We start from the raw sequence: 54,298 nt of genomic DNA, 5'->3' as shown, positions 1-54,298 counted from the left end.
GTTTCTGCTGAGAAATCAGCTGTTAACCTTATGGGAGTTCCCTTGTATGTTATTTGTTGTTTTTCCCTTGTTGCTTTCAATAATTTTTCTTTGTCTTTAATTTTTGCCAATTTGATTACTATGTGTCTCAGTGTGTTTCTCCTTGGGTTTATACTGTATGGGACTCTCTGCACTTCCTGGACTTGGGTGGCTATTTCCCTTCCCATGTTAGGGAAGTTTTTGACTATAATCTCTTCAAATATTTTCTCGGGTCCTTCCTCCCTCTCATCCTTCTGGGACCCCTATAATGCAAATGTTGTTGCATTTAATGTTGTCCCAGAGGTCTCCTAGGCTGGTTCATGTCTTTTCCTTCTTTTTTCTTTATCCTGTTTCGCAGCAGTGAATTCCACCATTCTGTCTTCCAGGTTACTTATGCGTTCTTCTGCCTCAGTTATTCTGCTATTGATTCTTTCTAGTGTAATTTTCATTTCAGTTATTGTATTGTTTATCTCTGTTTGTTTGTTCTTTAATTCTTCTAGTTCTTTGTTAAGCATTTCTTGCATCTTCTTGATCTTTTCCTCCATTCTTTTTCTGAGGTCCTGGATCATTTTCACTATCATTATTCTGAATTCTTTTTCTGGAAGCTTACCTCATTCCACTTCATTTAGTTGTTTTTCTGGGGTTTTATCTTGTTCCTTTTCCCTCTGCCTTTTCATCTTGTCTATCTCTTTCTGTGAATGTGGTTTTTGTTCCACAAGCAGCAGGATTGTAGTTCTTCTTGCTTCTGCTGTCTGCCCTCTGGTGGATTAGGCTATCTCCACATTTTGTTTTAATAGCCACCAAAAAGGTTGTTTCATTTCCTCTCACTGACCCTGTCCACGATTTATGTAACCCTTCAACATATCATTATAGCAACATATATAAATATATATCACACATTTATTCAAACATATGCATATTCTAAAGCACTGTGAAGACACAGACTAGGCTTTAGCACAGCTGTGGTCTGCTCACATATCACTTAAAAATGATCACTGGTTCGTTTACAGAAGACTTTCAATGGGCTTGGATTTTTGGATTTGTTTTTTCCCTGGTGTCCCTGCTGTCATCCCCAGTGTCTGTCTCCTCTAAGTTGGCTGTCTTAGTGAAGCAGTCATCTGAGCACCAGGAAACGAAGACCTCTACCATCACCTTGTTTGTATGTTTCCATGAACCAAGGCAGAGCCCTGGCATTTCCCTACCCCACGAATGGCCAAAGATTCAGTGTAGCAACAAACGTTCATTCTGATTCAAGGTTTTGTAGATTCCATCCATCATTCTGCTAAACCAGCCAGCATATTATGAGAAAAGCCTGAATATTACAGTATTCTGTTAGAATGCAGGTGAGCTATTCCCCAGAATCTGTGGGGGAAAGACGTGTTTAACTTTTTATTCAGACTTGGAAGAGGATACCGTGGTGAGGATCTACCAGGTCAGGGAGATCTTGGCTGATGGCTCAGGAAAGCAAACAAAGGCAAGTACACAAGACACAACCTGAGGCCTCCTGGAATATTCTTCTTAAAATATCCTATCGTTCCACTGGTGATGTTTTTGTCCCCATGGTAGTATTGGATACTGGATTATTATCGTACACAGGATGATCTGCTTAATGTTACCGGCCCTGTCTGAATTTATCCATAGGAAATCGTACTGTTCTTGAGGAAGAGGAAGACCAAGACCTTATCTGTTCTAGGTAACTATGAAGAAACATGGGTCTTAATTCAGTGGTGACATCTGGTCATATCAGATGCAGGGAAATCTGAAAGTGCTGAATATGCCTATTTCTTCCATTCTGACAACCACAAAGTGTCCCTTTTAATAATGTTGTCTGTTTTCACTGTGGTACTTGTATAGGCCCCTTTATGAATCCCTCTCAATTATAGTAACCTACAGTCAGTTGATGCAGGGGTACTAATCAGCCACCTGATTTCTTGCAGTCTCCTGTTCTCTCCTTTTTATTAAAACCAGCATGAGATGCATATCTGCCTCTGCCCGTTTGGCCTTACCACACTGGCAGGTATTTGATGGCAAGGAAAGGAACGAAAAAAAAATTCGTGTCACAGTTCAGTATTAGAGAATTTGGCCTTGAAGACACAGGACTTCTAGGAGCCCATTATGCTGCTAGAGCCTGTTCACTTGGCTGCTACATGTAAATTTCACCAAAAACTTATGCTATAGTTGAAGCTGCCTTTACGGTTTCTGAAGGCGTGTGTGATGTGACTGCTGTGTACTGGGGTAGTTCAGTCTCCTTCCTCCTGGGCTCGTTTCTGATCAGTGCTCAGAGCATGTCATGCTCACTTTCTCCCCCTCCCTCTCTCTCCCTTTCCCTTTGCAAGCACCCGCCGGCCCCAGATAGGAGAGGATTGTTATACCTCCCTTTATGGGGACTTCCCATTTCTTTTCTGTGACTGTTAGGCAGCTAGCTACAGATGAGCAGCAGGGGAAGGCAGAGGTGGAGACTCAGGATATGTGAGCCAAACAAGGAGGGTCTGAGGCACAGGTTGCGGTCAGCACGTCCTGAAGCAGCAGGAAGCACCTGGCCGAAGGGGAATTCCCCAAGGCACGCAGGCGCAGTTTGAGCCAAGCGGTAACCGTAGATAACCCCAACCTCATTATGTCATCATTATAATAGAATTTACATGTGGTTTCAACCCCCCCCCCCCCGCCATGGGCTTTTCTTAGCGAATTTGGGTGAAAACATGGAATTATGGGTAAAAGCATGTGCAATATAACCCGTCACTCACGTGACGGGACCTTGTCACTGGATCTTAACCCAACTCCTACCCTTAGGTTCAAAGCGCTTATAAACACCCCACGCCCCTATAGCTGGGCTGGTTTCACTTCGCAGAAGCCAGTCCGCTCTCTCTCCCAGAATGTGTCTATGCTTTAAGTAAACTTTGCTTTGAACTTGTACCCGAAGTGTTCATCTGCAATTCTTGGCTTAATATTACAAGGACCGAGATGGCTGGTCCAGATTCGTCTATTGACCTCCTCGGTTAAAATTCTCCAACACAACGCACACCAAACCCATAACATAACTGGTCCCTTAACCCTCCCATCAAAACCCGCCAGGACTCCGTGTTCATGAATATTTGCTGTTTAATCATCAGTCCTCCCGACCCCACAAAGCTCAAGTCTGGAGCTGCTGGCGGTAGAAGAGAATGAAGTCCAGCAGGACTCACTGGATGAATGTGATTTGGCTGGTTCTATTGGCCATTATCTGTCAGACTCCTGTATGTCTTACACAGTGCCTCATTCCAATCGGATAAAAGGGAGGTCTCCACAGTTCTAGATGTAAATGGTGAGTACTCCCATTATAAAGAACATTAAGATTCTAGTAGGTCATGAGGTAGCATCTATATTCTTTGTATCCAACAACCAGTACAGGCTATGAGTGGCATCCCTGTAAACAGGTCCTCAGACTCATGATGATTTGAATTACATTCTTGGATTTAATGTGTTTTTTTGTTTGTTTGTTTGTTTTTTTTTGCAGTACGTGGGCCTCTCCTTGCCGTGGCCTCTCCCGTCGCGGAGCACAGGCTCCGGAGGCGCTGGCCCAGCGGCCATGGTTCACACGCCCATCTGCTCCGCGGCACGCGGGATCCTCCCGGACCGGGGCACGAACCCGCGCCCCCTGCATCGGCAGGCGGACCCCAACCACTGCGCCACCAGGGAAGCATTCTTGGATTTAATTTTTAAAAGGCATCCATCATGTGCCTTTTCATTCTTCTTGTCCCAGGCTGACCTCTGTCACCTGGACCCCCCTAACCAGTGCAGGCATTCGGTATCAAGTCAGGCTAGAGAGGGGAAGTGGAGGGGTAAGGGCAGGATCTCGGCTGCCACTGTCTCACCTGCAGGAATTTGTGTAATGGACCTCATTTTGCAGGATGAGGATCCTCATACTCATGAAATTATGTTGATAATTTTATTTCTTGAAGTTTCTTACAAAGTCTCTGGCTTTCCACACGTTTTCAGTCTGCTCCATATTTGCAGTGTCTGTTATATTATTCACCAGCTCCAGGCTTTTTCCCTGGGCTGCCTACCTCCCTCGGAAGCATTTGCATACCAGATCCTGAATATAAAATCCTGTCCATGCCCTGTGATTTCCAGGAAGCCAAAGATCTGTCTCTGGTGTCCCATCCTTCAGAAATAGCCATGGTTCTCCTCCTTTGTGTAGCAACAGTGAGCCTACCACGTGTGGGTTATAGTTTCAATCGTGTGTATAGTCTCAGTGGTATAATCTCATGGAAACTATCTGCAACCTGTACACCTGATGGGGTTATTGGCCTAATTTATGAGCAAGTTCCCCTTGGGCAGCAGTTCATAGGGTGTGTAGATTAAAACCTGGTTTGCGTTACTTCTTGGGCTATGTTTTTGACTTTTCTTCTATGAGAAGCATTTGCATTGTTAGAAGCTTTACTCATAAAATCATCTTGAAAAAGTAGAAGAAACCCCATTGTGTATCAGACTATATCTGTCTTCTTTTATAATTAAATTGGCCATGAAAAATCATTTTTGTTCAGTGTGTGCCTTTTCACATTGGGACCATCCTCTTTCCTGTTTCCCATTCCTCCTGAGGTACAGAGAAGCAAAGGCTTTCTCAGGATTATAGTAGTTCACAAACCAGAAATGGAACACGTGGTTATTGTGCACCTGTTGTGTACCATGCACCTTACTAAGCAAGCTCCATGTGAGCCATAACCCATCCAGTCCTTGGGGGACACTCTCAGGTTAGGTGTGTTATCTCATGGTAGAGCCGAGGGCACTGAGGCTCAGCAAGGTCCCTTCACTTGCCCAAGACTCCCGGCCACTGGGCTGTGGGACACTGGCCTCTCCTTGGCCTGACTCCCTGGCTCAGGCTCTGTTCGCTCCTCTCAGCAGTTGGATCCGTCAGCGACTAAGAGAGGATGTTGCTCACGTTTTCCTTTTTGCCCTGAACCAAATGATTTGAAACTGTCTGAATCTTAAACACAAAGTTGCCAGACTGGCGCAGAGCACTCCTGTGGTCCCCCGCTCAGATCTGCCAGCTCCTAATCCATCAGTGCACTTTGTCCCGTGAGCAGAGCCGGTTGCTCATCCAGCCCCTCTAGGCGAAGCCACAGCTCCACGAGGCTCTCCGTGGAAAATCAGCAAGGGCTGAGAGGTCCATGTCTCTCAGCGCCTCCTGCCCCCAGAATTATCTGCTCTCACTCAGGGTCCAGGGAGGCCTTGAATTTGCTGTGCTGGTGCCCTTAAAAAGGTGCAGAGCTCTATCTCAGAAACACCAACAGCCGGGTCTGAGTTTCCATGAGGAGGAGAAGAAATTCTCAGACACACGTCTCAGAAGTGAGATGTGTGTGATATGGCACAGCCCTGCCAGGCCATCATTCACAATGGGCCAGGAAAGGCCAAATTCCCCCCCACAGATGGGCTGAGAGGAATGAATGGAACATGTAACTGATACACAGATCCACCTGTGTCTGGGTTCTGATGATAACCTGAGGACAGTGTGGCTAGCTGTGATGCAGCAGCATGGGCACAGGTTGTTGGGTCTGCCCCCATCCTCTCCGTACAAGGAGAAACCCTGTAGAAACCATACTAACACTAGATTTTTAAATTACAACTTGACCTTCTATTGGAGGCTTCCCCACACAGTAATAATATTGGTCAGTACTGTCGATGTTTGATAAAATGTTTTGTCCTTTTCCCATGCAAATGCAAAGAATATTCCAAGCATAGGTAGACAAATAAAGTTACATGATGAAATTACACAGTGAGAATTAAAAACAGTCCTAGACATTGACTCAAAATCACATTGGAGAATGGGAACACCAGGTTTTGACAGTTCTTTCACCCACCAGATTTGTTAAGAGGTTTTACCCTTCAGCCCAATGTGAATTATCACATAAAATCTGATTCAGTGTCCTAAAATTGATGATTAATGATTCATGAACTCTGCCTGGAAGAAATAGGAAGGGCACCCTGGACTGAGAGAAGTGCTTGTGGAAAAAGCCCTGGAAGCTCAGAGAGGCTCCTCGTGCAGGGTGTGGGTCGGGGGGGGGCGGGCAGCCGAGTCCAGGAGGATTTGTAGAAGGGAGTTGTGGGAAGTGATGTTGCAGAAGAAAGAGGGGCAGAAGACAGGAGGACTACAAAGGCAGGTGAGGAGTTTAGAGTCTGTGTAGTAGAGGAGGGAGGATGAATTTCCACAAGCCGAGGAGCATGTGATGAAACAGGATTTGGGGTTAATAAGACAGGTGACCTTGGGTAGTGTGGAGAGGACAGAATCAGAGAAAGCAGTTAGAAGGAGATTGGATGAATCGTTGATGAGAGTCAGACATGGATGCTCTCTGGAAGACTAAGTGGTAACAGATATATGAGAGACACTTTAAAGAAACAGTTAAACAAACCTCGCTGAGGATGAGGATATATGGGGGGAAGTGGGGGGGGCACAGCAATGTGGAGCAGGTCCTGTGGGCCATGACCCCACCTGAGCCTGACCTGGACTGGATGAGGGCACTTCATACCTTTGGTTAGCCCACATTCTGAGAATATGTGTTCATTTCACAGGAGAAATATCAAAATAGTTGATTAGGAGCACTTTCCAGAACCCACTGGAGGAGTGTGACATAAGGAGTGTGCGTTGTATCATCAATCTAAAGAAACACAAATTCTGATTCTGCCGCCCTTCTGTACCTAAGCTTCCAATGAGGGATTCAGGCCTCTACTACACTACTTCTACCTGCTAATACCATCCGTCCCCACTGCCCCATGTGGCAATAGAATATACACATGTATGGGTGAGTGGAAAGGTAGACAAAAATTAAACGTAAGGAAGTTCGAAAGGTTCCAGAACTGTGAAACATACTATTAACTTGGTCCACATCCTGTAGATTCTCAATTCCTTTTTCTATTGGTACCTGAAGGCTTTAGGCCATACTTCTTCCCCTTTTCTTTTATTCTTGTGGGTAGATATCAACAACTCTTTCTCCCCCATGCCTTGAGGCCTGTTTAGAGCCTTCTCTCTAGGCTACAGGACTAAGGCTAATAGCTGAATAATAGGCGTGACCTCATATGCCATCCAAAATCCTCTAGATTCAAGTGGGTGATTTTTCATTTCAAGGATGTTGCAGCCTAGCACCTGCCATCTCAGCATCCCCAGGCACAGCCATAAAAATGACATCTCCTTCATGTACGTGATGTCTGCCTTTATTGTCTGGGTTATTGGGTGGTTTCACTCATAGGCAGGGACATCAGAAATGGGTGTTCTGGGAGGGATTAGCTCAGGAAAACTTGGATTGGTCCTACTGAACCCTCTTTTCCTTTCAGGTGACACCTGGGAGGACTGTCACCAAAGGCCTTTGAGTTTCCAAGGCCCAGGGGTACAAACTTCACAAGCACAGCTGCAGAAAAGCACCCACATGACCAATTATCTACAACTGTAGCTGGACCAGCATTTCAATTGTGGGCACAGCAAAGCCACACTCGGTGTTTCCTCCACCATCTGGGGCTTTACTGCTAACCCCGATTCTGGAAGCCAAGGACCACTCTTCCTAGGTAAAAAATAAAAGGGGATTAGGAAGCTCTAGTTGTCTCAGGGTTGAGGGTGGAGGGGGCAATGGGGCCTTCCCCACGCCCACTGTAGGTCTGGTTGAAGTCTGTGATGCTCTACCAGAGTGAGGTGAGCAAGAGCCTAGGATTTAGGACCAGCTCTGCCTCAGGCCCTGGGTTTGCAAACTGCTGATTGTTTCACTGGGCCAAGTTATTTATCTCCTTAGGTACTCACATCTCACATCCCTCATCTGAACTCTTGAAAAATTATATCCCCATTCCATGGTTGTTGGGAATATTAAGCAACATGATGTCCAGAAAGTCTGATCAGTAAAAATGGTTTTGATAACAACTATGAATATATAACATCTAACCATTGTGTCTTTCTGGTGCTTTAACACTTACAAAATGATCACACAAGTGTTGTTTCCTCTGAGGTAGAGCACTTTTTTGATCCCCACTTTCTCTGGGACCCGTCTTCCCTTGCTTCCTCAGAAAGATAGGTTGGCCAGTATTTTCCTCTCCTTTCAACATCCACCCTCAAGTCAATTTTCCCCTCCTAGGTGCTCTCAGTAACAGTGTATTAGTAACATTCTGTAGCAATGTAAACCCTGGCCACACAACTCAGCCTCCAGTTTAGTTTTCATATCCAGGTTATTTTCCTTTTTTCCCCTCTTTTTAAAATAAAGGGCCACCCTCACCCATGAGGTGTACTGATCTGTCTATTTTATGAAACTCCATTTAATTCATCATCTTCACTCATCCCCATGGCCATGTCCTCAGTTTTCTTCTCCTTGGGATCCACCTCTGCTCAGATTTTCTTAAAAGAGCTTCCAAACCCTCACACCCATTTCTCCTGGGACATGTTCATCTTACCCTCCACCTCTCTCCACATCTGCACTGGAGCCTGGGGCTGCCTGGTGCTCATCCCTTAGGCGAGGACCTCATCTGAGAAATGAGGAGAGACCCATGTCTTCAGGTGGAGGTGAGGTAAGACGGAGCACCCCTGTGGCACCATGGAGAGTCTCATAGAAAGTGCTCAGGGAATGTAGGGGATGCGTAGCCCTGACAAGAGCCATTAGGTCTTGTGGTATTTAGTTGTCTTCTCTTCCCTCTAGTCCCTCCTCTTCTTGTCCTTGGCTTCCCACATTCCCAGGCAAGACCTAACCCCACTGGCTCAGCCACTGTGTCTCCCGCTCACTTTCCACGGAGGCCTGAGATGAATCCAGGCTTCACAGGAGATTTTGCAGCAAAGGATAATTTTAATGCCCTTTATTTTCACACTCCTCCACCCAGTGATTCCTGCCCGCCATATCTAATAGCTCCTGTCACCCACCAGAGCTTCTCTCTCATTCTTCTTGTTTTTCTTTTCCAAATTCAGCTCATCAGGAGGATAACAGAGCAGTCCATTCAGTATCTCAACACCCTCATGAATGAGTTCCATTATACACACAAACACTTGTGTGGTTGCATTTTTATCATATTTTCCATGCTGTATTTAGATTGAGTATATATATGTATTACACATAGTATGGATACACATATATGTGAAATATATATTGATGCACATTTGAAATTTTTTCTAGTTTCAGACTTCCCCAGTTCTTTTCTATCATGAGGTTTTCCTTCAGTTTTGACTTTTCTTGATCTGTACAATCTCTTCCCTCCCATCAGTACAGCCTATGTCCAGCATGATTTTCTTGCCTTAGTCTTTTCTACCTAGGAACTTTTTTTTTTTATCAGTTTTATTTTTCTTGACTTTTTCTTTTGGCATTTGGGAACATGTTTGCCCCATGGCAATCTTACCAGTACTGGGTAGTGTTAGGAAGATCAACAAAAAGCAAATATAAAAATGTCTCCATTGGTTTCCACTCACCATAGACTTTCAGATGGCCTTCCTTGTTCCTGGACACTTTCCTCACTTGATGACCCTCCTGCGTGCAGGAGTAAGTCATAGTAAGATCATGCAAAACAACAGATCCTGTTGGCTGTGGTTTTATCTTCAGAGCTGGGTTTGGATGCTTCCATTGGAATGAAGAACCCTCCCAAGCTGGAAGGTGAGGTCTTAGCTGCCAGCAAACATGAGTGTCTGGTCTGTAGCAAGATTAATGCCTTAAGTGTCCTGAAACAGAAGATTATCACAAGAAAACTGCTGTTCAGCAAGTGGAGACTAGCATGCCAATTCCCTGGCCTTCAAGCTTAGGGTACAGAGGTAATCACATTTGAGGCTCTTATGTGTACTTCTTCCTTATACTCTTTACCTAAGATTATAGCTCAGTCTCCCACTATTTTTTCTCTTCCTCGTTTGTTCACTCAACAGCTGATGCTACCTCGTCTGGTCTTTCCTCTCTTTTCCATGGGGGCTGCCACCCTGCCATGGCCCTTCCATCTCCATCTCCTGTTTGCACTCTGAACTCTGTTGAGTTCCTATAGCTGCTGTCCTAATATTCCCTCTGACCTTCCCTTTTAGCCACAGGGAAGCCCAGATCCATGGTCCTCCTCATCAGAAGAGCATCATTTAGGCCACTGAACACATAGTCCTTCGCCTGATCTCACACACTTCCTTGGTTTCTTTGCCTTATTCTCCCTTCCTCGCTCCCAAACTCCACTGCCTATTTCTTCCAGGATCATGTGTTAATGAATCACTTGCATGTTGGGTTGGCTTTTGGAGAACCTTATCTTGGAAAACCCTTAATTCTCAACTTCTGCACATGAATAAGAAGAAATGAAACAGGAAAAAGAGCACTGATTACAAAATCTAAGTAAGAACCTGGGTCATAGGTGGGAGTGCTGGACTGGGCTGCAGTCAGGTTCCCCTCAGCCCCAGGTGGGCAGTTCTGTGCTACCGTGCATGGGGCTTCCAGGGACTCACTGGAGCTGGCAGTAGGTGGGGGACAGTAGATGGCACCCTAAAGGGACATTGGCCAAAAGGAGATCCAGAGGCCAGGTTTTCAATATGCATAATAGCATAAAGTGCATAGGCATTCAGACCTCTCCCCTTTCTTAAAATTACTCCTTCTACATGTTCAGTAAAAATCCAGAAGAAATGAATTGAGTTGGAATCTGAGGCCAGGGAATGTAGGAGAGCATGGTAGTGAATTAACTTTGGGCCAGATTTATGAAGACCCAGGGAGATACACAAGAATACAAGATGATCATTGCTTCACACAAATCTAATTGAGAAGGCAAGTTATTTATATGAGAGTGTCAGAGAAAGATCAAAAAATCTTTAGGGCCAGTGGGAAAGAAGTCCATGCTGGCGTAGATGGAGAGAAGAAAAAGAATGGTGTGAAATAGTGTAGGTCTAATGAGTAGTTCTAAATCATGCTATTATAAATTAAAAACTGGGTGAGTTTTTATCTAACATGAATGCCTTAACCCAGTCCATTGAAATTCTGATTCTAAAGTTCTGCAGTGAAGTTTGGGTATCAGTATTTTTAAAAACTCTGCTAATTTGCATCTAGGGATTAGAAGGACTGTGGATCTGGTAGGGTATCAGTAACCAGTATGGCAACGTCCATTGTGTGGCTACTTCATAGAAAACCTGAATATCAGCCATTAGGGGAATTTGCATTCTTCTCTCAACAGAACTATTTGTACAGCTCAGGGAAGAGAAAACAGAAAAAAGGTAGATAAGTTAGATATATAATATCTCTGTTTGGATCCAAGTTTCTCACAATTTTTATCGTACAAGATAGAGTTAAAAAAAATTACATAAAAACCCAGAGTATAAAATAGTACCTCCCCTTCCCACAATAATGAAATTTAGTGTTTCCTTTTCTACTGTTAAAATGCAACTTGCAGTTCGCTATTCACTAAATGGATTTCCCTAACGGGTTCAGAACTGCAGATTCAACAAATTGATTTTTTTTTCCACTTAATTTTTTCCTTATGCAAAAACCCCATAATGAATCTTAGGCCTCATTCTCCTATGTTTATCCTTTTTCATGCGCTTTTTATGCACTAGCATAAAAGAGTAGGAGAGACTCTTTCTTTGGGAAAAGTTTGAGAAGAAAGTGATGAGAATCTAGTATAACTAAAACTAATGCTTTTTCACTTTTACTTCAGAGTTTTGTTTTTCTACATGTTGAGAATATTCCTAGAAATGCCCTAAGGTGGATCCATCATGAAATTACCTTTCTAGAACGTTGGTGTCCATGGGATGCAAATGGGTTGGGCCACAGTTACACTCCCTGCTCTCTTTTTGCTAATTTCATTTTGAGTTTCCAGTTTTTTCATTTGTTCCTCAGCCCCTTTGGAGAAGGATTTCTCTGCAAAGCCTTATTCCTGTCCAGGAGGGTGACCAAACAACCTCCATTAACTGTTGACACCTCCAGATTGGAGCCTTTCCTCTCCCTTTCCCCAAATGTATGGAAAGGGCCTGTGGCCTGGGTTCTAGGGCCAGGGTTGTCAATAACAGGCCATGTGGTTTTAGTTAGTCCCTAGCCCCTTGGAAACATAGCTCCTCATCTGTAAAAGGTGGAACTGGACTTGGAAACATTCTGAGGTTCCTGTTGGCTCTCACATTCCAGGGCTTTCCCTGTAGCCTGCCCCTCCTCCTCAGAAGGCAGGGACGTAGAGATAGAAGAGGGTGTGTTTCTCTACCAAGGATCCTCTGCTCCCATAGCAGTCTGTTTCTGAAAGTGTACAAGGGATGCTAAGCACATCCATCCTGGTACATGTGAGAAAGTCATCATTCGGTCCAGATGAAGGGGATTCAAGAGGGATGTACGTGGCTGCTGAGGATTGGGTGGTGGGGATTCGGTTAAGGCTTTGCAGCAGCTTTGAGCGGGGATCTCACCAAGCACTGGTGGGGTGAGGACAGGGGTCCCTAGATTCTGCACCACAGGCTGGATGAAAGTTTAGGGAGGTATTTCTTCTAACTCATGTACCTCACTCTCCACTTCAGCCAGCCTGTGGCTCCCCCTTCAGCTCCTCCTGTCGACAGGAGCTCAGCCTGCCCCTGGCCTCTGTCACCATGTAGCCATCCCTCCAGGCTCAGCTATCAGCAGAACCTAACAAAACTCACATTTCATCTCTCTCTCTCCCTCTCTCTCCTCTCTCTCCCTCTCTCTCTCTCTCTCTCTGTCTTTCACAGATACCAATTACTTTAGGAACTAAGAAAAGATATCGCCAATTTGGAAGAAACCACATTATAAAATGTACCTTTTCCATTTGATGAAAATAAATCTACAGCAGCAAGTCAAGTTAAAGCCCAAATAGAACACTGGAGGGATCCTTTCCTGAGAATCAACCTTACAACCAACAACTACTCTCCACACTCCAAGACACAGATCTGATGGAAGAAATCCCAGTTATCAGCCTCCAAGGGTGATTAATTGATAAGGAGACCAATGCTTTGATGGACACACAGTTTGGAGAGACCTTAACTCTTGCTCGTCTCAATGTTCATCCTCCACACACCGGCATCAGGAGCAACTGGAAGAAGGCAACATGTCAACCCGGTCATTCTTTGCCACTAGATGGACTGTACTAGGATCTGAGGGCATTAACTATGCAGTGTTCTTGCTGAAACTGTTTAGCCTGAGTTTCATCATGAGGTAGTTATCAGATGACTGCAGAATTTAGGCCATTGAACAAGACAAGTGGCCTGTCTTTCTTCAAACAGTCAACGTCTCCACAAATAAGACAACAAAAAGGAGGTGTTTTGGATTCCCAAGGACTAAAAAGATTGTGTCAGTATATTTCTTTAGTCCTTTGGAACCCAAAACCTCTCCTCAGCTTTCTGTGGTTGTCTTCAATGGTGGTGACATTGACTTGCTTGCAGAGGACAGGTCAGTTGTCTGGCTCAAGGGTCTACATTTTGCAGTTGTCTGATCATTTCCTCAAGGGTTCAGTTGAACCCTTTTTGCCAAGAACACCACTTACTGCATGCTGTGTGCTTCCAAGCACAGCCCCTTTGGAGACTAAGAGTGTCCACTTTGCCTGTCACCACTATTGTCATTTTAGCATTGGACACTTTATTATGCAGGGGCCATGAGATCCGTTCACTGGAAAGACATGTTTTCTGTCTATAATCAGTAACTTGATTAGTGGTACTTTGAGAGTTTATGAATATCTTGTTCCGTGATGCTCTTTCTCTAAATATTTTACCATCCCTTATTGTTCCCTCATGTATGTCAATTATCATACTTGTGTTTGTACCCTGGACATTTTTTAATTCAATCATTCTGTAAACTTGTATTCCTGGCCTTGTGCTGTGGGAAAGACAATCCATACCCCTTCCATATCATTAAAAGTTTTTTTGAGTTTCACTGTGGACTCATGCGTTTTTAAAATTCAGTGTTATAATCCATTATTATCATGATTTATTTTAGTGGGTATAGATATAAATTAATATAAATATTCTTGTTTCTCCTATTCATCTTTATATCTTAAACTCTCCCACATTTTTTAAGTTATATTTACCATTTGTAGTCGATTGTATTTACTGTGTTTGTTTTCTGTGTTATTTTATCTGTGTGTGTGTGTGTGTGTGTGTGTGTTTGGTATTTACAAAGGACTGGCTAAATGCACTAATTTTAGCTAGTGCACTAAAATTTTTGACCCCTTAGTCCCTTAGTATGTTGGCACATTTCTAATATTTGGAATATAAGTTTTAAATGACATCTCTCAACTTCAACTTTTACCACTGTGATGATCAAGGACATTATTCTACTTTTCTCTTTTCTTCTGTCTTTACCTACCACTTCTTACAGTATTATTTCAACCCAATCAAATGTATACCCTTTACATTCGATTTTTCCCACCTTGTCCCCACCTCTTTTTTTTTTTTTTTTTAATGCGGGAACCGGCAAGGTAGGGGTAGGAGCTGGAGGGGCCCACCAGGCCCTTTAGACCCCCTAGTGGCACAGGATGGCTGCCCCACCCTGGGAGTGCCAGCAGCCTCCCTGCAGAGGCCCGAGGGTATGCCCAGGCCGCCCCCAGAGCAGGGTCCATGACACACTGGCTTAAATCTACAATTACATATATTCAATGATGACCAGCTGTACAAAACTCAAAGTTTCCTCAGTCAGCTCTTGATGAGTGGAGTTCATCCTTAAAGATTCCTCATGATGGAGTAAGGACTCCCTAAGTTTGGCATATTTAATACTTGTTTTCTATTGCTTTGATACATGGACAGCTTGACTGAATACGAAGGACTTGTCCACAATGAATTTATTGATTTTTTTAAGAAACATCTTCTTGCTTTCTATGTTCTATTGAGATGTAGAATGTAACTTTCTCTCCACTGAGGGCAAAGGGAGGCCTGGAGCTTCACAGAAGAAAAAATTTTTTTTTAAATCTTAAAAATAAATAAATTAATTAATTAAATAAAATAAAATCTTTTAGCTCTAATAGGATAGGTCTTAGAGTTGACCATTCCAGGTCTATTTCTCCCAGGTCTCTATGACTTTCTCTCTGATCCTTTCTCATTATCTTTTATTCATTACTATTCTGTTTGATGCTTTCATTTTTTCGTTCAATGTCCCTTCTAATTTCAGACAAATATGATCCCTTATGTACTTTGTCATTTAGCCTCTTTTCCGGAGAATTTTCTTTTCCTTCAATTTTTTCTAATCTCTGCCAATTCTAATTTCTCATTTCTTCTTTCTTGTCTACTTCTATTTTGTGTTGTGTATTTGTTATGTGAAGTTTTGGGGCTTTTCCCCGTGTGTGTGTGTGTGTGTGTGTGTGTGTGTGTGTGTGTGTGTCTACAAATGCTTTGTTCACAAACAATTCAGATACAGATGCCATTTTACACTTTTCCTATGTTTTGTGATGGATTTTGAAGGGAATTTTTTCATGACCTGAAATTTTTGACTATTTATGTTTTTTACCCTGTCATCTTAGAATAAATGTCTGTTGTATGATTTTCATTTTAACATGACTGGGTTTACTTGAACAAGAAACAGCAGTTTCTAGGTAGGAACAGTTCTAGGTAGGAACAGATTAGGGCTCTGAGTGGCTTAGTCGATTTCTTAGTTCTAGATCTGTCTTGTGCAATTATTTTAGCAGATGTAAGGTTCTGGGGAAAGGCATGGTGTATCTCCTGATTCTGGGATTCTGTTTCTTCCAGTAGGAGCTTTAATTCCTACCAGTTACTTCATTCTTTCTCTTCACCACAAGCTTCCAAAGGATGCTACCTTCATCTAGTTCTCACACTTGATCCCAGTAATTGTGCCTCCTCAAAATTGTCACCCTCTGGTTCTCTGCACTGTCAAACCCCTTCCTGTCAATTCCCCAGATGCCAGAGCTATATACGACCAGGTCTTAGGCATCCTCTGAGTTTATCCACATGCTCTTTCTGTGAGTAATTTTACCTGGGTTCCCTCCTGAGTATGTCCTCCTTGCTCTCCTCTCCTTTATATGCAGAGTCTTTGCTGATCCCTCTACTGCTGTGTGGCTCCAAGACCTGGGTGAAAACAAACCAGTTGGCATCCACAGTGTTCTCTGGCCTCTGGTTGTTTAGGGCAGGTTTATGAGTGGTGTCTTTGACTCTCTCTGTTAAGTCTCTAGCCCTCTGAAATATGTGTTGATAGATTCAGCTGCTGTTATCCTAGGTGGATCTGTGGTCTCCTATCATTCTTTTTCAAATGAAGAATTTCAATAGTACACAAAATTGACAGAATTACATAATAGAACATCCCCATCTTTGTCAGCCACGTTCAACATTTATCAACTTATGGCTAAAATTGTTTTACTACAATTCCACCCACTTATCTTTTCCTATATTATTTAAAGCAAATCTCAGACATCATATTTCATCTGTAATTATGCCAGTATGTTTCCCTAAATGAAGACTCTTTCTGAAAGTATTATCACAGCACTACAATTATTCATAAATCAATTTAAAATCTTTAATATCATAAAATAGTGTTCAAATTCCCAGTTATTGTTTTTAAGTTAGTATCCTTTCTTGGGAGCCAAATAAAATCCACAAATTGTAATCAGTAGGATATGTGTTTAAGTATTTACATATATGTTTACCCTCAGTTCCTTCCTTCCTTCCTTCCCTCCTTCCCTCCTTCCTTCCTTCCTTCCTCTCTCTCTCTTGCTCCAGCTCTCTCTTGGTCTCTTGCTGTCATTTTTTTTTTTTAATCATTCATTTGTTGAAGAAACTGAGCTGTTTGTTCTGTAGCATTCCTGCAGTCTAAATTGAATACCTGGGTGTACTTTCATAAATTCTCTTGTCCTCCATATTTCTTTTTTGGTGGTAGAATCTAGAGCAGTGCTGTAATAAAAAGAAAATACAAGGCACACATGTAATTTAAATTTTACTAGTAGCTACACTGCAAGCTAAAAAAGTATAATCACACAATAATATAAATATGACCTATTCAATACACAGCTAGTTAATGCTACACAGTAAAGGAAATATAATTCTACCAGTTTTAAAGCTGTGTTTAATAGAAAAATATTGTGCATGTCTTCAGTTTTTAAGTTTACATTCACATGAATTATTAATTAAATATAATTAAAATCCAGTTCCTCAGTCCTACTAGCTACATTCTAAGTGTTCAACAGCCATATGTGTCTAGTGGCCCCTATTTTGGACCTGGCAGATACAGAGACTGATGAGATTCACGTCTGATATCTTGGCAAGAGTACCTCAGAAGTGGTGTGTGCTCTCTGATCAGGAGGCACATCAAGTTCTGTGTGTTTCTTCAAATAATATTAGCAGCTCTTGGAGTTCAAGGCCTAGATCCATTAACTGATTATATGGAGCAAAAGGGTGATGTTCCATCATCATGTATTATTTAACTGGAACACTTGTATAAAAAGAAACTTCCCCTAAATACTGTTTAGTTATTTAGTAGTACCCTCTGTAAAGAAAACTGTAGCTTAATGAGCAATTCCTCAAGTATCCTCTGTGGTCACCAGTTAGTTTATTTCTCTTTTTTTTCCCCTGTGCTAATATGAATTCAAAGTTTCAAACACATTGAAGTATTTCAATTCATGGCAATATAGTCTTTACTGACACTCCAATTATCCTCTCTTTCAGTAGTGAAAGTGACTTTAAGCTGGCTCCTTCATCCTTTTGATAAGATCCTAATAGTCTTTGAGAACTTTCCTGATATCAGTATGACAAGGTGCTTCTGTCTCATCTTGAATATTTTCTGCCCCTGAGTTGGACTCAGTCATTTCTCTAAGAATCTCTGGCTTCTTTTTGTGCAAAACATTATTCTCAAGTCAAATTGTGTAACCTAAAGATACCCATTGGAATTGGTTTATTTCTAGGTCTTTCCAGTGGACAGAGCTAGGAAATACTCATATTTGTATGTATTCATGTATTCACATATAACCACATTCACAATTCAAATTCAGAACTACAGGCTTTTTATTGAATGTCTATCGTACATCTGCATCTCTTTTCTCTAATACCAGTATTTTTGTTTTTAAGGACACTGGGACTAATAGAAATACGATATTTCATACAGTCTCCTTTGCTTTTTCCTACATTACATGGACAAAAGAATAAAGAAATACTAACAATGCCAATAACAACACAATTGAGGAAAGCAGTTTTTTAATTCTGCCACTGTCCTGGGGTTCATATAAATTATTGTGTTTTATAGCCTCTTGGGAGAGTTCTTACCCATATGCTTGTTCCACAAAAGGCATACACAGGTTCATTTGTTACATCGTGCTTTCAATGTCTAGAAGTGACATTTAAAAAATTAATTTAATTTTATAATGATAAAAAAATGAATGTGGTTTCCAACTCAAATCAAACCAAACAAGGCATATTCACTATAGTCTAGCCTGGACTTAAGATCTGCAAGTATCTCAAAGGCCTGGGTGGAGATGGGTCAGGGATCCCTGGTCTCCTCAGACACCGGAATCCTTGGCCTTCCTCCTCCTTCTGGCTGAGCTTGGGACGAAAGGACGAGGTTTCCTGGAGTGAAGGTTCAAATCTTAGCCTAACAGCGGCTTTCCGTGTCCAACGGAGACTTAGGAGCGAGAAATTCTGAATAAAATGGTAATAAACTGGGATAGGATCCAATATTCGGAATAATAAATAGGGCACCTGAATACAATACAGTACTTGCCATCCAGGTCTGGAACCCTCGACCCGAAAGCTAAGACGCTGTCACCCTGGCTGCTCAGCGACGTCACAGCCCCGCACCGCGACCCTTTACTCACAGGGACCAGCGCGCAGTTACAAGATGTGCGGTGTGAAGCCCCCTCGCGGGGCAGGACTCAGTGGGCGCAGCCTCTGCCTTTTGCCCCCGAGACCCAGGGTGACCCGACGAGGGGGTGCCACCGGCTCGGTCGCTGCGCCCCTGGGCGGCGGGGCCGGGGCCTCCGGTGGCCAGCGACGGGCAGAGTCGCCAGGGTGCAGCGGGGACGCCGCGGACTCGTCCCCCCACCTGCCCGCCATGGCGGCCGCGTGGGGCGCGCCGCGTGGAGCGCGCCGCGTGGAGCTCCTCTTCAGGAGGAGGCGGCAGAGCGCGGGGCACGCGGCTGCGAGGCGTGGGCGGCGGCAGGAGGGTCGCGGGTCCGGGGAGCCTCCTTCTCGTGACCCAGACGGTCGGGTCCGAGAGCAGGACTGAGGAGGACGCGGGGGCGGGAAAGCGCGTCCACGCAGCGCGCCTCTGAGGCGCGAGTTCGCTTTCGGGAGGAGACCGAGTAAAAGACGGCTGGGCGCTGCCTAAAGAGAAAGGTCCCACCGAGATTTGAACTCGGATCGCTGGATTCAGAGTCCAGAGTGCTCACCATTACACCATGGAACCCTCTGCCAGGGATTCTTCCGCTCCCGCCACTGAGCCTGGCTGCGCACAGCCCCGCGAGCCCAGGAGCGGCCTTCCGCCGGGCGCTCTCGTCACTGCGCCCCGAGCCCGCTTCCTCCGCGACGCCAGGAGGCGCCTGACTCGCCTGCCCTCGGCCGTCTCTTCAGGTTTGTCGTGGAATGAGATGAAATCCATTCGGGGTGAGCTACAGGGAAGGGCTTTTAGGGCTCCCCCAAATCCACCTGCTCTGCCGGCATTTCTAGAGTTTTCTGCCCTGAGGTAAAATTCCCGCGAGGAAAAAAAAAAAAGGTTCCTTTCCTCTTCTTTCCAAGTGTCCTCTTCCCGCTGCCCTGGGAGCTCTGAAGACCCTCAGAACAGCCCCTGGGACTTCGTGGGATGTCCCCTCCCTGGGACCACAGGTCCAAGGGTAGAATCGCTGGGTGCTGGAGGCTTTGCCGGGGGATCCGGCCGCACACGTCGCACTGCAAGTACCCAGGGCGGCTCATGGCCTGCCAGGTTATGTGACACAAGGTCCTGTGCTGAAGGCGCGGTGAGGCCAAACAAAAGGAAATGCTGGAGGAAGGTATATTGCAGGGCCACGCACGGAGAAAGGGGACTCCTGCTCAAAAGACCCAAACTCCCTGATAGGTTGTGAGGCAGGAGATAGATGGGCTCCAGGCTACACGTTTAAAAGTGCCCTCCTGTTTACACCTCCTGGGGTGAGAAGAAGATGGGCTCCAGGCCCGACATTCATTACCAGTCCCCAGTTTACATTTACTGAAGCAAGAGACAAACGGGCTCCAGGACTACATATTTATGACCTGACTCCTGTCTATATTTCGAGATCTGTACCTCAATATAAAAACCAGCAACAGGGCTTCCCTGGTGGCGCAGTGGTTGAGAGTCCGCCTGCCGATGCAGCGGACACGGGTTCGTGCCCCAGTCTAGGAAGATCCCACATGCCGTGGAGCGGCTGGGCCCGTGAGCCATGGCTGCTGAGCTTGCGCGTCCGGAGCCTGTGCTTTGCAACGGGAGAGGCCACAACAGTGAGTAGGCCCACGTACCACAAAAAAAAAAACAAAACAAAAAATTCTAGCAACAGAAATAGGGTAAATAACCAGACACTGGATGTTTTTATGGCAGGGACAGAGCGGGACTAAACCCTATTAAAAGATCAAGTGGTCATCCATTTCCCATCCTTGGGGCAAGGGAAACATTGCACCTTGGGGGGGTCAAAAAGGAGGGGGCACCACCCCATAATATGTGATGCTAAAGCCATATAATGCTAAGGCCTCTGGGCTGTAATCCATCTTGGAAAAAAAGTTGCTCACGTGTGTTGGGGAGCGTCCTAGGGCAGGTCAGGTGTGGAAAAAGAAACCAGATAATTGGCCAAAGGTAAACAAAGACCTGGAAGAACTGCAGTATATAAATGACTTAACGGCCTCTTTACTGCGCTCCTCCTCATTAGGGAGGACGCCCACGCCCACACCCTTCGGCTCTGGGTGGGCATCTCTGCCTTGCTTCTATCTTCACTAAACAGTTTCTCTGTGTGCTCTCCCACTTGTTGTTGTGCTATGTCTCGAATAATAAACTTTGTACCTGTTTCTACACTTTTACCTCCATGAGAGATTCATTTTTCACTGGGGGCAAGAGCCAGGGGGCGTGGTGGCTAAGATTCCTAGTTTTCATCCAGGCTACCCAGGTGCAATTCCTGGGCAGGGAATTAAGATCTTGCTTCACGCCCCCCACTCACTGCTGCTTCTCAGAGATCAGTTTCAGGGAAGAGTTTTTATAGGCAAAATTTGGGGTGCGGGGGTGGCTGTAGAGTGTGTGACCTTCCTCTGACTGGTTGGTGGTGAGGTGACAGGGTGGTGTTCTAGGAATCTCAATCAGCCTCTGGTTCCAACCAATTGGGGGTCCAGGTTCTTGCACCCACTGTGAATTTACCATCCTCCCGACCTGGGTGGGTCCCTAGTTCCTGTAGAAGACCTCAAGAGACCTGTATCAGATAGTTATGTATATTCTTTGAGGAGGAAACTGCACCCTGCCCTGTGGCTGCATTATTGTTTCTTGACAGCCTTTCCTTTGTTTCTGCATTTCCTCAGTCCTCTCATTAGTAACTATTTGAATCTGCGCTTGGGAACTCCGTGAGGAGGCTGAAACCTTTTTCCTACAAACAAGAAATGGGGGACATGGAAAGGCTTTTGTACATGGGAGAGACCCACAGGGTCCTGCTCAATTTCAGTGCCCCATTTTCTTTGATACTCCTCAGTCTTGAGAGGAACAAAGGTGTCAGACAAGAAAAGGAATAATATTTTTGATAGGTTAAAAATAAACTCCCCAGAGGAACTTGTTGTTAAGGGGATGTGGTTTCAAGGTGTGGTCAGGTGTAATCCTATTATAGGATTTGGGCTTTAGTTGGGTGATTTGTGGGAAGATGGGAGGAAGCAGGGTTTGCTCCATGTTGAATACTGTTAGCATGGGCAATTCTATGATTGGAATAAGAAAGTAACAGTCATTTCCTTATGAAAAGAGGAAGATGTTTAAAATTTTGTAGGTTGCACAGTGACCTTGTTTTTCTCTATGACCGGACAAAATTCTGAGGTAGCCTGTCTGAAGTTGATATTCTGTATCTGACATTGTTTTTTTCCAACATGAGAACAAATCAGTCAGGCTGTGAAATCCCTATAACAGAGAACAAGAAAAGAGAGCACTCTGGTCTTTTAAGCTGTAGGTGCAAACCTGACTGGGTATCAGAGTGACTTTAACAAAGTTTCTGGAATTTTCTGTAGCTCAATTTCTCACTTAAAAATGGGACAAATAGGAGTTCTTCCTACGTGGGTTGTCCTAGGTTTTAAATGAGAAGTGCAGGTAAAGCATTAAGCCCAGTGCCTAGCACATAGTAAATACTCAATACATGTTAGCTTTTATCAGTCCATCACTCTCAGCATTTTTATCATCTGCCTTATTCTTTTAAATAACTGCAGACCCTTTCAGGGTATGAATGGATTATTATAAATAAATGTTCTCCTGTTGATGGACATGAAATTGACTCCAGTGTTTATTTATACACAAAATACTTCAGGGGACATCTATGTGTCTATATCTAATCCAGTAATATCTTGGTATACTCCGGGGATTGGTTCCAGGACCCCCGTTCATACTGCAGATGCTCAAATTCGTTATATAAAATGGTGTAGTGTTTGCATGTAACCTATGCATATCTTCCTGTATACTTTAAATCATCTCTAAATTACTTAAGTTAAACACCTAATACTATGTAAATTCTAGGCAAATGTAACAGGGAAGAGCCAATTTTGACTCCATGTTGGATCTGTTTCTTTGACTTTAGCCTTTGCTTTTCGTTGCTTTTGTTATTATAATCATACATAATGGCCTGACTCAGGGAACTCTACCCAGCTGTGAATGGCTGCAAGAAAGAAGAAATTAACACATCCCCTCCCTGAGGCTGGCCATTCCAGATGTTTTGCAAGACTGATGGTCTTTTTACTTCCTCACAGCTTCTCCCTCTCTGATTCTATAAAAGAAATGGGCATCCAAACCCCGATAAGATAGTTATTTTGAGACACTAGTCTGCCATTTTCTCATTTGGCGGGCTTTCCAAATAAAGTCATATTCCTTGCCTCGACACCTTGTCTCTGATTTATTGGCCTGTCATGAGGCGAGCAGAGCGAGCTTGGACTTGGTAAAGCAAATACGCCCGACAAATGTAAGTTTTGCTTTTGGAACTTTCTGGAAAATTTTTTCTGAATATTTTAATCCATGGTTTGTTGAATTTTTGGATGACCAACCCATGGATACTGAGGGCCAACTATTTTCCATCACTGCTTGTGTATTTCTCTAATAGCTATTCCTGTAAAGGCAATTGCTCAGTTTAGAAATATACTTGTACATACATATCAAATTTTGCTAATGCCTGCCCTATTTCCTTGAAAAGATGCTTTACCAATTCATATTTCCAATCATTTATGAGAATACTCTTTTTCTTCATACTCTTGCCACACGGAATAGCTTCTGTACCTACCATTTATTTATTTTTTTGCGGTACGCGGGCCTCTCACTGCTGTGGCCTCTGCCGCTGCGGAGCACAGGCTCCAGACGCGCAGACCTAGCGGTCATGGCCCACGGGCCCAGCCGCTCCGCGGCACGCGGTATCCTCCCGGACCGGGGCACGAACCCGTGCCCCCTGCATCGGCAGGTGGACTCCCAACCACTGCGCCACCAGGGAAGCCCCCTACCATTTATTTTTGCCAACAATCAACCCCTTATTGAGAGATTTCTTCAAGTGAGTTCACACTCATTGACTTAAGTGACATCCTGGAAAAGCTTAAATCCTATCATTTTTCTCTGTTCTTTCCTATTTTACGACTACTCTATTTTCTCAGGTAATCTGAGCCAAGTGCAGTGCAAATATATCACTGTTGCTTGGTGGCTGCTGTTGCCAGCTGGGTTTGATACTGAGCAGGGCCCTGTGGGGCTCCTGGGCACAAAGCCTTTCTGTGTCCCCCATTTCTTCGATTACAGGAAATAGCCTTCATTCAGGCTCCTTGACCTTCCAACGGGCAGATTCAAGCAGTTGCTAATTAGGGAAGGGAGGGTATGTGAGACCAGGGAGAAACAGTCAAGAGAAACAATAGTGAAGCCTTGGGGCAAGGTCCTGGTTTTCCATCCAACAGATACACACAAAGATATAGTTGAGCTGTTTTGCAGATACTTGAAACCCCCTCCACGTGGAAGAAGTTAAGGATTAAGGATGGTATGCTGCCCACAAGCACATAGACCCCACACCAGTTGGAACCTGAAGGTTGATGATGCTGACTCCTACTTATCTCACCACCAACCCATCAGAAGAATGTCCCCAAGCTGATCACGCCCTCTTTGAACAATTACTATAAAACTTCTCACCATCCTCTCCGGAGGTGGGTTTGGGGTGGGTGGGGCACAGTTTTTGAGGCGCTAGCCTGCTGTGTTCCCTCTGCCTGGCAAAGAAATAAAGCTACTGTTTCTCTTTCCTCCGAAATTCTCTCTCCATATTTCTATTCAGCACCGGGGTACAGAAGCCGAGATTTCACACATTCTCCTTGGAAGGAAGTCACTCTATGCAGCCTACACTTAAGGAATGGAGAGTTATGCTCCAACTCCTGGAGGGCAGAGTATTTATGTAAGTTGTTTGAAATTCTTCCGTATGGGAGTTTTCTCTATTCTACCCCTCTTATTATTCTATCACTTATTTATATCAGTATGGACTCATGGGTATTTTTTATACTTTATATTATAGTCCAATACTAGGTTATTTATATTGTTGTTCAAATTGTTCCAGCTTTGGCCTTTGGAACCACTTTCAGTTGGTTCCTGTGTCCCTGTGACATACCCTCATCAGTTTGCTTTTTGAGCACTTCCTTACTTTCTGGCACTACAAGAAAGCATTTTTTTTTCTTCTATAATATAATTGGGAAAATGATATAACCTCTCAATATAATTACAGAAGCGAGATGTTGTAAATTGATGAATATTAATACACATTCATCCGTAACTAGGGCTTTGTATCTTGAGTTGTTTAGAGTTCACTTTCCTATTCACATCCTACTGTTACCTTGGTTTAGAATTTAACCAATGATTTTTTTTTTTTGTAACCTTTCATATTATAAGTAAAATGAGAGCATCAGTGAACTGAGAATTACATGCCTTTTATTTAAAGAGGAAACTGGGGTACTTATTAGTGATAACTAGGAATTATATTATCAAAAGACTGTTCATTCAAAAAACTTCCATGCTGAAAGAGGCAAATTTATGTTAAAAGAAGGAAATGAAAAAGAAGCGGCTTTCAATTTACTTTTGAACCAGAATATTCTGCAGAGTAAAAGATAGTAGGTCCATTTTAATAGAGGATAAATCCCCAGTATCACAAGGACTATGGAAGAAAAAAGACCTTCTAATACTCAAAAGTATTTCCACAGGTGTAATTAGGCAAAATAGCAGGGAATTGTACAAATAGTTATATGATTAAGAGGAAGTTGTCATTCTCACATTTCTGGTTCTCGTACTTATTGTACCTTGGGAGAGATAAAAATTTCTAATGTTGTTCTTTCAGATGTTCAAATTTATTCTTTGGTTAAGCAATAGGCAGCAATCCCAAACTGTATTTACACCGTAGCTTATTTATGAACACACTTGGCCGGTACATCCAGTAGCTTTCTTCATGAAATTCAGTGTGCCCAACAACTAACACTTAGTTTACTTCTTGGAAAGACAAGAACAGAGCAAAAGTTCTATGAGTGAGAAAACAGAATCAACAGCAGCACTTGGACGTCAACTGGAGTCCCTGGTTTTCATTTTATTTGCTTTGTTTTTCATAACTACAATGTCTGACATAAGAAGAACTGTTATAAGCAGAATACCCTCTATATTTTGTTATCATCAATCCTAATTTATTACATAACTGACATCTTCGAATTAGTCTCCCTGAATGTTATGCGGTTCACTGTCCACATACCTGAAGCGGAGAAGAGGGAAACCCTGGCCTACTAAGAATTCAGTCAATCAATCAATCAATCAATGCTTTCTTAGTATCTGCTTTTGGCTCAATATTGGGCTAGGAGCTGCAGAAAATAGAGAAGAAAGACACTGTCTCTATCCTTAAGGGCCTTATAATCCACTGGACTAGATAAGATAGATGCATATGAAACAGAGAAAAATGTAAGACTTTTGGTAAATCATGTGGTTTTAGACTGCTAAATAAAAATGTAGAAGAGGGTAGTTAAAATAGAGCTATGATAAGTCCTTGAAGGATGTGGAAGAAATAGATAAGCTGAGAACAAAGAGGAAAGTATTACAAGTCAATATATATAATGTAGAATATTTATTGTAGGAGTTTGGCAGTGAAAGGAAGGAGGAAAATAGGAGAGCACCTAGAAAGGGTATCAGGGTTAAATAAAAAAATGTCTTTCTCCTCCTTGCAGAAGGGAGAGTTATGCTGGTATAATCAATTGAAGAAAACCACATCTTTGGGCATGGGATGATTGTGCCTCTGACTTTTCCACAAAAATTAAGGAACTTCATCAATATCAACATTGTTCAATAAAGATCACCAAGTGAATAAGCACGAGTTCTGAAATTCAGATTGCTAAATGTGTCCACCCAAGCACTAAAATACTGGCTGATGGTACCACCTTCCCAGATCCTACAGATTACTCATACCAAGAGCCAATGTGACCTGAATATGTTGTCACATGACAGCCAGCAAAGTGGCCTCTGCAGATTTGTAAATCTACCTGCAGATTTGTAACTCTACCTACAGATTTGTAACTTAACCATATCTACCTCTCATTAATTTATCGCTGCCGTTCCTTCCTCTGGCAGCTTTAATAGCCCTTCAAGTAATCCTTGCCAAAATAATATGCCTGGTTTTCTCTCCATGTGCTTTTTCCTACTTGACTTTTCTTTTAGGCCCTAAACATAGAATTTTCTTAAGCTTTTCTCTCCTTTCCCATCCATATTCAAACCACTTGGTGGTATTTCTCTATTCTATTGTCACAAACTATTATTTCCTTTTCCTTCAAAATATAATCTAAATCCTTAAACAGACACGAGGACAATAAATACAGTACAACATTGCTCTTATTAAGAAAGAAGTGGGAAAAAATAACCACCTATCTTCCTAGGAGAATTCTTACCTTTTGGCCATATCCTCTCGAACCTTAGCTATTTCTTTTATCATTTCATTTTGTGAGGGCAATGTCTTTATCCCTAAAGAGAAAAATCAAAATTTTAAGTGTAAAATTAAAATTACCTCAGTATGAACACTAATCCTATTAACAATTACCATGCTATGGAGAATTCAAAGGAATACAGGCTAGTTGTACCAAGGAGGTTACACCTTCGCTTGATCACCTTACCCTACCACCACCAGAATATAATCATATTAACCTCAGTAGTTTACTCTTTTCTACTTTGTCTTTGGAAGATATTTCTCCTAATCTGCTTTCCAACCAAAAGCTGCCTCCTCCCTAACATAGTCTTTCAATTGGGAAATGAAATATGGACATGAGGAAATGATAAATGGCCTTAAAAGTATACGGAAAATGAGGTACAAAGTAAAAGGGTGGGGGGAATATGGGAAACACACCTGTACTTGTACTCTTAATAACAAAGAGGCTTTATACCACAGGGAGAAGGAAGTAAAAGTAAACTCTCAGTCCTGTTGTATGCCTACAGTTCCATGGAAGATAAGCCTTACCTTCTAAAATTTTTATTTACTGAGAGTGAGGGGTAAGGTCAAGGGCAACTCATAATACCCAATCTTAACAGATAAATTTAAGCACCAATGAACAGTTCCAGTAGCAGGAATTTAACACCAAGGACATGGCTAGACAAAGGTAGAATAGTATTTAAGTTGACATAGACAACTCTCAATTTAAATGACTAGCTTTATGCCCGGATTTAAAGGCACTATGCCATGTAGAAAACTTTAGCCACACCCAACTCTAAAGTGTTATTCCACAAAATTCTGGAATGTGTAATTTTAGAATGGGAATATATCTTCCCTAATACAATCCTCTCTACAAGTACTCTCAAGTGGTTATCTCATTCCTCCTTAAATATCTCTGGTGATGGGGATCTCATCACCTGAGGAGATGATTTAATTGTTTGGCTGCTCTACTTGCTGGAACATTATTCTTTTCATTGACCCCAGAACCTGGCTCCATGCAACTGGCACCAGTGGACTTAGCTCTGCCTTCTAGGGCCAAGGAGTCTAGTATTAACAAATGACAGCGTTTGAACCATTTGAGAACAACCGTCATAACTTCTTTAAGTCTTCTCATTATCAGCCTTAAAGCCTTAACAGTTCCCCATATAACAGGTTTCACATTTTCTGCCACATTAGTTACCCTTCTCTGGGCACACTCTAGTAACTATCCTGGTGTGTCCCTCTTAAAACATGAGACAAATTCAACACTCAAGAAATAGCCTTCTTGCTTTGCCATGTGTTCTTTTCATTTTAGCCTTGGGAATTACTATGTATGTTCATAAGTCAATGAGAAATCACTGAAATGCTTCATTCGCGGTTAATCACAGGTCTTAAGAGGCTCATGAAACGCATTTTGAGAGTTGATTTGCAAATTATTTCTCACAGTACAACCATAACTTTTACTTCTCTTAACTAAAAACATTATGGAGGAAAAGGTCCATTTCCTGCCTGTGAGAGGCAGCCAATTCATCAAAAAACCCCAACCAAACAAACAAAAAATCACTATAAATTAGATAGGTAGATAGATAGGAATGTATAAAAATGTGTACGTTATCCAGTGGTGCAATTCTTTATTAATTCATTGGTACTGTTTGTTGAACTGTTTCCTCGTTCAGAGAACATGTCTTTTTTTTTAGAAGATACTTTCATTTATTTATTTATTTTTAATAGATCTTTACTGGAGTATAATTGCTTCACAATACTGTGTTAGTTTCTGTTGTACACAAAAGTGAATCAGCCATATGCATAAGTATGTCCCCATATCCCCTCCGTCTTGAGCCTCCCTCCCATCCTCCCTATCCCATTCCTCTAGGTGGTCACAAAGCACGGAGCTGGTCTCCCTGTGATATGCTGCTGCTTCCCACTAGCTATCTGTTTTACATTCGGTAGTGTATATATGTCAATGTTACTCTCACTTCGCCCCAGCTTCCCCCTCCCACCCGGTGTACTCAAGTCCATTCTCTATGTCTACATCTTTATTCCTGCCCTGCAACTTGGTTCATTAGTACCATTTTTTATTTTTTAGATTCCATCTATATGAGTTAGCATATGGTATTTGTTTTTCTCTTTCTGACTTACTTCACTCTGTATGACAGACCCTAGGTCCATCCATCTCACTACAAATGACTCAATTTCATTTCTCTTTATGGTGAGTAATATTCCATTGTATATATGTGCCACATCTTCTTTATCCGTTCATCTGTCGATAGACACCTAGGTTGCTTCCATGTCCTGGCTATTGTAAATAGTGCTGCAATGAACATTGTGGTACATGACTCTTTTTGAACTATGGTTTTCTCACGGTATATGCCCTGTAGTGGAATTGTTGTCTTTAGAAGGATTAGATTGCTTCTTTTTTCCATTTGGGGAGTAAAGAAGACAATTCCCCCACCATCCTAGGAGTGAAAAGTTTTCAATGACTGAGTACACTTTCCTTCAGATAAGAGCATTATCACTTCTACTGGCCAACAGGTGATCCACACTCTGAATGCTGCATTCTAACAAGCTCTCCCAGCAATCACCTGGTCTTCTTAAAAGCCAGAGGCACACTCTGAAGAGACAGCTGAGTGAGATTATGAGCAAAGTTTGTGATCATGACCAAATTCCTTAGTGTGAGGCCAAGTGAATAATGGGAATCTAACTTGTAACCTTGGCTCCATCACATCATCAATCAAAATGTTGCCAACTGAGGCAGTGAAACAAAGCCCTGCATTTGCCATTGGCACTGATGGGCTGTGTGCAGGTATCCATACACTCTGCTGGGTCCACCTGCAGCTTCCTTGGTGAAGCAAAGTAAATAATTTACTAATTCAAACCTGCTTGGCTGTGTGGCTAACTTCCACAGCCAGATCGCTTCCAGAATTCCCAATGCCAATTATAATGACTCTCTTTCCGGTGAAACTCTCTGGATTATTATAATCTCGACTATGAAAGTATTGTCCTTTGAACTTCTCAATTCCTGCAAGAGAAGGGAAAATAATTCCTGGGTGATGGTTTATCTGATATCATTTGTTTAAATCATTCATTTTTTTTGGTGTGTGTAGGGTTTATGCATATATTCTCTGTATGTTCTCCTTTTACTCAGGTGCACTGTTGCCTTTCTGAATATTTTTGCCTGTTTTCTTTTCCCATCATCTCAGAGTGGAGCCTTGTGATTTCCTTTTCATAAGTAGTCTGCTTAATTCAGGATCTGGTAGTATTTTGGACCTGTGGACTCACAAATCCAAACTGCTTCAGAAAATCTCCATTCTCTTTTGCCTTTTCATCCTCTATTTTTTTAAATTGAAGTGTAGTTGACTTATAATATTATAGCAGTTTCAGATGTACAACATAGGAACTTGATATTTTTATAGATTATGCAACATACAAAGTTATTACAATGTTACAGTCTTTTGACTATATTCCTTGTGCTGTATATTACAACCTGTGACTGATTTATTTATAACTGGTAGTTTGTATCTCTTAATCCCCTTCACCTATTTTGCCCATCCCCCACCCCTCTTTTCATCTTCTCTAAATACCTACTTCCATTCCAATGAGAGTATATATGTTTTTTACATACCCTAGAGTATGCATAGAGTAGTTTTTTTCCCCTCAGAATGAAAATCCAGGCCAAAGACTGTAATTAAACTCTTTCTTTAAGCTTTCTTTATTTTCTTCCTTAGAAACTCAATATTTCTGTTTGTTACTTCAGTTGCCTAAAAAGCCTTCATTCACCTAATGCAGATCAACTCTTATCATCCCTAGGAAAACGAAAATCATTGTGAAACTAAATATAGAGCCTTCTAATTTTCCTCTAGTCCCCCAAATTACTGTTATCTCTGCGTCCTAAATAGCATTAATACAAGTTACCCCAACATCTTTCAGGAGAATATGCAGAATTAGGATAAGCCTTATTTCATCCCAAGGTAGGAATCACTCAAACAACAATCCTCCCATTCTTTAGGGATCAGGTCACAGGCATAGTTCCAGTGTCTTCCTTCCTTGTAGGCTGCTTACCAGGGAAGCTTTCCAAGGGTAAGTGAGCATTGGTGTGATGGCCAGTGCAAACCATAACTCCATCGAAGACATTCACCTCCTTTTTCCCTTCAGATTCCGTGACCACCTCCCATTGGCCTGAAGTGGAGAAATCAGGCTGCTTCTTCACACTGCACACGGTGGTCTGAAAAGAAAAGGGGTAGCCACAGGGCACTATAACCACAGCCTAAATAGTGGACACCTTCCCTGGCAGGACTCTTCTTGAGGGTAAACAAAGGGCTGCTACCACATAACAGACCTCATGCACGGGTATTTGATTTTCATACTCCACAAATCAGAACTTTTTTGTTTGGGGCTGTGGTCAGAGTGAGAAAACTTCCATGAGGCAAAGCTAAATAAAACAGAGTTGGCAGACTAATGTTGCACTTTCCTCTGCTTCTAGAAAAGTGCAAATTACTAGTTCTCGTGGACCATACCTAGGGCAATGTGATACTCGAATAAAGTTTGGGCTTCTCTTGTGCTTCTGAGACACTCCATGCACGAAATGCCTATTCCTCCCCATACCCCGAGACATCCTGAGACCCTCTGATGCCTTCTTACCTCAAGTCCCGTTCTCACTGTCTGGCCTTAAACTTGTGACTGAGCTAGAGGGCTCCCTTTCCTAACAGAGTAGAGAAACATCTCAGTGGCTCATATTTTCTGTAAATGAACCTCTCTGACTCCCATAAATGCCCATTTTACAAGTAACTATAAAGAAAGAAGGTGTGAGGTGGGATAGTCAGTGGCACAATTTTTAGCTTTAAAAAATAATAATAAATATGGGTTACTCTACCCAGGTTAAGGAAACATTAAGAATGTGTTCTATGTGCTTCTGGGTTTATGACCATAATGTCTTGGTTGACTAATATAGATACCACTCTTGTATACCCGAGCCATCCTATACTATTTATTGTTCTTCTCTATCACGTTCTTACTTTTACACAGGCTCGTGCTTCTGCCTGGATCATCCTTTTATTCTTTCCTCATTTGGAGATACTCACCCTTCAACATTTAGCTTGGTATTATCTCCTCTAAGAAAATTTCCCTGGTGCCTGATGCCTCATGCCCTGATGGGTTAAGTGTCCGCACTCTGAGCTGCAATGAATAGATTTCAGTGGCCTTTATCACTCTGTAACTCTTTATTTTTAATAATTATTTTTACAATTAAATTTCATTTTTCTGTCTCCTTAAGTAGACTGTGAAATCACTAATTTTTTGTTTTTGTGTCTTCAGTGCTTAGTATGGTAACAAACCTGTTCAATAAGCATTTAAAGAAGTGAAGAGAAGCACCACTAGGCTGTAAATGACTGACTTTGGAAGTCGTCACTGGATATTGCCATTTTAATTTTGTTGTTAAAGAGAAAGAGTCATGATTTAGTAGAATGCTCAGAAGGTAGAAGATTTGGGCTTTTTTCCAGCTGTCAGAGTATTGATTCTTTTATAGTCATGGTTTAGAATGATAGGAATATCACAGAAGACTTTACAGCAGGAAGGAACCAGTGAAGTGATCTAGTACAGTCATCTTGTTTTACAGATAAACTGAAGACACATCAGCGTTGAGGAACTTACTTGTCTGAAGTCACAAGTTGGTTAGTGGTAGAGCAAAGACTAGAACTCAAGGTTTTGCTTCCCAATTCAGTGTTCCTCGCTCTACGCCAGACTTAACTTATTTGTTCCCTCATAAGTTTTCAAAACCTACTTCACTGAGTTGTTGTGGTCACATAAATAATGCACTGGAAAATACTTCAGAAAGTATAAAAGGGCTAAGCAGCAAGTTGTAGAAACAGAAGGTTTTAAAGTTCCCATACCTGTCAGTTCCCCTCATTGTTTTATTGTAATCAAATGATATAGAATGAAGGCAATGAAATGAAGGGGGCTTCCTGGATCTGCAGTCAAAATACATAGAAGAGGGACCTTTCCATGAATATTTTCAGACATAGAGAAGACATAGAGTAGAATCTGTCTGGATAGGATAGATACATGAGCATATCAAACCAATCTGTACATAAGCACTGGTAAATGAGAAGAGTTATTCATTTACTTGAAACTCAGAACACAGAGATACCCACGAAATTCCCTACCTTAAATCGAATGTACTTTAGAAGGTCAAATTCTTTGGCATACATCCTGAAATACTCCAGGACCTGGGAGTTGTGCATGTAGTTAGGATAGTGATCTGGGACGGGATAGTCACTGAAGCACATCATCTCCTTAGAAGTGTTGATGACCACTGACTTGTAAATACTGGCCCTTCCTTTTTCAGGTTCTTCCTTGTTGGGAGCCAAGAAGTTTTCGCCATTAGAAGATGGCCGACATCCTGCTTCTCTTCCTGCTTAATGAGATAAAAGCCCGCGCCTAAAACGAAAGCCCGCGCACGCAGCACCAATGATAATTTGCCAAGTACTTCCCTTATTCTGGATCCCGCCCCCCTTTCTCTGTACTGTATAAATACAGCTACTGCAGCAATAAAGGTTTGAGGCTTGATCAGGATTTTGTCTTGCCTCCATTCTTTTGCGTCTCCTGCCCCTTCTTCTCTTTTCAACCCCTACAGGTTCCTCCTCGGACTCACAAGGATTTGTCCTGCTGGTCGGGACTCCCGGGGACGCCCGGGGCCGAGCACACTTCCTGCAGTAAATAAAAAGCATTCATAGCACCTGAGAATTAACGTCATGGTTTATAAACAGCCAACAAACATTTGAAAATGTTTTCTGAAAGAAATGCCAATTTAAAAAGTCCCGAGCTTCCCTGGTGGCGCAATGGTTGAGAGTCCGCCTGCCGATGCAGGGGACACAGGTTCGTGCCCCGGTCCGGGAAGATCCCACATGCCGCGGAGCAGCTGGGCCCATGAGCCATGGCCACTGGGCCTCCATGTCCGGAGCCTGTGCTCCGCAACGGGAGAGACCACAACAGTGAGAGGCCCGCGTACAGCGAAAGAAAAAAGAAAAAAGTCCCCTCTCCACAGCCCTTCACATCTCCCAGTATTTGTGCCCTCGTGCAGTCTCTTCCCCTTGAATCTAAGTTGTCTTTATGACTTGCTTTTGACCAACAGCATGCAGTTGGGATGATACTGAATGGCTTCCAAGACTAAGTGATAAGTAGTCTTGCAGTTTCTGCTTGAGTCTCTTAGATTCTAGCTTGCTGTGGTGGAAGTCAGCAGCCACGTAAGAAGTCTAGCTACCCTGAGACCACCATCCTGTGAGGAAGCCTGAGCTAGCCACATGAAGAGCATGTTTGGGATAGAGAGATGTGCAGCCAGCCCCCAGAAGGTTAATTATCCCAGTTGATGTTCTAAGTATGTGAGCAGAGGGGTCATAGCACACGTCCAGTCCCAGCTGTCACCTGGTTGCCATGACATAAGACTCCAAGTGAGAACTGCCCATCTGAGTAATAGTCTTTTAAATAGTATATTTATTTCAAAGCCTTGGGAAGTTTCAAGGGTTTCATACACTTGCCACATTGTCCTCCAGGAAACACTGTACTAACTTACATCCTGTCCACTATGTGTTCCCATTTTACCTCGTTTTTACTAACTTAAAAGACTTACTCAGTGTTAGCAAAAATGAGGTGAAATGAGATCTTAGTACAGTGTTTTCTGGACAGCAATGTGACAAGAATATGAAACCCTTGCAACTTAGCCTTTTTTTTTTTTTTTTTTTTGCGGTACGCGGGCCTCTCACTGTTGTGGCCTCTCCCGTTGCGGAGCACAGGCTCCAGACGCGCAGGCTCAGCAGCCATGGCTCACGGGCCCAGCCGCTCTGGGGCATGTGGGATCTTCCCGGACGGGGGCACGAACCCGTGTCCCCTGCATCGGCAGGCGGACTCTCAACCACTGCGCCACCAGGGAAGCCCTAACTTAGCCTTTTAAAGAAAGATTCAGCATTGTAGACAAAGATTTATGTTAAAGGATGTGAATGACAGCATTATTTATAACATAAAAAAGAAATAAGTTAAATGCCTGCAATATTGTGATTTATAGGAAATATATATTTGGTTATCCAGATGGTCAAAATATATTTCTCATATATATTTGGTCTTTCTCCACAGTTCCTGGCTCAGAGCTCCCAATACTCTCCTAATTTCCTAACTGTTGAGAGTGGTAAAAAGTGCTCTTTGTTATGTTAATATGCTGACTTTTAGAAAGCAACTAAGGATGGGGGCTGGTTACCAATGGAGCAAACCCTGTAATAAGAGGGTTGTAACTTTCAGTTACCTATCCCCTGACCCCTGGGGAGGTGACAGGGGCTGGAAGTTGAATCAATAGCAATGCCCAGTGATTTAATCAATCATTCATGCCTATTTCATAAAGTCTCCATAAAAATCCAAAAGTGTGGGGTACAGTGAGCTCCCGGGATGGTGAACTGAAGAGATTAGGGGAGAGCGGTGTGCCTGAGAGGGCATGGAAGCTCAGTGTGCTTTCTCCTGTGCATCTCTTCCATTTGGTTGTTCCTGAGTTATATTCTTTTATAAGAAACCAGTAATCTAGTGAGTAAATGGGTTTCCTGTGTTTTGTGAGCTGCTTTAGCAAATTAATCAAACCCAAGGAAGGGGTTGTGGGAATTTCTGCTTTATAGTCAGTTGGTTAGAAGCATAGGTAACAACCTGGCCTTGAGAATGGCATCTGAAGTCCAAATCCAAGGAGGGGGTTGTTGGAACCTCCAATCTGTAGCTGGTTGGTCAGAAGCCCAGGTAATAACCAGGGCTTATGACTGGTGTCTGAAGTGGGTTCGAGGGGGCAGTCCTGTAGGACTGATCCCTCAATTCGTGGAATCTGATGTTATATCTGGGTAGGTAAGCATCAGAACTGAGTTGAATTCTTGAATATCCTGCTAGTGTTTGAGAATTGTTTGCTGGTATCTGCGCACCACCCCCTGCCCACGCACATACACACACATTGGCATTGGTCTCAGAACCATTTAATGCCCCACAAAATACACTGTAATTTGAGAAACACTGCTCCAGATCCTTCCTACCTAAAGTATGATCTGTGGACTAGCTGTAGGGACATCACTTGGGAGACTGGTAGAAATGCAGACTCTCAGGCCCCATCCGAGACCTACTGCATCAGAATCTACGTTTTAGCAAAACCCTCAAGTGATTCAGATGCATCTGAAAGCTGAGAAGCATTGCTCTAGCTGACATTAAACCCCAGTTCACTGTTCCTTCCCCATCAAGGTTATCTTCTTTGCTTCCTCAAAAACTTCTAACAACTACCTCATGGGGGTGTTGTAGTGATCACATAAAATAGCGCCATAGCTACCCAGATTGTTATATTAGTCTGTCACTGAGATATCATAAACAATGACTTTTCAACTCTATTAGAAGTTTTAAAAATTGTTTTGATTATGGAAAATTACCTTAACCAACTTGGACCCCCTCTTCTCTTTTTATTCCAGAAAAAGTTATTTGGATGTTACTGAACATTAAATGGCCACAAAGGAGAGTGTCTATTGGTTTTGCCCACATTATAGATGATTTTCCTTCCATTTTTAGAGAAGAAATTTTCAGTTTCAGAATCCTGAATAGATCATTCGAATTTCTCTGCCCCATACGTCAAGATCTCATTCCCTTTGGTTACTAATAATGTTTTCACAAGTCTTTTCTAATCTACCTATCTATTTCAACCAAAGTATTCTTTCTAGGGTATGGTTGTATCTCTGCCCTAATTAAAATTTTGGATACTGCCCCATTTTCTCTAGTTTATATTTTTCAGCTTAGGATTCAAAGACCTCCATAATGTCTTAGAGTCTATTCTTTATCTCCCCAGCTAGATTGTAAGCCCCTTGACTTGTATGCATGATCTTCCCCACAGCATATAAAATTATAAATAGCCCTTAGTAGATACTTAATAGATGTATGTTGATTATATTGAGAAAGATATATATAGAAAAAGGAAGTAAATTTCACAAAATGCATAACAAACTATGAAATACATAAAAATTCATTTCAAAAACAGCTAAATGAGATGTTTTTATCTTATTCACAAGAATTTGTTGTAAGGATAACTGAAAAATAATATAAAAACAAATGCATAAAGATATTCATTTTGTATTATTTAAAATAGCAATGAATTAGAAACCACTTATTGTAAAATGTCTCCCCAATAGGCAAGTTATGTTATCTCAATATGATGCAGAATTTGTCTCCATGCCACTCCTTAAGTATCCTGCTAAATTCACAGCTCATCCTTTCACCCCACTACTTAATGGCTTTGACTGATTCCATTTCGAAAACCAAATTTCTTATTTTGAAATTCACCATATTTCACAATCTATCCCAATCCACCTTTGTATATTCATTTAGTGCTCTCCTCAATTAATTTCAAGCTTCTGAGTCATTAAATTGTTGTTGAAACTTTCCAGACTCTTTCAAATCTTTAAACTTTTGTAACACTACAGTACTGCATCTTCATTTGGAAAATTCCTATCTACCATTCAAGAGTCACATCAAATTTCACTTCTTTGGTGAAATATTTCTTGTCCTCTCCACAGAGTTAAATGCCGCATTCAACCTCCAAGCTGCCAAATCTTTCTGCTCATATTGCCATCAAGGCAACTTAGAACACACGATATTCTGAATTTGTTTCTATGACTGTGAGGTACCCGAAAGTAATAATGGGTTTTATTTTTTGTATCTCTGTCATCAACATAGTACCTGATGTATAGTGAATGGTTAATAAATACTTTGAAATGAATTAATGAGTGAATTAAAGAGATTGAATTTGGAGACACTTAAAACTATGATTTTGAAATCTGTGTAGGAATGAATATTGAAAATGGCCTATGATATAAATTTAAGTGGAAAAAGTAATATTACAAAATTAAGGTCACATTCTAATCACCAAATATATAATATTATGTGTGCCTGGGGCAATTGTATACCTATGTCTACCCATGTTTATACAATTACACACTGTATAATCTCTCCCCTGTTATACAAGTATATTTTATTTATTTTTAATTTTTATTTATTTATTTATTTTTGCGGTACGCAGGCCTCTCACCGCTGTGGCCTCTCCTGTTGAGGAGCACAGGCTTCGGGTGCACAGGCTCAGTGGCTGTGGCTCATGGGCCCAGTGGCTCAGTGGCATGTGGGATCTTCTCAGACCGGGGCACAAACCCGTGTCCCCTGCATCGGCAGGCGGACTTTCAACCACTGCGCCACCAGGGAAGCCCTATTTTATTTATTTAAAATCAATAAAACTAGAAAATAGGAAAAACGAATTGATTTATTAAGGAGGTATGATTTTTTTCTTTATTTTTGTAGAAATGTTGTTTATATAACACCTTCATGATAAAAAACTTTAGCAAACTAGGAATAGAGGGAAATATCTTCAATTTGATAAAGAACATCTACAAAATACCTGCAGCTAACAGCATACCTAATAGCGAGAAAATGGACAATGTCCCTATAACACTGAGAACAAGTTAAGGGCATCCTGTCTTACCACTTCTATTCAACACTGTACTAGAAATCCTAACTAATGTAATAAGGTAAGAAATGGAAATAAAAGTATACAGCCTGGTAAGGAATAAATAAATGATTTTTATTCACAGATGATATGACCGTCTAGGTAGAAAATCCCAAAGAATTAAAAAAAAAAAATTCCTGAAACTAATAAGCAATTATAGCAGTGTTGCAGGATACAAGGTTAATATACAAAAGTCACTTACTTTCCTATATACCAGAAATGAAAACTTGGACTTTGAAATACAGTACTATTTATAATAACACCCCCCAAATTAAGTGCTTAGGAAAAATCTAACAAAATATGTATGAGACTTATATGCAGATACCATAAAACAGAGAAGAAGAAAAACAAAGATATAAATAAATGGAAAGATATGCTGTGCTCATAGATTGGAAGACTCAGTATTGTTAAGATGTTAGTCTTCCCAGCTTGATCTGTAGATTCAACGCAATCCCAACCAACATCCCAGCTAGCTATTTTGTAGATATTGACTAACTGATTCTAAAATTTATGTGGAAAGAAAAAAGGCCTAGAATAGCCAACTTTGTCCTTAAGTGTGGACTGTGCATAGTAACTTTCTTCCAAAGAGTATAGTATGGGATTCCCTGGTGGTGCAGTGGTTGAGAGTCCACCTGCCGATGCAGGGGACACGGGTTCGTGCCCTGGTCTGGGAGGATCCCACATGCCACAGAGTGGCTAGGCCCCTGAGCCATGGCCGCTGAACCTGCGCGTCCGGAGCCTGTGCTCTGCAATGAGGGAGGCCCGTGTACCACAAAAAACAAAACAAAGAGTATAGTATGACAAGGGAGAAAAAGAAAGCAACTTTACAGTAAACCCTGTTTGCCAGGTCCTTAAGGTTAACATAAATCAATGTGATCAGTTTGATAGCATGTACCATTGATATGATGTGATAAGAATAGCACTTTGCCTCTAGGGTCTTCCTCCCCAAAATTCATAACCCCAGTCTAACCATGATGAAAACGTCAGAAAAATCCCAGTTGAGGGGCATTCTATAAAATACTTAACCAGTAATCCTCAAAACTGTCAATGTCATCAAAAACAAGGAAAGTCTGAGAAATTGTCACATCCAAGAGGAGCCTAAGGAGACATGACAACTACGTGTAATGTGTTGTCCTGGATGGGAACACCTGGAACAGGAAAAGGCCATTAGGAAAAAACCTAAGTAAATCTGAATAAAGCATGGACTTCAATTAACAATAATATATCAATATTGGTTCATTAATTAGGACAAATTTATCATACTAATGTAAGCTGTTAATAATATCTGGGAGATGGTTCAAGATGGTGGAGTAGAAGGACTTGCGCTCACTCCCTCTTACGAGAGCACCGGAATCACAACTAACTGCTGAAAAATCATCGACAGGAAGACACTGGAACTCACCAAAAAAGATACCCCACATCCAAAGACAAAGGAGAAGCTGCAGTGAGATGGTAGGAGGGGCGCAATCACAATAAAATCAAATCCCATAACTGCTGGGTGGGTGACTCACAAACTGGAGAACACTTATATCACAGAAGTCCACCACTGGAGTGAAGGTTCTGAGCCCCACATCAGGCTTCCCAACCTGGGGATCTGGCAATGGGAGGAGGAATTCCTAGAGAATCAAACTTTGAAGGCTAGCAGGATTTGATTGCAGGACTTCAACAGGACTGGGGGAAACAGAGACTCCATTCTTGGAGGGCACATACAAAGTAGTGTGTGCAGTGGGATCCAGGGGAAGAAGCAGTGACCCTGTAGGAGACTGAACCAGACCTACCTGCTAGTGTGGAGGGTCTCCTGCAGAGGCGGGGGTGGCTGTGGTTCACCGTGTGGACAAGGACACTGGCAGCAGAATTTCTGGAAGTACTCCTTGGTGTGATCCCTCCCAGAGTCTGCCATTAGCCCCACCAAAGAGCCGGGTAGGCTCCAGTGTTGGGTTGCCACAGGCCAAACAACAAACAGGGAGGGAACACAGCCCCATCCATCAGCAGACAAACAGATTAAAGTTGTACTGAGCTCTGCCCACCAGAGCAACACCCATCTCTATCCACCACCAGTCCCTCCCATCAGGAAACTTGCACAAGCCTCTTAGATAGTCTCATCCACCAGAGGGCAGACAGCAGAAGCAAGAAGAACTACAGTCCTGCAGCGTGTGGAACAAAACCCACATTCACAGAAAGATAGACAAGATGAAAAGGCAGAGGGCTATGTACCAGATGAAGGAACAAGATAAAACCCCAGAAAAACAACTAAATGAAGTGAAGGTAGGCAACCTTCCAGAAAAAGAATTGGGAATAATGATAGTGAAGATGATCCAGGACCTCGGAAAATGAATGGAGGCAAAGATGAACAAGATGCAAGAAATGTTTAACAAGCACCGAGAAGAATTAAAGAACAAACAAACAGAGATGAACAATACAATAACTGAAATGAAAAATACACTAGAAGGAATCAATAGCAGAAAAACTGAAGCAGAGGAACGGATAAGTGATCGGGAAGACAGAATGGTGGAATTCACTGCCATGGAACAGAATAAAAAATAAGAATGAAGAGAAATGAAGACAGCCTAAGAGACCTCTGGGAACACATTAAACACAACAACATTCGCATTATAGGGATTCCACAAGGAGGAGAGAGAGAGAAAGGACCCGAGAAAAGGTTTGAAGAGATTATAGTCGAAAACTCCTCTAATATGGGAAAGGAAATAGCCACCCCAGTCCAGGAAGGACAGAGAGTCCCAGGCAGGAAAACCCAAGGAGAAACACACCAAGACACATAGTAATCAAATTGACAAAAATTAAAGACAAAGAAAAATTATTGAAAGCAACAAGGGAAAAACAACAAATAACATACAAGGGAACTCCCATAAGGTTAACAGCTGATTTCTCAGCAGAAACTCTACAAGCCAGAAGGGAGTGGCATGATATATTTAAAGTGATGAAAGGGAAGAACATACAACCAAGATTACTCTGCCTGGCAAGGATCACATTCAGATTTGATGGAAAATCAAAAGCTTTACAGACAAGCAAAATCTAAGAGAATTCAGCACCACCAAACCAGCTCTACAACAAATGCGAAAGGAACTTCTCTAAGTGGGAACCACAAGACAAGAAAAGGACCTATAAAAATAAGCCCATAACAATTAAGAACATGATAATAGGAACATACATATCAATAATTACCTTAAACATGAATGGATTAAATGCTCCACCCAAAAGACACAGGCTCACTGAACGGATACAAAAACAAGACCCATATATATGCTGCCTACAAAAGACCCACTTCTGACCTAAGGACACATACTGAAAGTGAAGGGATGGAAAGAGATATTCCATGTAAATGGAAATCAAAAAAAAAACTGGAGTAGCAATACTTATATCAGATAAAGTGCACTATAAAATAAAGAATGTTACAAGAGACAAGGAAAGGCACTACATAATGATCAAGGGATCTATCCAAGAAGAAATTATAACAATTATAAATATATATTCACCCAAAATAGGAGCACCTCAATACATAAGGCAACTGCTAACAGTTATAAAAGAGGAAATCGACAGTAACACAATAACAGTGGGGGACTTTAACACCTCACTTACACCAATGGACAGATCATCCAAACAAAATTAATGAGGAAATACAAGGTTTAAATGACACAATAGACCAGATAGATTTAATTGAAATTTATAGGACATTCCATCCAAAAGCAGCAGATTGCACTTTCTTCTCGAGTGCACATGGAACATTCTTCAGGGTATATCACATCTTGGGTCACAAATCAAGCCTCAGTAAATTTAAGAAAATTGAAATCATATCAAGCATCTTTTCTGACCACAACATTATGAGATTAGAAATCAATTACCGGGAAAAACACGTAAAAAACACAAACACATGGACGGTAAACAAAATGTTACTAAATAACCAAGAGATCACTGAAGAAATCAAAGAGGAAATCAAAAAATACCTAGAGACAAATAACGAAAACACGACAATCGAAAACCTATGGGATGCAGCAAAAGCAGTTCTAAGAGGGAAGTTATAGCAATACAAGCCTACCTCAAGAAACAAGAAAAATCTCAAATACACAATCTAACCTTACACCTAAAGGAATTAGAGAAAGAAGAACAAACAAAACCCAAAGTTAGTAGAAGGAATGAAATCATAAAGATTAGAGGAGAAATAAATGAAACAGAAACAAAGAAAATACCAAAGGTCAATAAAACTAAAACCTGGTTCTTTGAGAAGATAAACAAACTGATAAACCTTTAGCCAGACTCATCAAGAAAAAAAGGGAGAGGACTCAAATCAATAAAATTAGAAACGGAAAAAGAGAAGCAGACACTTTAGAAACACAAAGCATCCTAAGAGACTACTACATGCAACTCTGATAATAAAATGGACAACCTGGAAGAAATGGACGAATTCTTGGAAAGGTATAACCTTCCAAGACTGAACCAGGAAGAAATAGAAAATATGAACAGACCAATCACAGTAAGGAAATTGAAACTGTGATTAAAAATCTTCCAACAAACAAGAGTACAGGACCAGACGGCTTCACAGGTGAATTCTATCAAACATTTAGAGAAGAGCTAACATCCATCCTTCTCAAACTCTTGCAAAAAATTGCACAGGAAGGCACACTCCCAAACTTATTCTATGAGGCCACCATCACCCTGACACCAAAACCAGACAAAGATACTACAAAAAAAGAAAATTACAGACCAATATCACTGATGAATATAGATGCAAAAATGCTCAACAAAATACTAGCAAACAGAATCCAAAAACACATTAAAAGGATCATACACCATGATCAAGTGGGATTTATCCCAGGGATCCAAGGATTCTTCAATATATGCAAATCAGGGCTTCCCTGGTGGCGCAGTGGTTGAGAGTCCGCCTGCTGATGCAGGGAACGCGGGTTCGTGCCCCGGTCCGGGAAGATCCCACATGCCGCGGAGCGGCTGGACCCGTGAGCCATGGGTGCTGAGCCTGCACGTCCGGACGCTCCGCAACGGGAGAGGCCACAATGGTGAGAGGCCCGCATACCGCAAAAAAAAAAAAAAAAAAAAAATATATATATGCAAATCAATGTGATACACCATATTAACAAATTGAAGAATAAAAACCGTATGATCATCTCAATAGATGCAGAAAAAGCTTTTGACAAAATTCAAAACACATTTATGATAAAAATTCTCCAGAAAGTGGGAATAGAGGGAACCTACTTCAAAATAATAAAGGTCATATGCAACAAACCCACAGGAAACATCATTCTCAATGGTGAAAAACTGAAAGCATTTCCTCTAAGATCAGGAACAAGGTAAGGTTGTCCACTCTTGCCACTATTATTCAACATACTTTTGGAAGACCTGGCCATGATAATCAGAAGAAAAAGAAATAAAAGGAGTAAAATTGGAAAAGAAGTAAAACTGTCACTGTTTGCAGATGACATGATACTATACATAGAGAATCCTAAAGATGCCACCAGAAACATACTAGAGCTAATCAATGAATTTGGTAAAGTAGCAGGGTACAAAATTAATGCACAGAAATCTCTTGCATTCCTATACACTAATGATGAAAAATATGAAGAAGAAATTAAGGAAACACTCCCATTTACCACTGCAACAAAAAGAATAAAATACCTAGGAATAAACCTACCTAGGGAGAGAAAAGACCTGTATGCAGATAACTATTAGACACTGATGAAGGAAATTAACGATGGTACAAACAGATGGAGAGATATACCATGTTCTTGGATTGGAAGAATCAATATTGTGAAAATGACTATACTACACAAAGCAATCTACAAATTCAATGCAATCCCTATCAAATCACCAATGGCATTTTTTACAGAACTAGAAGAAAAAAATCTTAAAATTTGTATGGAGACACAAAAGACCCCAAATAGCCAAAGCAGTCTTGAGGGAAAAAAACGGCGCTGGAGGAATCAGACTCCCTGACTCCAGACTATACTATAAAGCTACAGTAATCTAATCAATATGGAACTGGCACAAAAACATATATAGATCATGAAACAAGATAGAAAGCCTAGAGATAAACCCATGCACCTATGGTCAACTAATCTATGACAAAGGAGGCAAGGATATACAATGGAGAAAAGACAGTCTCTTCAATAAGCAGTGCTGAGAAAACTGGACAGCTACATGTAAAAGAATGAAATTAGAACACTCCCTAACACCATACAGAAAAATAACCTCAGAATGTGCTGGAGACCTAAATGTAAGACTGGACCCGATAGAACTCTTAGAGGAAAACATAGGAAGAACACTCTTTGACAAAAATCACAGCAAGATCTTTTTTGATCCACCTCCTAGAGTAATGGAAATAAAAACAAAAATGAACAAATGGGACCTAATGAAACTTAAAAGCTTTTGCAAAGCAAAGGAAACTACAGACAAGACGAAAAGACAACCTTCAGAATGGGAGAAAATATTTACAAACAAATTAGCGAACAAAGGATTAATCTCCAAAATATATAAACAGCTCATGCAGCTCAATATTTAAAAAACGAACCCAATCCAAAAATGGGCAGAAGACCTAAATAGACATTTCTCCAAAGAAGACATACAGATCAGCAAGAGGCCCATGAAAAGATGCTCAACATCATGAATTATTAGAGAAATGCAAATCAAAACTACAATGAGGTATCACCTCACACCCATTAGAATGGGCATCATCAGAAAATCTACAAACAATAAATGCTGGAGAGGGTGTGGAGAAAAGGGAACCCTCTTGTACTGCTGGTGGGAATGTAAATTGATACAGCCATTATGGAGAACATATGGAGGTTCCTTAAAAACTAAATATAGAACTACCATATGACCCAGCAATCCCACTACTGGGCATATACCCAAAGAAAACCATAATTCAAAAAGACACATGTTGGGCTTCCCTGGTGGTGCAGTGGTTGAGAGTCCGCCTGCCGGTGCAGGGAACACAGGTTCATGCCCCGGTCCGGGAAGATCCCATATGCTGTGGAGTGGCTGGGCCCGTGAGCCATGGCCGCTGAGCCTGCACGTCCAGAGCCTGTGCTCCACAATGGGAGAGGCTACAATAATGAGAGGCCCGCATACCGCAAAAAAACCCCCCAAAAAACCCACATGCACCCCAATGTTTATTGCAGCACTATTTGCAATAGCCAGGTCATGGAAGCAACCTAAATGCCCACTGACAGACGAATGGATAAAGAAGATGTGGTACATATATACAGTGGAATATTAGCCATAAAAAGGAAAGAATTGGGTCATTTGTAGAGATTTGGATGGATCTAGAGACTGTCATACAGAGTGAAGTAAGTCAGAAATAGAAAAACAAATATCGTATATTAACGCCTATATGTGGAACCTAGAAAAATGGTACAGATGAACCGGTTTGCAGGGCAGAAACAGAGACACAGATGTAGAGAACAAACGTATGGACACCAAGGGGGAAAAGTGGCGGGTGGGGTGGGGTGGTGGTGGTGTGATGAACTGAGAGATTAGGTCTTACATATATACACTAATATGTATAAAATGGATAACCAATAAGAAACTGCTGTATAAAAAGTAAATAAAATAAAATTCAAAAAAAATCTGGGCATGGGGTATATGGGAACTCTGTACTATCTTCCTAGTAATTCTGTAAATCTAACACAGTTCTAAAATTCAAATTTATTTAAACGTGTTGTGTGTACATAGCAGTTATTTTTTTTAATTACATTAATGAGTGGTAGGGTCCTTTGAAACCAAGATGTGAGGGGGCAGGGGTAGACACATTCCTAACTATTAAATTTGACTTCATTCATTCAGTCAGTAGATATTTCTGAAGTCCCTTTATAATAAAAACACTATATTAATGCTAAAAATTACAAGTCTGTCCCTGTTTTCCAAGGGTTCAAAGTTTAATACAAGGAGTAGAACCATGGTTTCCACAGCAGGTGTGTTGGGGTCACTGAGTTAAATGAATCACAGATCTTACCTCTGTGACAATAATCATATATTTGTACTCTTTTTCAAGTAACTAAGACAACAAAGTGTTATTGAGTGTCAACAAAAACCTTCAAGCCCTTCTAAACACCTGATTGTACCCTATGTAGGGTTCATCACTGTCAACTCACTGCTATATAAAAGAGAGTGAGGGCAGAGCAGTACTGGGTCAGTGAGTGGAAAAACAAGCTTCTGCTCCTGCACTTTAGTATTTCCTACCATCAGTGAATAATCTGCCCTCTAGAGATGTACCTTGATTGTATTTCCTGCCTAAGCACATTATTCTCATTGAGTAGGAAGTTCATATGAGAAAAGAGAACCAGGGATGTAGGGTAGTGTAATTGGAACTGAAGGGATTGGAGGCAATAGTAAGGGCAGAAGAAAGGAGAAAAATGACTCCCCGTCAGTGGCAGGAGTGAGAACAGTGTGGAGCTTCTGTTCCTTTGACAAACTCTCAGAATCCTGAGGGACAGAGCTGTTTTAGGACTGTTCTCAGCATTGTCTTCACACTGGACTTGCCTGGGGAACTCTAAAATACTAATGCCTGGTCCCTACTCCCAGAGACCCTGTTTTAATTGCTTCTTGTCTAATGTGTAGACAAGAATGTGTATCTGCTGGTAAGAGGTCGTGTGGTGGCCCCAGAAAGCTCAGGGCACCAGAATTTATCCCATCCACCTCAGAAGTTTTTTCTCCACACATCCTTAGCTAAACTGCAGAGTGCCTGAGGGCAGTGGCAGGAGGTTATATAACTCTGTATCTCCACACCATCTAACACAGTTTGAGCTTCAGAAATGTTTGTTCAATGAACTATTATCGATTTTGTTTTAAAGATGCAATGTCATCCTCATTTATCTCCTGGGAAAGCTGGGGTAGAAGCTGAAGGGCAAAGGTTTCTATGTTGGCTGCGCATTAGAAATAACTAGTGGAGACCTTTATTGGCACCCAGGCCAATAAAATCAGAATCTGGATGGACTGATATCAGTATGTGTTAAAGTTTGTTAAAGTTCCCCAGGAGATTGTTCAGTGTTGCAGCTAAAGCTGACAGCCACTGCTCTACAGTTACTCTTTTAAGTATTTTTGTATCCATTCAGTTGTGTTTTTGATGGTGGTGGGGAGGGTTGATATATTTAAGAATTAAAAGCACCTATTCATCTAAGGGTGTTTATTACTTAATTTTATATTTATATAAAAATGTATTAAATATTATTTATTAATTTTATATTTTATATAAAAATGTATTAAATGTGCCTCATTTTACATTATATCACATATACACTTTAGAACTTTACTACGTGAAAGTAAACTGAAGCCTCTAGCCACATGGATTTCAGTAGTTGTTGCTCTCAGGCTCTAGAGTGCAGGCTCAATAGTTGTGGCGCACGGGCTCAGGTGCTCTTCGGCATGTGGGATCTTCCCGGGATTGAACCTGTGTCCCCTGCACTGGCAGACGGATTTTTAACCACTGTACCACCAGGGATGTCCCTCCATTCTTTGCAAAGAAATATAAAGCAACAAAGTACAAACAGCAGCAATAGCCAATGTGGAGGGGCTGTTCAGCTCCACCTCCTTTCAGCCAACACACTGCCCACTCCGCAGCACCCATTACCCCACAGAGGGGAGAAAATGTGGGCCAAACCTGCTCTGGGCAGAAATAATTAACCCTACGACCTCTCTGTTTTTCACCTGCAGTCGCCCACACTCTCAGCTACTCTCAGGGGAGACCCTAGGGGCCGGAATCTCCATCACCCTCCCTTCCCATTCACTTTTAACTTCCTGGTGTTGTCTTATAGTGACAGACTCCTACTGGTGAAGGGAAACTGTCACCAACAACCCCGAAGCAAGTCTTGCTCAAAAGCTTAAGCGGAGAACATCTGTCTTTCAGGAGATCTGTCAGAACACATCCCGGCCCCTCGTCCACATCTCCAAGCCAAACCCCAACCCCACAAATCGAATCTTTGGTTCCGTGCTACGGGAAGAAATTTACTTTAAAATACCCATGAACTGAGCTGGGTGCAGGGGTACAGTGGGGAGTGAGGGGATTAAGTTTCCTACTTAGAGGAGCTTATAGTTTAGTAGAGAAGGCTGAAACACAAACAGATAATTTCAAAAAAATAAAAATACTGTAAAAAGCGCTTTCCTCACAAAGCTACCTGTGTGATTACAAACACAAAATATCCACTTTAGAAATGTAACAAATTCTTCAAATACAAAATCATGCATGGGGCTTCCCTGGTGGCGCAGTGGTTGAGAGTCTGCCTGCCGATGCAGGGGACATGGGTTCGTGCCCCAGTCCGGGAAGATCCCACATGCCGCGGAGTGGCTGGGCCCATGAGCCATGGCTGCTGAGCCTGCGCGTCCAGAGCCTGTGCTCTGCAACGGGAGAGGCCACAACAGTGAGAGGCCCGCGTACCGCAAAAAAAAAAAAAAAAATCATGCATGAAAGACCAATGTAATGGATATAAGATTTCACACATTGGGTCAGAATCAGGGCTCATTTAACCCAGGAATCTGTTTTGACAGGTGTAAGGAGTTCTGGGAGAGGTACGCGTTGTGCCTGATGCTATGCATCTTTGTGCCCCTTATGTTAGGGACAGAGTAAAGGGACAAATTAGTTAATTAAATAGTTAACCCCACTAGGGGATTGTAAGTAAAGAAAAAAGCATGGGTGACCCCTGTAAGTTAATGATCATTCAAGAAAGCAGGTTTGCTTAACCACAAAACCAAGCAGGCCTGTTTAGCAACAAAATCCACGCAGCAGAAGCATAAGACAAAACATGTCCCAAAACAATAAAACAGTGGTGGTATGAGACCCACATCCTGCCCAGTGAGCTCAGTAAGTTAATGACCCCTAGGACATGCTCTCTGCACACTTAAAAAACAATAATTTATGGAAAGATGACATTTCAAAATGAAAGACACTCATTGTACTGAGACCTGAAATAATTTTTCCATAGTGCCACGACAGTCATAGCTTGATCATATAGGGACAAGAAAATTCCCCTGCCCAGCCTGGAGGAGGAGCTGATGATGCAAGCGTGATGTCTACTAAAGAATGAGGAACAAGGTGGTCTTTTCCCCCTCCCTACTTTTCCTTTGATTATAAAACTGTAGCCTACTAAATTCTCAGGGCATGGCCCCCTCTGGCCTGCCCGCTTATAAGCTTTACAAGCATCCTATTCTAATAAATCACTTCTTATCGATCACTTTACCTCTCACTGAATTCTTTCTGCGTTGAGACGTAAGGGACTGGAGCTCCTTGGAGCCCACCAAAACACCACCTATCAGTTTCACTTTTACTAATGCCTGAGTCAACTTTGCTGAAGATGATTTATTGCCAATAATGCCAGCCCTGGGTTTTTTTTTTTTAATTAATTAATTAAATAATTTCTTTTTGGCTGCATTGGGTCTTTGTTGCTGTGTGAGGGCTTTCTCTAGTTGTGGTGAGCAGGGGCTACTCTTCGTTGTGGTGTGGTCCTCTCATTGTGGTGGCTTCTCTTTGTGGCGGAGCATGGGCTCCAGGCACGCAAGCTTCAGTAGTTGGGGCACGTGGGCTCAGTAGTTGTGGCTCATGGGTTCTAGAGCACAGGCTCAGTAGTTGTGGTGCATGGGCTTAGTTGCTCTGCGGCATGTGGGATCCTCCTGGACCAGGGCTTGAACCCATGTCCCCTGCATTGGCAGGCAGATTCTTAACCACTGTGCCACCAGGGAAGTCCCCAGCCCTGGGTTTGACTTACTGACTTCACCCCAGAAGTATCCTTCCCAGACCAATGGTTATTTCTGAAGGGTTTACCTTTTAATGGTGCGAAAGGCAGAATAGGAAGGGACACAGGAATTCCTCTCAGCAATCCCATGCAGAAAGTACTATCAAACACATCTTCTGCAAGTAAGTGAAAAGACAGGGAGGTACACCTGACAGTCTGGCTTCAGGCCTTGGCTTCAAACACTATATATACTGCTCCTTTATGAGGATATATTTACATCTTATTTATCCACAAGTCCTTTGTCCATTTCTCATCTCTCTATTGCATCCTTATCCTTTGCTTAACTCCTGCCTTTACAGTTTACACTGTAGCTGAACTGCTTTTAGCTGAGCATAGCTTTCCTTATTTCAACTACTTTAAAATATGTTTAAAAATAGATCTTTGGGGGCTTCCCTGGTGGCGCAGTTGTTGAGAGTCCGCCTGCCGATGCAGGGGACACGGGTTTGTGCCCCGGTCCGGGAAGATCCCAGATGCCGCGGAGCGGCTGGGTCCGTGAGCCATGGCCGCTGAGCCTGCGCGTCCGGAGCCTGTGCTCCGCAACGGGAGAGACCACAACAGTGAGAGGCCAGTGTACCGCAAAAAAAAAAAAATTATAAAAATAAAAATAGACCTTTGGTTCTGGAAATCATTTGGCTCCATCAGTAAGACTCCTGCTCAAAATGTGGTCTGAATTATATGAACACACACACACATGCACACAGTGGGGAATACAGGACATCAACATACCCTAATGGGAGAATAAAGGGAAAGAAGCTTAAGGATGGAGTTATATATATTTCTCAGTAATTAAAGTGTTTTTTTTTGATGTGGTTCTGTCTTTTTGATATGGTTCTTATTATCAAAATGTCATTAATCTCTCAATAGTCATCTTAAGACAAGCTAATGAAAAAGTTCGTATTTTTCTTTTAAAAAAAAAAAGCTACTATTTACTTTTGTTCTGGATTCTCTTCTCACTTTGCTCCAGAAATCCCCTATTTAACTAGTGTCCTCACCGTCAAATACCATGAAATAGAATGTCATTTGTCACCAAATATCTTTTCTTCTGCCTAATGCTACTTTCTCTTAGAAAGAAAAAACAGGGGTTTTTTTTTTCCAGTTGCCTAAACTCATCTCCCTTCAGATTTCAAAAATGTTAATCTCTTGTCTTATCCCTCCCCAAGATCTATGGCAGCAGAAGGGCCACTGAATACTAAAGAACAAGAAGTTCTCATATAATCATCCTGTTTCTATTAGACCATGGTTTATTGGGTGTTGGAGAAGTTAGTGACTTCCTTTGAGTTAATGAGTTGCTGGACCACAAAAAGCCAATCTGAGTCTGAGGGAGATGATTGCAAGTCACCCAGAGATCCCAGAATTTGAGCTGGATGTAGCACCTGGATGGAATTTGGAGTTGTCTCCCTTGGGGTGGGGATGAGCATAACAGGAGAAGGATGAACACAGAATTCTAGTGGCTAGAGGGGTGTCAGACAATGCTAACTCTTCATTAAAATCTGTTTTCCTCCTATTACAGCATTATAGGACTGTAGCTGGGATGGGGCTGCCCAAATAGCAACAGTATTTCCCAGTTTCCCTTGCAGCTGCATGTGGCCATATGATTAAGTTCTCACTAAGTTCTGTCTAACCCATTTAAAAGGCAATGGTTTTCCCTGGACTTCTGCCCACTCTTGTTTCCTGTAGCCTAGAATAATGATAACAGAGAGATGTTTGGGAACTATGTATTGAAGTAGGTCCACTATCAGATTGGGGCCCTAAATGACTGGATCTTCTAATCTGGATCTATTAATCTTGGACTCTTACATGAGAGATAAGTAAATTGCTATTTTGTTTATGCTATTGAATTTTTAATTTTGCTGTTTAGACAACCCTAATTAATATTAGTATCAATATTCTTTGGGCCTGTAACTCTTTTGTTTTTTTTTGCGGTACGTGGACCTCTCACCGCTGTGGCCTCTCCTGTTGCGGAGCACAGGCTCTGGACACGCAGGCTCAGCAGCCATGGCTCACGGGCCCAGCCGCTCCGCGTCATGTGGGATCTTCCCAGACTGGGGCACGAACCCGTGTCCCCTGCATCGGCAGGCGGACTCTCAACCACTGTGCCACCAGGGAAGCCCCTGGGCCTGTAACTTTTTAAAGACTGATATCTTCATAAAAGTTTTCAGTTATAAATGTGGATTATACTATAATAGTACTTTTAAAAATAAAATTCTGAAAAGTGTTTTAATGCAACCATTTTACCTATTGGAAGTTTAACTTATAAATTAATTTGTAAATTGGATAATTTTGAATGTACTAGAGATACCTAGTTATAGGAAAACTCTTGAGTACTTTTATAAACTGAATATTAATCTGTCTCTACTGAATCAGTTTTACAATTTCAGAACAATACAAGAATTACTTTTAAAACTTAATTTTTTAAAATGTAATTTTATTTTAATGCTCTACTACTTTACGTTTTGTAATTAATTACTTTTAAACTTGGCAAAATGTTTTGTGTTGTTGTGAAATTACTTGTAAAAAATTTTAAACATTGACTCAAATTTTCTCTAACTGCAAATTTGCAAGTGAGTATATACAGGCTCAACTTTGACTAATTTTTTCTACAAACAAAAGGCAGTCAGAGGACATGGTGCTGGGGGGAGGACCATAGGGTCCTGCTCCATTTCATTTGTGCCTCCTGTGCATTCAGTGCTGCATGCCTTGCTGTTGCTCTAAGGCAGCGTCCCCAACCTTTTTGGCACCAGGGACTGGTTTCCTGGAAGACAATTTTTCCACGGACTCGGGTGGGGGTGGTTGGCAGGGAGGATGATTTCGGGATGATTTGAGAGCATTATATTTATTGTGCACTTTATTTCTATTATTATTACATTGTAATATATAATGAAATAATTATACAACTCACCATAATGCAGAATCAGTGGGAGCCCTGAGCTTGTTTTCCTGCAACTAGATGGTCCCATCTGGGGGTGATGGGAGACAGTGACACCCGAAGTGGGTTGCTTATGTCCAGTCTACTCTGTAATCTCGTTTTGGTTGCTGTCACTACAGAAAACCCTGCTTCACAAAGATAGGATGTTGGAAATGGAAGCAGGCTTTTCAGTGCTTTTGTGGCAATCTCAGGACATTCCGCCTTGACTTTAATCCAAGAACATACGGAGATTTGAAGTTGTCTCTAACATATATTTTTTTTTCTTTTTTTTTTTGCGGTACGCGGGCCTCTCACTGTTGTGGCCTCTCCCGTTGCGGAGCACAGGCTCCGGACGCGCAGGCTCAGCGGCCACGGCTCATGGGCCCATCCGCTCCGCGACATTTGGGATCTTCCCGGACCGGGGCACGAACCCGTGTCCCCTGCATCGGCAGGCGGACCCTCAACCACTGCGCCACCAGGGAAGCCCTGTCTCTAACATATTTTTAAGGCCACCATCATTTGCAGTCTCAAGCAGTTGGTCCTCTTCTAGCACGGACAATGTTGATTCACCTGGCTTATTCACAAATGGATCGTGTCCACTCCTTCCCAGTTCAGGGGTCTTTTGTGGTTGGGAAGTAATGCTTAAACTCTTTTGAAAGCTGAGATAGGTGATCATGCACCAGCTGGGAGAAAGAAGGCTCTGGCTCAGTGTCTTTCAAAATCTCTGCTAATGTTTGAAACATGTCAAAAATCCCAATGTTCACTTGTCACCCCCATAATTCCAGTTTGGCTTTGAATGCAGCCACTTTATCTGCCAACTTGAACATAGTTGTCATTCTCCCCTGAAGTGACAGATTGAGTTCGTTGAGTAGGTTGAATATGTCACACAAGGAAGCAAGTTTTGCAACCCATTCTGTGTCACTGAAATGTGCTGCCAGTGGTGACTGTTTTTCTAAAAGAAATCTCTGGAGCGACGCTTGTAACTCAGAAACCCTGGCCAGTGATCTACCTTTAGAAAGCCATCTCACTTCTGTGTATCAGAGAAGACGTGTGTGCTCTGTGTCCATCTCCTCACAGAGCTGCGCCAACAGATGTGAGTTAAGGGCATGT

At 42.0% G+C, this 54,298-nt stretch overlaps 1 protein-coding gene, 1 long non-coding RNA gene and 1 other non-coding gene across 3 annotated transcripts; all 3 read right to left on the bottom strand.

Moving 5' to 3' along the window:
* Positions 1–9,532: 9,532 nt before the first annotated feature.
* Positions 9,533–18,820, bottom strand: LOC116755186. Its single transcript, XR_004350262.1, has 4 exons — positions 18,694–18,820; positions 16,713–16,780; positions 15,870–15,961; positions 9,533–9,667 (listed from the first exon to the last, which is right to left on the bottom strand). It is a non-coding gene; the product is annotated as an uncharacterized LOC116755186 (long non-coding RNA).
* Positions 18,821–19,211: 391 nt separating this feature from the next.
* TRNAQ-CUG lies at positions 19,212–19,283 on the bottom strand. Its single transcript has one exon. It is a non-coding gene; the product is annotated as a tRNA-Gln (tRNA).
* Positions 19,284–29,858: 10,575 nt separating this feature from the next.
* LOC116762063 (dimethylaniline monooxygenase [N-oxide-forming] 5-like) lies at positions 29,859–34,576 on the bottom strand. The gene is made up of 4 exons (XM_032648814.1): positions 34,553–34,576; positions 33,147–33,335; positions 31,048–31,210; positions 29,859–30,007 (listed from the first exon to the last, which is right to left on the bottom strand). Exons 1-4 carry the CDS (start codon positions 34,574–34,576, stop codon positions 29,859–29,861), a joined length of 525 nt encoding a protein of 174 aa, XP_032504705.1.
* Positions 34,577–54,298: the final 19,722 nt, after the last annotated feature.

This window comes from Phocoena sinus, chromosome 1 (genome assembly GCF_008692025.1).
Source record: "Phocoena sinus isolate mPhoSin1 chromosome 1, mPhoSin1.pri, whole genome shotgun sequence".
NCBI lineage: Eukaryota > Metazoa > Chordata > Mammalia > Artiodactyla > Phocoenidae > Phocoena > Phocoena sinus.
The sequence above is the reverse complement of the archived record's forward strand: the minus strand, read 5'-3'. Positions and strand labels throughout refer to the sequence as shown.

Bases quoted from the DNA above. Each gene is read 5' to 3' on its own strand.
- LOC116762063 (XM_032648814.1), bottom strand. From the start codon at position 34,576: ATGGGAACACATAGTGGACAGGAT. The intron at 33,336-34,552 runs GTAAGTTAGTAC...GCTCCCAACAAG, and splicing joins GAACACATAGTGGACAGGAT to GAAGAACCTGAAAAAGGAAG. The intron at 30,008-31,047 runs GTAAGCAGCCTA...CTTCTCTTGCAG, and splicing joins ACCCTTGGAAAGCTTCCCTG to GAATTGAGAAGTTCAAAGGA.